Genomic DNA, 72,089 nt, shown 5'->3' with positions numbered 1-72,089 from the left:
ATGCTTTAACTGCAAAATGCGTTGCTAGCACAGCTCACTGTAAGACATTACAGTACACTAGACATAGCAGAACACTTGGGGGAAAATAAACTCATAATGTTATAATCATACTTACAGGTTGTGGTTAGGAGCTGCATGTTGTTCCAAATAAAGTGGGTGTCTAGAGCAGTTCATTAAAAGGATATTTTTCACATATTGTGTCATTTTAATTAAGTTAATATTTGCTAAATCAACAACACAACAGCCTGTATTATATGCATATGTGATTCAAATAGTGGGGGATTATATGCTGTGGGTATCCCACAGTGGGTTGTATCGAACTGATTATTCAAGTGTTTGAGATAGTGGTCAGCAGTAGCAGCACTACTTTATTTACAAGTGTTACATTTTATATTTGAAAATAGAGCACGCAAAGATTCCTGATGTTAAACTGCCACTGTTTGGCATTAAATCCTTACTGCCCAATTCTTTAAATATACATGGGTTATTAATGAATTAAGTTGATAAAAAATTTAAATTGTTTTTGGTATTGAGGTTGGTAAATTAACAGAAGCTATATAAACATTGTAAACCTTATTAATAGAAATCATTTTTGGTAATATTTAAATGAGTGGCTTTTCATGGTGTATGTATATGTTTGTTTTGTATATGTGATCAGAACCTGAAGAGCAAAATGTACCCAGAAGAGTAAGAAGAGAACAAGAAACAAAAGTTGACAGTTGAATGTAAGTGTTTTCTTCAGGACCAAAACAGGAAGTGTTAAAGGCTTCCTGTGACCTATTTATGCTTTACTGTAATGACCTAGGCCTATTTCATGAACACAAAACCCTTGAGATTCATTAACTGTACTTTCTCTATTAAATATTATTTAAAATTTTAGTTCTTGTATTCTAAGTTATTAGTTTATGATTTTGATATTTAGCTTTTCCCATTAAGAGCCTTTCTGTTAAAGTCTTCAATCACATTGTCGTCTTTCTCTGGCTTGGTTTTTATATTATTTGAGTGTGGGAAAGTTTCTTGTGGCTCATGTGCTGGTGGAAGTTATAAGAATATAAACATATATATATATTTATACAAACAGTGGTGTGAAAAAGTATAAAGCCATACTGTAATGTTTAAGATCATCAAACAAATGTAAATATTAGTCAAAGATAACACAAGTGAACACAACATGCAGTTTTTAAACGAAAGTTTTTTTTTATTATGAATGGAAAATAAAATCCAAACACGCATGGCCCTGTGTGAAAAAGTGTTTGCCACCTAAACCTAATATCTGGTTGGCCACCTTTAGCAGCAACAACTGCAATCAAGCATTTTCGATAACTTGCAATGAGTCTGTTTTAGTGCAGTGGGGGGAATTTTGGCCCACTCACTTTTGCAGAATTGTTGTAATTCGGCCACACTGCAGGGTTTCCAAGCATTTGCTGTTTTTAAGGTCATACCAGAGCATCTAAATAGGACTGAGGTCAGGATTTTGATTAGGCCACTCCAAAGTCTTCATTTTGTTTTTTCAGCCATTCAGAGGTGGACTTGTTGGTGTGTTCTGGATCATTGTCCTGCTGCGGAATCCAAGTTCGCTTCATCTTGAGGTCACAAACAGATTGCTGGACATTCTCCTTCAGGATTTTTTGGTAGACAGCAGATTTCATGTTTCCAATTATCACATTTACTGCTGGTATGATGTTCTTTTTCTAAAAGATGCTTTGTTACTTTTATGCCAGACGTATAGTAATGGTACACACATCTTTCAAAAAGTTCAACTTTTGTCCCGTTAGTCCACAAGGTATTTTCCCAAAAGTCTTGGGGGTCATCAAGATGTTTTCTGGCAAAACTGAGACAAACCTTTATGTTCTTTTTGCTTAGCAGTGGTTTTTATCTTGGAACTCTGCCATGCAGGTAATTTTTTCCCAGTCTCTTTCTTATGGTGGAGTCATGAACACTGACTTTAACTTAGACAAGTGAGGCCTGCAGTTCTTTGGATGTTGTTGTCTTATGACCTTTTGGATTAATCGTCGCTGCGCTCTTGGGTTAATTTTGGTCGGCCGGCTGGTCACTCCTGGGAAGCTTCACCACTGTTGCATATCTTCACCATTTGTGAATAATAGCTCTCGCTGTGGTTCGCTAAAGTCCCAAAGCTTTAGAAATGGCTTTATAACCAGACTGATAAATCACTACTTTCTTTCTCATATGTTCCTGAATTTCTTTGGATCTTAAAGGAACAGTATGTAAGAAATTTATTTCAATTAATGATAAAATGGCCCTGATATGTCACTAGACATTAAGAAATCATTTTCATTTCAAATACTTATATCACTCACGACAGTGATCTGGCCAGGATATTGTCATTTAAAAAGTGAAGTTGCAGCCCTCAACTGATGTTTATGTTGTCATTTTGTGTATTGGCCACCAGCTGTGTGATTGCAATACCAGTTTTAGCCACAAGTTTTGTGATTGCAATACCAGTTTTGGCCACAATCCTACATACTGTTCCTTTAACATGATGTGTAGCTTTTGAGGATCTTTTGTTCTATTTCACTTTTTCAGGCAGGTCCTTTTTAAGTAATTTCTTGATTGCGAGCAGGTGTGGCAGTAATCAGGCCTGGGTGTGGCTAGAGAATCTGAATTCAGGTGTTTTAACCGGGAGGCAAACACTTTTTTCACACAGGGCCATGTAGTTTTGGATTTTGTTTTCTCTTAATAATAAAAATCTTCATTTAAAAACGGCATGTTGTGTTCAGTTGTGTTATCTTTGACTAATATTTAAATTTGTTTGGTGATCTGAAACATTAAAGTGTGACAAATATTCAATAATATTAAAAATCTGAAAGGGGGAGAATACTTTTTTCACACCACTGTACCTAGTTTTTTATGCGTTATACCGTGTATGTATAGTGTCAAATATAGATGTGTTTGGTCCGCTATCCACAGATTGACAAAGTTCAATGGATACGCTGGAAACCGCTTACATGTCATGAAGAAAGTTTCTTCAGCTGCTTTTACAGCTGAAAATCACCAGTGAACCTTCTCTAGATAAGACAAAAAGTTATTTAAGTTGAAAAATCTTGTGGCATAGTATTTAAAGAAGATACTGTATAACTAATATAAAGGTTAAAGATTTGCATATTTGGATTGCACATACACTCTTAGAACGGATGTATTAAAAACAACACCATCAGTGTTAGTTTAGAGATGACACACTAAATGTGTTGCCCCAGAATACACACATATTTGTGTTTTTATTGAAACAACACATTTTGTGTTACTTTTAACACAAAAGCAACACAAATTGACACGTAAATTGTGAATAGCATAACACAAAAAATGTGTAAAAAAAAAATAACATCCTTTCATAGAGTGTAGAGTTTAACACTGTAATGCACAAATTATTGAATCACATAGTTAAAACAATGTTTAGGATATTATCATATTCCTCCTTTCTCTCATGATGCATATTTTAAGAAAGCGGGCCACTGTGATTGTAGATGTAACAAAAGGTCTTGGTTAACCATCACTTTGGTTAAACACATTTGTAAATGTATGCTGTCTTAAATAAACACAGTGACTTAAATAAAGAGTAAAGTCATATATACAATTTTGGTAAAGGGTCAAAAGTAACATGGTGGTATGGATGCTGAATGTGTCACTGTACTACACAGATAAATGTATTTAGTCTCTGAGCTCAGGACAATGGGACGCTTCTCACTCAGTCAGACGTCCAATCACAGTAGAGGAAGGCAGGACAAATATCACAACAACCAACCGCTGCATCGTTCAACAACTGATAAACAAAGCAGAAGTATCACAGCAACCAAAGTCCTCAGCTGAAAAAAAACTTTAATATTCATAATATCATACGTTGATCATAAGACTTTAGCCTGGACTTCAGCTAGACAGATTCACAAATGTTGTAAAAATGTATAGTCTGTAGTTGAACTCACTGTAAGTCACGGATAAGAGAATCTGCTAAATGCATTAATGTGAAATTTAAATGTAAAGTCCTGTTTGACATCATTGACAAATCCTTGATTATGTGCTAGAGATATGGAAGTTTTGTTCAGACTCTTAAGACAAATTAGCAAAGGTTTAGACAGTTGTTTGTCTAATGTGTTTACAGTATGTTGATTCAAAGTAATTTATATTGCTTAGTTAATATCAGGATACAATTCTTTATTCATGTGTGTGATCTTGCCAAATCAAACCATTTTTACACTGTTCAGCATCTAAGTCTGCAGTTTGCTTTCAGATGGCTGAAACAACAGCTTTGTTCACTCTTGAAAACAGAAGCTGTTTTGTTCATGGCTGCAAATATAAAGAGAAGCTCAAAGTCTTGTGGGTCGTGGAGCATGACTAACAGCCAAGACCTAATTCAATATGACCTTAACTTTAAATCTCCTTTAATAGTAGTTTTTAGTAGTGTCTTGCATGCATTTGCAACCCATGTACAGTTAAAACAAAACTTGAGCAGCAAAGCCCACCCACAAAAGTTCACAGAAAAAACCCTCATTCTAGTAGAAAACAGACACAAAACATTCAATTGTGGTGATTTATTTTTTATTAGTGATATTTATTTATTTATTTGTTGTCTTTAGCACATTATACTCAACCCACAAAAATACCAAATTGCAAGATACAGTTTAAGCAAGCATTATTTTTCTGTTTAGCAGTTAACAAGCAGTTTACAATGCTGACCAAATCTTTGCTAAGTAAATGAAAGCAGAGATAGGATGTCTGGCCTGTCAAAATATGTATTTGTGTAACTCTGTGCCCGCTGCTTGACAGACAAGACCATATAATTAAACCACAAATAAAAAATGTATATCCAGTATGGCTTAAGAATTTTTCTTAAAATTTTAATTAAGATAAAATAAACCTTTCATTCCACCTTTTGTCTGTGAAGTAAATATGCTTTTCACATTGTTTGGTTGACTAAAGTAATGTTTAGAGTCATGGCTCCATCTACTGGTTGGATTGTAGAAGTCTAGTCAACCAAACACTGTAAAAAGCATTGTTAACATTGACTTGACTTCACAGACTAAAGGTGCAGTCCCCCCCCCCCCCCCCAAAGAAAATTCATGACATAAAACAATCTCAAACTTGGATTTTGAATAAAACTAAACATATTGGGGTGGTTTCACAGACAGAGCTTATCCAAATCCCAGACTAAAATGCATGTTTGAGCTGCCTTAATTTAAAAACACCTTGTACTTACATGCCTTAACATATATCAGTACCATTGTTTTGTCTCAAGATGCACACCAGTATTGTTTTTTGGTAAGGTTTGTTTTTAAAAACTTCTTGAATGTCTCACTATAACTAGGCCTAGATCCTGGATTATTCTAAACCGTGTCTGGGAAATCACCCCATTAAATGATACAATGTTGATTGTTGGTTAGTAGCCTTATTGTTCTGAGGTTTAATTACGCAGAACTTATGATAAATGGGTGTATTTGATAAAATTATCATAAAACTGGGGCCCCCTGGTACCATCTTGCACCCCCCAAGAGGGGCCCACCCTCCAGTTTGAGAACCACCAGATTATACGCTATACTGACTGTTTGGACAAAGTAAGGATTTCTAACTCTTAAGTGAACTATAAGCAATTAAACAATAACAATCAATTTTATGTAAATAAACTACACAAAACATGCTATGCAATGTAATAAACTAATAACCTGTACATCCAACATTATTATAAAAACACAGATACACTGTAAAAAATTAGCTGTAATGATGCAGCTGGTTGCCAGTAACTTACTGTAGAAGATAAAGACTGAAAATGTTTCATTTTCATTTAACTTTGAACAAACTGTTGCCAGTAAATAACATAAATGTAAAATCTACAGTAAGTTACTGGCAGCTAGTTGCCAATAATACCCGGTAATACTGTAATTTATACAGATTTTTTTTACAGTGTATATATACTGTATATCTTTGTATTTATTATTCTAACTGTATGTTTTGGTTATGGGAAGTCTATAATAATTAGTCCATAATGGTGTGTTGCATTAGCCACATACTGGATACGGTTACAGGTTTTCAGTGTGGGATGACACCTATAAAAACCACAGTGAACTCAAAGAAACACCTTTTCATGATGTGATGAGGAAAGTAACATCATGATGGTTTCAAAATGTGTTATTTTATGCATTTGAGGCATGTATCTCTAGTGCTGTTAACCAGTATAGCATAAAAAAGTTTATACAGTTTAACAAAACTATCTCTAGGGCAGTTCCTAGCCATTTTGATGCCCTAGCCTAGGCAAAACCCCTATGGGCACCCCCTTAAACAAGATCATACAATATACATGCTATATTACATACATACAAATTCTTATCATGTAAAAATCATGTGATCATGTAAACAATCAAAATTTAAATGCATCTCATTTTATAACCATTGTGAGACAAATGAACAGTTATGTTCATGAGGAAAATATATTTAATCATAATTTTAGCACAAATAACTTTTTTACTACAAATAAAATACCATTGTAAATATGGTAAGAATAGTTTTATTTCTAGTAAGTAACCACACATTTATTGTGTTTAATATAGTTTTTTATTGCTTTTCTTAAAGTCAAATTATTGACTAAGTGCAATGCTTGATAATTATTAAATGTGTTACATAAGAAGGTTGCAGTCTTACAAAACTGCAATACTTTGGGGCAAATCACATCTTCTGTCTGCTGGTGAAATATTTAGCTGTCAATTCTGTGTTAAACATGTGACATTCAGAGTTTATCTTTAATTTTGTTGCAGTGCTAATTTTTTACTCATTCAAGTCAGTGAAGCAGAAGTCAAAATGTATAGGCGCTCTTTGGCGCCCCTGGAGCTGGTGGCGCCCTATGTGACTGCCTGGTTTGTCTATCCCTAGAAACAGTCTGAATATGTCTATGCGATCACAATTTTTTCTTTAATTTATCTTACTTCTGAGTACTGGACACAAACAAATTCATCGTCCTTCAGAATATTTTTCACAGGTGTGGTCAAGATGAATTTTGATGTACGCTGTAAACGTAACACAATATTGTTAATTATAATGCATCATCCAAATTACTCTTTAGTTTATTAAATATAACCTACCTACCTGATCCTGCACTTTCTGGGCATTGCATTTTCTTAAACCTGAAAATTATTTTAAGGAGACTAAGTTAGGATCAAATAATACATTGCCAAGATCCACTCTGGATGATAAAGATAAATGCTGGATGATTTTCAACAGCATTAAGGCAAAAGGAACAAACCCAACCTGTTGGGTTAAATTAACATAGCAAATGTTTATATCTGACTCAACAATGGGTTGAAAAAACCCCAGCATTCATTCATAACCCAGCGTTCATAACCCAGCATTAAGAGTGTAAAGGATTATCTCATTCAAAAAGAAATACTGTAATTTTTCATATAACCTCATTTTATAAATGTACAATGAATATAGATTTCCTATTGGCTATAGTTAATGTAGCAATTAAGTTGTTACCATAACATTTGTACTATAGTCTACATAAAATTGAAAACCTTTATGATTTTCCGTCGTCTATGTTTATTGTTCTCTTTTTATCATTCAGTGAAAGTGAAATGTGACTATAAGGGCTATCCAACTCCAAAAATGGCAAAAAATAAATTAAAGCAAAAGATCAACATTTGATAACTTCATTTTAAAATAGAGAAAAAACTAAATAATCATTTACTGATGTTCATATGGGTCTCTTAACTAAATATGACATGCTAGGTTTTAGTGTGAATGCGATTTCCGAGTTATAGTACAGGTCAATTTACGTTCACCAAAACAGCTGGAATAGAGTCATATGGACTATTTTTATGGTAGTTTAATTGATGCTATTACATATTTATTTATGCATAAGCTATTTAAATATCTAATAGAAAGATATGAGGTACTCACAGTTAAATCCTCTGATACTGGAGATAAGCATTACAATGAAAACCAGAATCACTACACCAATACAGATAAATAAATAACGCAGCCACAATGGATCTGAATCATTGCTTTTTGCTTCTGCCACTAAGCAAAGAAAGAAAAAAACGTGTGTAAGACTATAGGGAAAACATTATAATCTCTCTCAAAATATACATATATTTTTAAATTACAAACACTAAATTACTTCTTTGTAAATGTTCATCAGTTTATTCATTATTATTATATAATTGCAAGTGAAACGTTTGACAAATCATGTAAACGACACATTTATTAAACTGAAACTGCTCTTACTTTCATCACAAGACATTTCAGTTCCATTGCTGTTATCTGTGGGAGTTCAAAACTGTTTTAGTTAACCGTTATTTTTTTTAATAAAAGTTGTGTTTTCAGAACAGCTTATTCAGATGACTTAGATACAATTAAAAATGTGACTATTTAATTGTTAACTGTAAAGATGAAAGAGTTACTGTACCTGAGACTGAGATGTTTATATGGTGGCTGAATGCTGACGTATGTGGTAGCTTAAAATCACATCTGTAGAGGCCCTCATGATGCTTTGATATATTTGTGAAAACTAAATATGAAGTTATGTATTTTAAACCAGAATGGTTCTTTGAAGATGAAATTTGATCTGTTTCATTTACTGGCATCCATTTGACCATGTGCTCGTATTTACTCCATGTAATATTGATGGGCTGTTCATCACAAGTCTTCAGACTGCAGGAGATCTTCAAAGGTTTGTTTAAACAGACTTTATGGACAACACCCCGCACAACTTTAAAAACAGGACATTGTTCGGATTGATCTGAAATGAAAAATAATATCATATAGATATAATGATAGTAAATATTAAATAGTGTACATTTAAATGGCAGTGAAAGAACGTACATATTCCCATTTTTAAAATTTTATTGAATTCTGTGGTCTAATAGCAAAAATGCTTGTCTTTGTTATTGTTAAGTGTTAAATTATTAGTCTTGTTTTCTTGTGTGCTTTAGCAAATGTGCTTTATTCTTTACTTACTCATAAACGCACGCATACAAACACACACACACACACACACACACACACACACACACACACACACACACACACACACACACACACACACACACACACACACACACACACACACACACACACACACACAAACAAATTAAGAGAACAATTCTAGATTATTTTAAATTTTTCTATGTATATGTCAAGTAGCCTACAGTATGTGTTTGAGTAAAATTATCATTTTTGTTTCATTCTGTCAGCTACTGCCAACATTTCTGCCAAATTCCTAATTAAAATTATGTTTTTATTTGCATTAATTTACTGAAAAATAGCAAAAAATATGACAAAATTCTATTACTGCAAATTAATTTTTAACAACACACTTTTTTGATGAAATAATATCCGTGATATTTAATGTGTCTTGGCATGCTCTCAGTCTTTTACATTGCTGTTGTTGGGTGACTTTATGTTACAATGGATGTTTGCTTTTGTTGGAATTCAACAGACACTTGACTGAAATGGTCACAATAATGGTCATACAGAAATGAGGATTAAAAGCAAAACTGGAGTGGCTGATGTATATATTGCACATATTTTAACTTGATTAACATTCATCCAATCACGTTTGCACTGTAAGCTCATGTATTTGCACCTTTCTTTCAGATTAATACTTTACTTGATAAGAGTTAAAATATATCCTTAAACAGAAGTGATCAAGTTATTGGTTCGATTTTATAGAAACTGACTCACCTTGATTTTTTTAAATCTTAAAAAAACATTGAGTAACTTACCTTGTGCATCAATGTTCACATAGAGGATGAAAACTATAAACAGGGTCAGAAAAAAAGCTGTATTTTTAATGTACAAGTAATCCATCTTAAACACAAGCTTTGTGTTAAAATCTATAGACATTCATCCGGCCTGAAGCGTCACGCATTTGAACATACGTCTTGCAGTCTTCAATCATGTACATTTTTACACCTGTGGTTTCCTTTACTTTTGAAGATGCTCATCCTGCCCTGGACAAAAGAACACCTTCTGCTCTGTGACTTTGTTTCTTTTCTCATGCAGTTATAAACATTACAAATACACAAAGAACATATTTGTGAAGTTTAGTATGCCTGTTTTATAAAAATGCCTTAATAATCTGAATCTAAGCTACAGTAGTTACCCATGTTACATTGTCCAAACAGCTCAACTGAAAGCAAATAACTAGGCCAAAACAAACATAAAACATCCATAAATTATTAAAACAGCGAAAATCGTACAACAATTGTGCGCCCACCTCCCTAATTCAGTAATAGATTTTAATAAGAAATAATAAAGCCAAGCTTTAGCTGCAGGAACATAGGGTCACTACAAAATCAGTTCACTACAGTAAGTAGTTTATTAACAAATTTGGATGGTTGTGTCATTGCAAGCACTGTACTTAATTCTTCACTTACTCAAACACAGCCAGCCAGACATAAGTGTTATACTGCTAAGGCAGAAATAAACCACAAAGTCATGCACAATAAATTTCATACTCCAAGAAACCTGCTGTAATGATTTGTGTTGTGAAGGACGATGGATACAAGGGTATTTTAAAAACACATAAACTTTAATGAACCATGAACTAAATATACATACAGGTGAGAAACACTAAAATGAAAACCTGACAACAATGGGGAAAACACAATGAGCTTAAAGAGCACCTTTTAGGTTGCTAAAAACGTTATTTTGTGTATTTGGAATAATGTGTTTATTTTCCAAACACCGTACATTAGTGTTGCTCCATAAATCCCTGTCTTCCAGAAACACTCGGTTCCCTTTCAATACGGTTCACTTCGCATTGCGTCAGTTAGCTGACGCTATGGGGGAAACTCCTGTTTACTCCGTGACTGAAGCCTATTGGTTAACGTCTGTACAAAGTACAGACCAATGACGTTTGAACCCGCGCGCGGGAGGAACGCGTCCTTATATAAGCGCGGTTCAATCGTCAGGAGCTCATTATTTTCTCCTTCAGCGCGAACCTCTCGCTGCTCCGAAGAAAAAGAAGAAGCCTTACCTCGCCGTTGACAAAAGCCCTGCAGCGGAGTCCAGGCCTAGCGTCTTCCCCTGCCGTTTTCCGGCTGAGAACCGAAGATAGCAGAGTCCAGGTCTAGCGTCTTCCCCTGCCGCTTTCCGGCCGAGAACCGAAGATAGCCTTCGCTTGCCGTGGTACGAGCCCTGTGCAGCGGACACACGCCTGACGAGGTCTCCCCTGCGGCCGCCCGGTAAGATCAATATTTTTAATATAAAGCTATAAGCTAAAAGAGCAGGCGCTGTTGTAATAGCGTCCAGCACAGCGGCTCGGTGAGCCTCTCTGCTATGAATTACCGGTCTGGCACCTCCCACGCCGGGACCGCGCTTATGCTTTGGTTGTCTTATCCATGTTTCGTGCTCCCCCTGCTGTTCCTCTCTCGCCGGGATGAACACACGGCGAGCCATGAGACTAGATGGATGCATAGACAAGCACACACGGACTAACCCCCCCTGTGTTCTGTCACACCGCAACCTCATGCTTACAGAGTCCCTTCGCTCCTCTCACATTCAGTGGCGAGATCTCTGGCACATATATTAATCCCCCGAGTGCATCGGGTGATACCGTCACGACGCATGGCTGTTCTGTCTGTGTTGCTGCTCCCCTCTGCCGTTCCTCTCTTGTTGAGATGAACAAGCGGGGAACCGTAGACCTGGATAGATGCATACGACAAGCAAACACGGGCGGTCTGCCCCTGTCTCTGTCATAGCACAGCCACTCGTGCTCCACGCTCGCGGAGTCCCTCGCTCCTTTCCCCACAGTGGTGAGGTCTCTTAACGGCTTAGCTAGCACGCGGTATTACGGCTCGCTGCCTCTAAATGCAGCTGTCCAGTGTTCAACGATTACAGAGCTTCATGCCCCTCCCCTCCTGGAGCGGCGCGATCTCATTCGTCTGCTCGATAGGGCCGATTCGCCGCTATTGGAGCACCAAGAACACTCATTATAAGAGAGCTTCATGCCCCTCCCCTCCTGGAGCGGCACGATCTCATTCGTCTGCTCGATAAGGCGGACACGCCTCTACTGGAGCGCTAAAACACTTATTATAGAGCTTTACTGGCCTGAGCCGATCTCACTTCAGATAGCTCATTCTTCGTCTGCCTGGTAATTTCTCTCTGGTTTAGACGGAATCAGAGGCAGAACGAATTTGTTTATAATATACTGAGGCCCGAATACCTCCCTTTATTCAGTCCCGTCCTATATCAGTGCGCTGAATATTGGTACATTCTTATATATATACCCGGTTTTTCTGCCCTTTTAATAAACGGCAAAACCGCGGGCCTCACGGCAGACTTCCTCTCTGCGATGGGTTCAGTCTGACATTAAACCACCTAGACATACTGCCCTGCTCTGTGAGCCGTTCGGTCACCGTCACTACTGAGGCTTGTGCACCTGAACGGCTGAGCTCTGGTCTCCGCAGCACAGCTGCATCAACAGAGAACGAAACTGTCTGGGAAAAAGGGGTTATGTCGCGCCTCGGCTGGACTGCCCTGAAATGTTTTCTGTGTGCTGTGTATCCAAACATACTGTGTAATACTGTCGGCTATGTATGGCGTTTAATCAGACCCAAAAGTCGCGTGCACAAAAACCACGCGTGAGCGCGAGACACGTGCGCGCAGAACACTATTCGCGCGCGGACAAGCGTCCTCGCGAGCGCGCAGAACACTATCCGCGCGCGGAAAAGCGTCCCCGCGAGCGCGCAGAATACAGTTCACGCATGGAAAAGCGTCCTCGCGAGAGGGCACCTCCGCTCAGCGCGCACAAATGTAGTCACGCGAGCAAAGGCTTGGATGAGCGCTCGCTCGACTCTCTCTATGCTCTCACAGCTGCACCACACGCGCTCGCTCGATCAAGATGACTTTTGGGACTTTGGGGGCGGGACATTGACTGATGTCTCCGCTTCTGTGATTGGTTGTTTGATTTGATTAGTGACACGCATGATCTCTTGTTCCACTATCCATGCGCGAACTGTATTCTGCGCGCTCGCGGGGACGCTTTTCCGCGCGCGGATAGTGTTCTGCGCGCTCGCGAGGACGCTTGTCCGCGTGCGAATAGTGTTCGTATCTCACGCTCGTGCGTGGTTTTTGTGCGCGCGACTTTTGGGTCTGATTAAACGCCATAGCTATGCGACCTCACTATAGTGGCGAACGGTATTTAATTCCTCTAAAAAGAGTAATTTCCGTGCTTACTATACTGTGTATTGACACCCACGGTTGTACGGTGTCTCTAAACACTTTATCGCCTTACTGACAAGCAATCAGTAATACGCACACACGGCCCGCTGTCCATAATTCTATCGACGCTAGCCGAAAAACCCCCGGTTTGGCCATATACTGTGTATTGACACCCCACGACTGTACGGTGTCTCTAACACCTTTCTGCCAAATTCGCTCGCAGCCCACCTCAGTTTCCGCGCTACGATGCTGATGGCGCAAACGAGCACGGTCTTATGGCTGTTATTCTCTCTTCCTAGAGGAAGGACAGCCTCAGACTTTTGCATGGCTCCAAGCGTTTGAATCGCGCCCTCTCCGGACGGCCACTCAAAGGCTTACAGCCAAGCGGTTTATGACGTTTTTCGGCCATATAGCTGATTTATATTAGCGGATCCGAAGACGCTCACACCTCCGTTCCAATACTCGGAGATATTAAGGGTAATATCAACCTCAAGTGAGCTTGCTACCCGCCACAATAAGTTTCAAAGCTTAAATGGCGCGCATCTCGTTTAAGACGGGCGCCATTCACTTTATTCATAAGCCTGTCATTTCTCAGATGCGGACGGTGCCCGAGGCACAGCGCTCTGGAACTGTCCAAGGTCCTGGATGACACATACGTCTGACGTACATCAGACGATCAGCTGTTCATCTGCGTCACAGATCACTCACTAGAGCACCTGTCAATACAGGCTATTTATGGATCGTTGACGTTATCACCTCCCGTGACAATTATGCTCACTTGTCTTAGAGCATGGGCATGGTCTTAGAGGTTTCTCATTTGACAATTGTGACACGGCCGGCTGGTCCCCGCCGTCCACGTTGTCAGTTTACAGCTTCGACATCCCTGCTTCGCGCACTACTGAGGTTTGTTGCATTAAAGGTGCGCCCATTAGCTCACCTGTATGCACGATATGGTTTTTAATTATATGCGTCCACCGTGCGCTTAGAGAAACTCACATGTACACGCTATAAAATTTTGGTATACAATAAGATGCGCTTGGGAAAGCTCACCTGTATACACAGCTGTGTTATGCTTTGTGACACATACACTGTTGTTCATCTGTGTACGTTCACGGTGCGTTGGGTGCCCACCGTTACGTTCATCAATCATATCTGTACACATTCACGGCGCGTTCTGTGCACTGATTTATCTATACGCATTCACGGTGCACTGAAGAGTTCACCCGTGTGCGCACAATTTATTATCAGAACACATGACGGCGCGCTCGAGAATCTTGCCGGCCTGTGCATTATAACACTCTGATTCATCTATATGCATTCACGATGTATTCAAGTGTTCACCTGTGCCCGTGCAATTTATAGTCAATACACATTTACGGCGCGCTTGGAAAGCTCACCGATCTGTGCACTATAATACTGCCTATATGCATCCCGATGCGCTCGAGGGTGCACCTGGGTTCACACTATTGTGTTATTTGTATAATCCCACGCTACGAACCGTTCTGCCGCATATTATAGTCAGATCGGCCGTTCGTGAGCTTCGCAGATCACTCACTACGTATGTCTGTTGCTAACAGTGGTTATTTCGATGGATCGTTGAAACCATCGCACTGGCTCACGCCCCTCTATGAGCTATGTCCTATATAGAGCCCGCTCTGTGCGAGTTTGGCTTCTTCATGAACTTGGTCTACAGGGGTATCTATATCTATATTTCATATCTGCTACGCGGCCGGCTGGTCTTCGCCGTCTACGTTGTCAGATTGTACAGCTTAGAAGTCCCTGCCCTACGAGCGCAGGTTCTCTCGGCTCAATCATGCACGCTCATGCGTTTTATGTGTACACCACGGTGCGCTCAGCGAGCTCACCAACGTGACTCTGAATTTACTTATCTCGCACAGCCGCGGCGCGCTCGGTACCTCGCCGTCTTGTGCTATGTTATGTGCCCCCGGTGCGTTTAAAACCCCACCGTGTGCGCGTCAACAATTTATATGGTGCTTACACATTTGCTTTTAAAGCTGTGAATATGCCGGGTATAGGGCCACACGCAGTGTCTCTCCGGTAAGGCACTTCAGTACGTTGTGTATGCACGGCGTGATGGGATTACGTTCCCCCATAGCGTCAGCTAACTGACGCAATGCGAAGTGAACCGTATTGAAAGGGAACGCTTAGGTTACTCACGTAACCCCGGTTCCCTGAAAAAACGGGAACATAGCATTGCGTCTCTTGCCGTGCTACAAACGTCTACGCAGCGAGTGTTATTCGGCTGCGCGCTTCAGTCGAATAATAATGAGCTCCTGACGATTGAACCGCGCTTATATAAGGACGCGTTCCTCCCGCGCGCGGGTTCAAACGTCATTGGTCTGTACTTTGTACAGACGTTAACCAATAGGCTTCAGTCACGGAGTAAACAGGAGTTTCCCCCATAGCGTCAGCTAACTGACGCAATGCTTCGTTCCCGTTATTTCAGGGAACCGGGGTTACGTGAGTAACCTAAGCGATTTGTTACAAAGCTCATCGATCTGAAAAGCATTGTGTCCTCTGATTGGCCCGCAAATCTGTACATTGTAATTGGCCTGATTACCTCTGACATCAGCTGGAAATATGATTTGCATTATCGTTTAGTTTGGGATTTGCACCTTTTGCATATTGTTAACAGCTATTAATACACACTAACACACCAAAGGAAATGTAAATTGTGAATTGGGTAATTTGTGCTTTTTAAATAATGGATCTGATCAGGGTAATGGTTGACAGGTTAGGATGATTACCAGATGAAGAGCAGATGCGGGACAGTGAGGGATACTGGGAACTGGAGTCCATAACAAGGGGGAAAACAGGCAGGCCTACAGACTGGGATCGTGACACCTGCATGCACAATTTTACTCTTAATTTGCCTATTTATCTGATAACAGCAAAGTAAGATCAACATACAAGAGTGGGTCAATAACAAAGTAAACAAAATGTTACACAGTAACCCAAATCACGAGGCACAAAGCAAATACATACCTACAGGCAATGATCAAACACAGAGTACACGGAAACCACAGCTCAAAATTCCCCACAGTGTACAATGACCAAGACTTTGCATATGAAATCATGTGCTAAATATAGCACCTACTTCTTGAATTAGTACGTTCTAGAAAAGCCTATGGTTTCAGGGGCTGTCCACACGGAGACGCGGATCACTGTATACGCATAAATTTGTTATCGTATTGGCGTTTCATCCACACGGATCCGGCGTTTTGGGAGACTGAATCCGCTATTTTTTGAAACCGGGTCCTAAAGTGGATAAATCTGAAACCGACACCCTTGCGGTTTCGTCTGTACAGCCAATCCGTATATTTTATGAAGCGAAAACGTCATCACATCACGTGTCGGAAGCGTCACACGAAACAGCAACAACAATAACGGCGGACTACGTGATTGTGTTCATGCTACAGAAGCTACTAAAGCCTACCAGCTTTATTACAGCAAAATCTATTGCTTCTATGCAATTGTGGTGACCAACAAGCGATAATGGACAACACCATACGTTGGTTCTGCGCATGCTCAAAGTCTTCTTCTCCGTGTATAGTGTATATCTGTGGCAGAATTACAGCGCCCCATACTGGTCCGGCATATATACTACACTGCTTTCAGTCGGTTTCAGTGGTTTAGTGTTTACGGATTATTTTTTTAGAGCAAGGAAAAAAAATGATCGGATAGGGAATGCACCGGCTTCGTGTGGACATAGCCTTAGTACTGTATGCATACACTTCCGACATACTATATTCACTATGTTCATTCACCTGTGACGTACTTACAACAACTGCAAAAATAATTTAGTTAGGTGTTGTTCAACAAGTATAATTTGTGACTTAGCCTGCAACCTATTCTCCAACCCACACGATTGCTTTGGTCGTTTGTCCATTTCACTAATACGACCTAATAGATGCATTATTAGCGCCTCTACTGGCAGCAGGTGAAACTTAATATATTAGGGTATAAAATCATATTTTGCTTTGATGACATTTACTGGATTAGATTTTTTATTTAAGCCACCAGGATTAATTGTATTTTATTACACATTACACTATTCAGGCATTTAGGGCAAATAACGTACCCATTTATTTATTATATGATATAAACACAGCATACAAAACAGTCACAACTTTTTAAAAAATGTACTTAAAATATTCCAAGTGTACCGAGGTCAAACGATTGATTTATTTGAAGAAAAGATGCAAAAGTGATGACAATCCATTGTAAATATCAGATCCAGTGTACACTGATTCAAAAATGCCGCCAGAAAGAGAAATGATACGTCATCTTGTGAAAAGTCATTGGCTCTTGTGTGTCTCGTGACCGATTGCATCATGACAGTAGAAGGTGAAGCGCTATTGGCTCTTGTGACGGAATACGTCATGCTGGTTTATGTTTAAATTAGATCTGACTGTGCGTTTTGATCACAGAGTTCATATAAAGTAATCGTATGGCTTCACTTCGCAAGGTTTGCAATGTTTGTTGTTTGTTACTTGCGTGTTGTGTATTATATGGTTGAGAAGTGGTTGGGTTTAGGGTAAGGGTGAGGGTGGGGTTAGATCCTCCAAAATATCTTTAAAACCATAAATGTTTATGAAACCATTTCTACATTTACAAATTCATAAAATTAAATGTGTCTAATCTGATGTATAAGGCAAAAACCTTAAAACATAACAACAGGTTGTATAAGCTACTAGTGCTAGAGGACACTAATCCCTTAATACGTCAATTTACATTGTAATAAGGTGCTTGCACAAACAACCTACGAGGTCTTTATTCTTTTAGGACAGTCTCTCTTGATGTCTTTAATACTGACTGTAAGGTCAGTCAAATATCAAACTTTGATGATCCTAATTTCATTATTAGATTATGAGACTTTTACCTGGATTTTACAGACAGGGTCACAGTTAACTATGAAGAAAACATTTGTTTACACTTACAGTTGTTTTTGACCTTTTAACCTTTTGAATTTTCTCTGGGGAAACAGTGGACCATCCAATATTTCTCACAACCTGTTTTATTTATTCTGAAATTTTGGACATATTTCCCATTTTGTAGACTGATTCTCACTTCCTAAAGAGAAGTATGGGATTTCAGACACAGGGCAGGTCTTTGCTGAGAGTAGTACGATGAATGAGAATCAGGTATGCCAGGAAACAGGAACTTTAACCCCTAAAATACACTGCAAGCGTTTGCGGTGTGTTACAGCTCCGAGGTGGCTTTGTTTCGTCTTCTACGTGGTGCCAACTCAAACAAAAAGCGGATCAGAAGAGAAGCAGTAGGACCGTGTCATCATGTGATATTCCTGTCAGACATTGTTTTTCTTGATTTTCTGCGTTCTAACATGGATAAGTTGGCTAAATGTTTTAATTCTGTATATTGTTTTGTATTTTGCAATGTCCTATTTTGTTGTTCTGTAGTCAAAAAAGTGAATAAATTAAAAAATTCAGTATTAAGCTATGCATATTCGTCAATAACACATCCTCAATTATGTATTTGATAAGATGATGTGAAATACAGGAGTCTGCACTGGGTGTTTATTTTGAAATTGACAGGATATTTGACTTTTATTTTGATTTACGGTGCGGCTTTAACGTGGCCCACGCCAAAAATAGACTAGGCGCCTATCTTTAGCGAAGCAGCACGGAGAGCCGCTTTTGGGCCGCTTTTGAAATGTGCCGCGGCGCATCTGGTGACTCGTGCAGTATAAATCAGGGGTAAAACGTATGGAAAGATGCCATTATTTATTTATAAGAAAAAGTTCCCAACATCTGCTTTACATTAATCTGCAATGCTGTAGTGTCGGAGCTGGCCAGACTTGATTTATTAACTGCTTGTACCAATATAAGCATTTATGACCCTCTCTGGGTTGCTAAGGATGCCTTGTAAAATGTTTCTGTGACTTTCAGTACATCTAGTTTTAGACAATAGAGACCCAACGCCCTTCAGTATAAAAAAAATGTTTTGTTTAAGAGCACGTTGCTGTGAATTTTTTAGGTGTCAACATGCAACATTTTAGTCACCAGACCACAGCTTTTAACCACTACATTACAGGAACTAGTATATAATCTCCACAGACTTCCCTGCAGCAAAACAAATGTTCATGTGCACACTTTACTGCCCAGCAGCCATAACTTTGATACTAATGGTGTTTAATGTAGACACCTGATCTATGAAATTTAATTTGCAGCATCATCACTACTACAGTGCATTCACAGCTTGACATACTATCTTTAATATTTACTATAAGCCATTATCAGCTATTTTTGTAGTAAATTATTGTCAAAGGGGTTTGTGATTCATGATATTTTGACTGATAAAATGCTATTCAAATAACTATTCCCTTTAACCTCCTAAGACCTGTCCACATCACATTTTTTGTTGTTTGCACCACAATACTTAATTCTGTGTAACTGGAACCGGTTACACTGCTTTTTGTTCAAAGAAAAATATTTGGTTATTATATTTATTTGTTTTTTCCTAACCCCAAAATAGCTGGAAGAAATTTAAAATGCTAGGGTCTTAGGAGGTTAAACAATTTATTTACAAATCTAAAAACACAAATCTGAACGAAGACATGGAAATGACCAAAATGATACAAATAAAAGTTTGTAACAGATATATATCTATTATAATTAATGTAGGTATTGCATTTTAAGCCACTAAATATCTTTTCAAGAATTTTAAAGATGTGCATGTGTTTCATCAGCCGTAGTTTCTGTATTAGTTTCACCTGTAGAAACCACCCTGAACTCACAGCAACATTTTCCGTGATGTAACAAGATAAGTAACATCATGTGATGTTATGCAAACATTATGAATATAAGGCAAGCGTCTCCTACTCCCTGTTTGGCAGTATGGCATGACAAAAACAGTACAATCAAACAAAAGTATCTCTTTATATAATATATAATATGTATAACCTTTAGCAAATATACCTTGACCTTAAGTAGAACATGATCATGATACTCGGATAGATGCATATTCTGTTAACTCTGTTTCAGTCCTCCAGGATGTGGTTGATGAGTGTTTAGGTATGAACTGGTTTAGAGATGCATAGACAACCTGTCTTGATGGATTATCATTCTTTGTGGACAGTATATCATCTGCATCATCTGATTTATATGGTGTAGATTGTTCAGGAGGTCTCAGGAGGTCACGCTTGTGTCGCAGTGTTTCATCTGAATCCTGGACACAGAGAAATCACATTAACATTAACATTTGAGCATGGTGATGGAGCTTGCTAAGCATATGCCAATTGGTAATAATTATGACGGTGACACTTTCAATAAGGTTCATTAGTTAACATTAGTTAACTACATAAGTTAACACGAACTAATAATAAACTGCACTTATACAGCATTTATTAATCTTTGTTAATGTTAATTTCACAATTACTAATACTTTAAAAAAATCTTGTTAACGTTAGTTAAAGCACTGTGAACTAACATGAACAAACAAAAGCTTTATTTCTATGAACTAACATTAACAAAGATTTGGGTCAAGGTCACTTTATTTATATAGCACCTGTTAAACAGCATTTCTGCTGACCAAAGTGCTTCACAATACAAAATAAAATACATAGGAACAGTCATACAAAATTTTTAGGGCCGGGACTCGATTAAAAAAATTAATCTAATTAATTAGAGGCTTTGTAATTAATTAATCGAAATTAATCACATATAAATATTTGATCTGAGAACATTGAGAAGTTATTTTTTCACATGGATTTTTAGTATACCATGAATAATGACTGAATACATAAGCTTAAGCAACAAAATATTGTTTATTTTTGTTCAACCAAGTCGTTGTACTCGGAGTCGGGCTAACATCCATGCTAGCTGCTATATGTTTTGCATTGAGATGATACTTGAGGCTCGATGTGCTGCGGAAATATGTGAATTCCTTGTTGCATAGCTTACACACAACCATGCTCTTATCGACGCTTCCATCCGTTCGTGTTTTATAAAAGAATTTCCCATCCACGGGGCCAACCAAAGCAATCTCATCAGCTTCTTCGTTCATGTTCACTGTGGTTTGTTGTTGTCTGAAGTCATGAACGCTAGTTGGTGCTCCAGTATAATCGGTCCGCCGAAACTCATCCAATGAGAAATGTTCCACGGTGCAAAAATAAGTGCGATTAAAATGCGTAAAAAATGTTTAACGCGTTATTTTTTGTGTAATTAATTAATCTTAATTAACGCGTTAAAGTCCCGGCCTTAAAACATTTTTTTACAGCAACATCATAGCCATAGAATCACAAAAAATAAAAGACATAAAATTAGTTAAAACCTAAAAGAGCTTAGGATCTACAAATTACGAGTAGGCCTGAGAGAAAAGATGTGTTTTCAGAATTGACTTAAATGAAAATAAAGAGGGTGAAAACCTGATTGACCAAGGTAGCAAATTCCACAGCTTAGGGGTAAATGCACTGAAAGCTCTGTCACCTTTGGATTTCAAATGTGATAATGGAACGGTTAGTAAATTATCAGAAGATGATCTGAGGGTTCTTTGGGTAGTGTATGGACAAATAAGATCTGAAATATAGGCGGGAGCCAGTCCATGCAAGGCTTTAAATACAAAAACCAAGATCTTATAATCAATTCTGAACTTGACGGGTAACCAGTTTAACGCGTTGCAATAATCAAGCCTCGTTGAGATGAAGGCATGAATAAGTGTCTCTAGGTCACCAAAGGATAGAAAGGATTTAAATTTCCGTAAACACCTAAGCTGGAAGAAGCTAGCACTAACAACAGAGTTTTTTTGCTTATCGAATTTTAGCTCTGAGTCAACAACAACATCCAGGTTTTTTACACAAGTGCGGATATTGGCTTGTAAGGGACCTAATCCTGGAGTCAGACCATGTACCAAATCTACCATTAACAAATGTATTGCTCATGGTTTGTTCATGTTAGATAATAGATTAACTAATGTTAACTAATGAAGATTATTGTAAAGTAATACCATTATTACAATGGTACAATACATGTATTTACACCAAAGGAGAATAATTTCCTCTTGGAAATTAAATGTTGGGGCATTGGGGCAATGCCAAGCTACTGGGTTTGATTTCTTGGTAACAAACAAAATTATAACATTTTTGAAAATAAGTGTGCTTAAACAGTTCTTCACATTGATCCGATAGAATAACTATTTTTATCATCCAAAGAACCTTGTTGTTTTTCACTACAAAGAAACTTTTGTGAAACAGAAAATGTGTTAAAGATTTGTTTATCCAAAAATGGTTCATCTACAGTATGGCATTGTGGAGCACCTTTATTTTGAAGAGTGTACTGGAATGCAATGTACATTACTTTGCATTATAGTGTTTATCAAATGCATGAATGTAATTTATAAACTGTACCTGAACCTGCACTGCTTCTGTTTCCTTTTTCTTCAGACCTAAAAAATTATTAAAGGAATTAAGTAAGGATCAGGTCAGACATATATGTTGATGATAAGTTCACAAAAAATTTAAAACCTCTGTCATCATTTACTGGACCTTATACAATCTCAGAAAAAAAGTTACATGAAGGTATATGTTGTCACTGGGGCGTTACCTTTTCAAAAAAGTACACTTTTGTACCTAAAAGGTGCATACTGGTATTTCTAAGGTACACATTGGTACCTTAGAGGCACATACTGGTATCAAGATATTTATATGTAGACCAAAATTGTACATATCAGGACATCTTTAAAAGTTACTGTACCATTGACAACTTTTGTACCTTTTTTCTGAGCATGTACAAAACCTGGATAAATTTAAACACAGAATGATATATTTTGCAGAATGTTCATGATGTAGGGGAGAGCGGGGGTGAAAGTACCATTTTTCAGAAAAACATAATTTAAAAGAGATATATTTTTGCTGTGGTCAATAACTCACAAGTGTGGTCTATCAATATCAGGTAAATTTGGAACAAATGTAAAACGACTTATGTATAATTTCACTAGAGCAGTGTTACTTTTGACCCTGTCAGCTGGGACGAAAGTAACACAACAAAACAAGATAGATTTTTGTGTTACACTTGTTTTTAGTAAATATACATGACTATGAACTTGTTTATGAGTAATTGCAAACATATTTTGTTGTTTATCTTTGAAATTTAAAATGAAAATTTTATTTCATTAAATTATTCATGAGAATAAAATATTTTTAACAGCTTGACTATGAAAATTAAATCAAATTAGAATAATATAAATTTTCAACATAATGCAACAGTATTAGCAGCGGGAAAAATGCATTTGCGCCCCCTTTTGCGCCCATGGCCGTTCTGGTCTGAAAACGAGGTGTGTTCAGACGCATTGTTGGCGCGTTGCTATTTTGAGGCAACTAAAATAGACTACGCCATTGACCAACAAAAACCTGCTCTAGAGTCTAAAGTCAATGGCGCAATATGTTTTTTGTTATTTAAAGAGCGCATTAGTAATATGCGCCTATAAACGGGACGAATACGCGGGTTTGCTTCTTACAAACATGAATGCGCAGCAGCACAAAAACGCTTTTAAGTATGAAAGATTAAAGGATTGAATGTAAAAGATTATTATTGAGTCTCTTGGACATAAATGAGGACTTATGAGACGTTAGAAGGCGCAAAGAGCTGCTTCACCTGCAGCCTGGTAAGTAAATAAATGCTTTGCTTTAAACAAATGCGTCTGTTTTTAAATGTTTTTTTTTTTAAATGCTACCTCACAGATTTATTGTATATGATGACTCTGTACCTGTGGATATCGTAAGATGAGAAAAATTTTTAAGTAATGCTTAAAAAGACTCAGGACACTGTCCAAGTGCTGAAACGGCTTTCCGCACGTTTGTAAATTCTTTATCTCCTGTTTGTTACAAATAAAGTATTTTTAGAGTACAAACCTTTTCTAACATACTTGTAAATTATTTTGTGATGATATTGAATAGCCATACATTTAAAACAATTAAAAGCCTGCTTTTTTACTTCCATGACTAAAAGAAAAAGGGTTTTAAAGTTTTTAATAAAAAAAATAACAATTTCAATACAAGTGAAAAACAAAATTACAACAAAATTATTTAACATTAATCTTAAACTGGGGATCTTCTTCCTCCGCTTAGTTTTTCAGTTTACAAAGTCCGTCATCTAAATAGGGATTAGACATAGCGCCAGCGCAACTAGCTTTTAAAGGGGATGAGAGCTGAGACTCTCATTGGTTTATTGCACGTTACGCCCAAAACACTCCCATTACTCATTAGGAAAATATGTACAACCCTTTTCGACCCTGCGCTCGGCGCACAAACCATTTTTCCCGTCGTTAAATTAGCAAAAGTGGCATCGGACACGCCCAATTAGACGTTGCGCTGTGCGCTTTAGACAATGCGCTTAGATCGTTAAAATAGGGCCCAACATGTTATATGAAAACAATGACTGCTTTAATAATTTATTTTTCATGGTTGAAAACTGCTTTCTGGACCTAGATGCGCAAAACGGTGACGCAATAACACAATATTTGTCAGCTCTGTCAAGGGTTGTGTGCTGAAGATGCTGTCATAATTTGGAATGCAAATGTAATCAGGGCTCGGAAAAAGAATTTTTAGCAATGAAAGTGATTTATGAATTATGTATGTTGAGCTCCCTCACCCACCCACCCCAAAAAAGCACAATTAAAGTAATATTATATTCGGAAGCCACGTGATAGCTGTTGTAATTGCATATATGCTTCTCAGTCATACCTCACGTTTATGTACACTATATGGACAAAAGTATTGGCACACCAAGTATTGACAGTAACCCAACAGGGACTTTAATGACATTGCATTCTAAATTATACACATTAATGCACTGTCAGAAAATGTTCCCATATAACTGTCACTGTAACGGTACTCTTTCAAAAAGTACACCTTTGCACCAAAAAAGTAAATGTACCTCAAATGTACATATAAGTGTATACATATACCTTATGTTACAATGGACATTTTCAAGGGTACTGCCCCAGGGAAAGCTTGGGATTATTTCTTGATTATTTATTTTCTTGACCTGACAGTGAGCTGCTCCCTCTTTGCAGCTATAAGAGCTTCTACTCTTCTGACAAGGCTTTCCACAAGATTTTGGAGTGTTTCTGTTGGAATTTTTGCCCATTTATCTAAAGTAGAGCATTTGTGATGTCAGGGACTGATGTTGGATAGGAAGGCTCACAATCTCCATTCAGGCCAGACAAGTTCATTCACACTGAAATCTATCTTAATCACGTCTTTATGGGCCATGCTTTGAGCACATCAAATATTAAACAGGGGATGTTTACACTGCTCTACAGTTCAGTGGCAGTGTGGTTCAACACTAGTCTGACACTTGGCATTTATCTTGATAAAGTCAGGCTTGCATGCAGCTGCTTGGCAATGGATCCATACTAAAACACTATTTTTGTGCTGATAGCAATGCCAGTGACCTCTTCAGCTATGGAAACATCACAACATTGGTGAACTTTACACACCATGCACATTTCAGTGATTCTGCCTTTACCTGGTCTTCTGTTTTGGTTGAGTTGCTGTTTTTCATAAACGCTTAAACTTTTTAATAATATTCAAACAATACCACTTACAGCTGATAGAAGAACCTTTAGTGGAGATAAAAATGTATTTGTTTGCAAAGGTGGCACCCTATTACAGTACCACACTAAGATCTTCAAAATGACCTACTTTATCAAAAGTCTTTGTAAATACAGTATAGACTACATGTTAAGGTGCTTGATTTTATACACCTGTCGCAATGAGTCTGTTTGAAAGACCTGGATTTAATAAGAGGTGTGCCACAATACTTTGGTCCATGTAGGCCTACAGTATATTTAAATATGCATTCTTATAGCATGACGTGTAACAGTTTGAAAGCAGTAGCGGAGTGGCAATCGGGAGAGTCGGGACTTTTCCTGGTGGGCCGGTAGTGTTTTGAGGCCGCGAGGGACGGTCTGATAATAGTTTAACATTGCAAGTTATATAGCAACCCCGTCTGACAGCCTGATGTGCGGCCGCGCTACCTCCCGCTGGTCAAACTATGCAGCCTCTCTGCTCAACACAGTATATAAAAGTGCTCAACCCGTTCAGCAGGTCCAACCATGTCTATTTTTTTTTAAATATAGATAACAGGTAAATTATCTGTGTCCGCTATAAGCCCGGGTCAGCATATCAGTTCCTGTCACTGGGGGACGACGGTGCTTATTGGCTTTTTTCTTTATGGTTCTTGGTAGCGATCAGTGAGGGAGGCCCAAATGGCAGCCTGTCGGCTTTTGATGTAAAAAGCCGCTGAAAGCCTGTTTATTGCAGAATGTATGCGGTCGGATCCATCACGTGGACAGACTATTCGATAGACTAGTAAATGTGGATTAAGGATTTTTAAAATCTCTACCCTGGTGGTCAGGACATGAATGGATCAAATCAGCAGATTTGCAAATGTTTACTTATCTCCACATGGGCTATATCATAAATAAAAATTATCTTTGCAGTAGCCTATCACATTATATATTTCCTAATATGTGATTTCCATATTATAGACAATATGGCAATAAATAGCCTATCCTCACAACTTTTTTTTTTCTTAAAACTTTGACAAAAAATATTTTCAAAAATGCACACATTATTCCACATATGATTTGAATATTAGATGAGAGTATTCATATATAACGGCAATGAACATCTCGTATGGCAATAAATATCCACACATAACTTAACATAACAGCATAATGAAATTAATAAACAGACAAGGAAGCAGGATTGACATGTAAATTGTATTAATATTATTGGAAAAACAGCAATATAACTGAAATAAACTCTGAGGGAAATGTTAACCTAATGTTAAGTCTAAATAAGCAATAACAGTGGAAAAAAAACATCATTATCTCTCAAAACTTTATGACAAAAATTATATTTAAAGGAAATATTCTTACAGTTATTCAAAGATGCACAAATTATTCCATATATTATTTCCTGTTTAAGATCACGTTCGTCTCGTCGCTCTGTAATAGATTGACAGGTGCGCATCCCCGCCTTTCAAACATGTATCATTTTGTATAGTTACTCATTTAGGAAAATTAGCCATGATTTTATTATTATTGTAAAAATGTTTTTTTGGCTGATTGATAATGATTTGTATTGCCCCACTACAAATACGAGACCTTAGTGGGTTTTTTTTTCCACTGAGGGCTGGTGGTCTATGAAATTTCCCTGTAGATTTTTTGGTCCCACTCCTCCGCTGGAAACTTGCCATATGATATGTGTGTATATTAAGAAATAACATTAAGTAAAAAGATTTGAAAGCTAAAGCAAAAGATTTTTGTATTTTTTTACACAGTTATTGTATGACTTCAAAGGCCAAGGAATGTATTGCCCAAGTACTATATATATAGAGATTAATGGTTTAGTAGGCTACTTTTATTTTATGCTATTTCTGGTGTCCACTTTTGATCCCAATTTACTTTTATAGTACGGGAAAACGCAATGTGAGCATTCTGCTTAACATCTTCCTTAATGCACCATAAATGAAAATGCACGCTGAATCAAAAAGCTAAAATTTCATATTTTGAAAAACTACATCTTTTAATATTTCAACATACAAAGATAAGAGGTACTCACAGTTACATCCATTGATGCACAGGATGGAGATTAGCATTACAAAGAAAATCAGAGTCACTATTCCCATACAGATAAATAAATAAGGCAGCCACCATGGATCTGAATCATTGATTTTTGCTTCTGTCACCATGCAAGAGGGGAAAAGGGGAAAGCTGTATTATTAGCATCCTCTTTAGAAGCAAAAAAGTTACTTTATAGTAAGTTTCCATTTATTTATGTAATATGGTAGATGGACGTGGAACATTTGACAAATCATGTAAATTAAGCCTTTATTAAACTGAAACTGCTCTTACTTTCATCACAAGACATTTCAGTTCCATTGCTGTCATCTGTGGGAGTTCAAAACTGTTTTAGTAACCGTTAAACTTTTTTTTTTATAAAAGTTGTGTTTTCAGTACAGCTTATTCAGATGACTTAGATATAATAAAAAATGTGACTATTTCTTAATTGTTAACTGTAAAGATGAAAGAGTTACTGTACCTGAGACTGAGATGTTTATATGGTGGCTGAATGCTGACATATGTGGTAGCTTAAAATCACATCTGTAGAGGCCCTCATGATGCTTTGATATATTTGTGAAAACTAAATATGAAGTTATGTATTTTAAACCAGAATGGTTCTTTGAAGATGAAATTTGATCTGTTTCATTTACTGGCATCCATTTGACCATGTGCTCGTATTTACTCCATGTAATATTGATGGGATGTTCATCACAAGTCTTCAGACTGCAGGAGATCTTCAAAGGTTTGTTTAAACAGACTTTATGGACAACACCCCTCACAACTTTAAAAACAGGACATTGTTCGGATTGATCTAAAACATAAAATAATGCCATATAGATGATAATAGCAGTAAACAGTTGTAAATTTGAATACTACAATCAGGGTTAAACTAGACTGCTAGACAACTAAAACACTTTCTTCTACTCTTGTAGAATGAATTCAATAGTTGGCTAAAAATGCATGTGATTATTAATCTTAAGTGTGTGGGTAAAACTACAGTTGTCTTCTGTTAAGGTACTTGATACCCAAATTCTTCTTTTTATGTGAATCTTTAAATCTTTTTGTCTTTGACATGGGTCACTAAAAACATCTAAGCAGTATCATCTGAAGAGTACAAATCAAAAATGTGTGCACTCTGCCACACAATGTACTGCAAATTAATGATTAAAATGTTTACCTTATAAATTATTATTTTACCTTCCATACTTCATTTGTTCTTGAAAATATGTTGAAATATATGTTCTGATTTTACAGATATTGTCAGTGAAAAACAAAGCATTAACAAACTTGGTCAGTGAGGTCATACGGAAAAATAAAAGCTAAAGAAAAACCTACCTTGTGCGTCAATGCTAACATGAAGGATGAAAACTATAAACATGCTTGACAGAAAAGCTGTATTTCTCAAGTTTAACCAATCCATCTTGAGCATAAACTGTTCTTAAAATCTATATAGACAATCCTTTATCCAGTTACACTGTTAAACACATTTCTCTTACTGTCTCATAGTCTTCAATGATGTACATTTTATTTCTGTGGTTTCCATTTCCTTTACCTACGCTGAACGTCATCCTGCTTTGTCTGCTTTTGTGCAAATTTTGCACTGAGCCTCACAAGCATTAGGACAAGACAACACTTTTTGCTCTGTGTCTTTTTTCCCTTTTCATTCATTTGGATATGCTGTTTTTGCCCAATGAGAACACACAAAGACAATTCATAAAGTACATGAGGCCTTTTTAAGTCTCCATCCTTATCCAAACAGGTTTAATGAAAATTCAGCCCATTGACACTTTTTGAAAATTAAAACACTTTATATGCTTTTTAACAATATTTTACTTTACATCTTACTATTTAAAAAAAGAACATGACAAAGTTTCCACGAAAGTTGGGGTGTGATTATATTTATGTATTAATGTTTTATTTATTAATTGTGATTTATTAGTGTTTATACCACGGGGCTGTTGACTGCTTTATTCCGATTGGCTTAGAAATGTTCCAAGGGTGTTGATTTTTTTTTGTAAACCGCACACCTAACTTGTCAAATGTCTTAAAAATAGACACCAGAGCAATGTCTTTGGTAACCGTGGTATAGGCGGAATAATTGACTCCTTTGAATTGTTCGAAAATAAAGCACACCCGCTTCGCATTGTGCCGCATTACCACGTTAGGTGTGCAAAAAAATAGGTGTTATTTTCTTATAATTCAACGGCCTGTGGTCATTTATTCCATACTCTTTGTACTTTTGTTTGTACACTATCATTTTTAAAATTTTATAAATTAATACATTTAAGTTTTCACAAGATCAGAAACTTTAAAATGTATTTATAAAGCTCAATTTACAACAGCAGCAGCTGACCAATGTGCTTTACAGCATTAAAATTAAATAAATAGTAAATAGAACGTCAAAATAGCAAATAAAATTACAGCTAAAAACCAAAATTATATCCACATTTAAAAAATATAACAAAATATAAGAAATAAAACTAGAATTGTCACTTAAATTCGAGTACAGAGATGGAACATCAAGGGACATTGAAAGCAATGGAGAAGTAATGTGTTTTGAGTAAAGTTTTAAAAACCTGTAAAGTAGTAGCAGATCTAATATGAACTGGTATGCTATTCCAAAGTTTAGGGCCTAGAACAGAGAATGCACGTTTACCCTTTTTCTTTGATTTTAACTCTAGGAATAGTGAGCAATCTAAGATTACAGTACTAGATCTAAGAGCTCGAGAGGGGTTATGTAAGAAAGAAGTTCAGATAAATATGAGGGTGCTAAGGTGTTTAAAGACTTAAAGACAAAAACATTAATTTGACTTATTATACAAGGATTATAAACAAGCTTGTCAAAGAAACCAGGAGATATTTGCTCCGTGCTTTGGTTAAAAATTAAACCTTTTAAAAATGGTTTCTATCAGAACTACAGTATGTGTATATGGATTTATATATTTATGCACTTTAGATGTGTTAACTTTTTTCAGTAGTGATGAAAGGTAAGACACTCTCAGACAACTCTCAGAGAGTCTCAGACTCTCATACAAAAGTTTAACCTTTTTGTCACTGGGTCCTGAGATGTACTATTTAGGTACAGATATAAATTTGTGGTATCAGTATCTATAAGGTACCAGCATGTACTTCAGAGGTACCAATAAAATGTACTTTTTAAAAAGTTACTACCCCAGTGACAACTTTTGTAACTTCATGTACCTTTTTTGAGAGTGTATGCTAAATTACCAATAAATTGTGATAAGAAAATAACATACAGTTGTGTTAAAAAATATATCAGTGCAACAAAATTACCCTGATAAATCACTGTTATTAGTAGTAGTAGCCTAATATCTTTGCATTGCAAATTATTCACTATAGCCCTTTTTACATAGACATTCCGGAAAATACACGGACATTTTTTTCCGGGATCATCTGATTTTTTGTTCATTCACACTGCCAATGATTTGCCTGCATCTGCAAGGACCCAGAAAGACACTTGACCTGTTTAAAGTCCTGCACTGTCTTCTAGTTTGCATGTTATTTATTTTTTCTCTCTCCAGAAACCACTCGCGTGCATTTTTGTTTATGATAAGACTATAAAGGAGAATGTTACGCGCCGTTCTAATGCTGGTGAATGATCTCAGCTTCAGAGTGGATATTTGATGAGCTCCCTGATCTCTGCTTTAATCCAGCTTTCAGACATTTCTCATCGTGATTGTTAATATGCATTTAAAACCCACATTTTAAGGAGCTGAACGATATATCTTGTTGGGATGAGCACGGGCATTTTTGTTTATTATAAGCTCAAATGAGCACGTGACGCGATATTCTTTTATGCTGCTGAATGATCTTCAGCGCAGAAAGTGACGAGCTAACTTACCTGATATCTGCTTCAGTCCAGTTTGCTGACATTTCTCGTTGTGAATGTTGTATTGCGTGTAAATGCCTTATTTTAAAAAGTTGAACCAACTTCATGTTGCCATGACACCCCTGCTTTCGATTGGATTGTTTTGTAGTGTAAACGCAGATGTGGTTGAATGTGTTCAAACAGCCACACGCGACAGCCTTCTCTCCGTCCATTTATCTAAACTGAGGTACTGAACACAAAGTTTAACGTCTTTTCTGACTTCTGGCGCAAACACACATTGAACAGCGCTATTTTTAGCCTTTCATTGATAAAACCAAAGTGGCTGATCTCCGCAGTTTCATTTTGCAAGCGTGTGAAAGTTGTGTGATCCTTTTTCATCAATTGCGCTGAAAATTCAGAGAAAGCTCTAATATATACACATACAAAACACTGTGCAGCATGTTTACTTACAACAAAAGCAGTGGACCCCGACATAATATTAGTTTGCGTCCATACAAACTCATAACTACTCCCGCTCACGTTTGAATGACAGCAGAGAGACTCGCCCACAGTCTCGACAGACCACCCCCTCACAGTATTCAGGACAAAAGCAGTCGAAAGTGGACAAAAGAGACGGATTTAAATACCAGGTGTAAACGTGATGTGTCTCTCTCGTCCACTTGTGATCCAATCGATGAAAACACATCTTAATACCAAGTGTACAAAGCAGAAGTTAGCAGGAGTGAGAAAATGGAAGAACATTTTAAAAACACCTGCAGCTTTCAAAGCCAACGTGTGGAAGCACTTTGGCTTTAAAAAAGTTTTTTTTTTGCATACATTTTTGATAAAATTGTATCGCAACATGGAACGTGTTGTACCGTACCGCGGCACACCGCATCATGAACCATGCATCGTGATATTTATCATATCGTGAGGCCCTTGCCAATACCCAGAGCCCTAATTGGGATGTGTTTTATACTACCGTGTTTGGCCTATTTACCGTATACAAGGAAATGGATCAGTTTGAATACATCATAATACTTGAAGAGATTGCATTTCCCTTTACAAAAAAGGAAGTGCCCCTAAAATGATTTCAACAAGACAACAACCCCAAACACACAAGCAAGAGGGCAAAATCTTGGTTCCAGACAAAAAGGATTGAGCTTAAGTAGTGCCACATGATCTCTACCCCATTGAAAACTTGTGGGGTGACATTACAAATGCAGTTTCTAAAGCAAAACCTAAAAATAAACAGGAACTGTGGGTACTGGGCTGAAATACCTGTTTAGGTGCCAGAAGTTAGTTGACTTGTGTTGACACAGATGTGCAGCAGTTATCAACAACAATGGTTATGCAACTAAATATTAGTCATTTTAAAATAGTTTAAAATGAAGTTAAATCTTAACAAAATTTCTTCAGTGTGTAAGTGTCTAAAGAGATAAATGTTGACACTGATATTTTTTAACAGCTTAATATTAATTTTCTTTGTTTTCGTTTAAAAGAACAAGACACTTGTAAATTTTATTAATGACTTGGAATTGAATGTGTAATGTTTTCAAAACATTTGAAATAAGGAAATTAAATGTATTTATAACATTTATGCACGTTTATTTATTTCACTTTTATTAGTATACTGCTATGAGGTAAACCATTTTTGGATTGGCTAATGACCCCTGAACTGTGTAGACTAAGAGCCAGATTTACTAACAGCTTACGACAGCGCAAACTATCATTTTGGCATTAAATAACGACTGTCTGAAAAGGTGTGGTCTAGATTTTTTTGCAACTGACCTTATTGCATATGTATTTCTAGAATTTTCATTTCATTTCATTCAGACGCAAAATTTATGGGAGAAGAATATTTTAATGATTCACGCGATTTACAAAAGTTTGCATGTGAGATTTTACTGGTATTTACCATAATTTAACGCTGAAAAAGCATGTCTTAAATCATTTTGTGCTTGAAATGGCTGTACACTCACTGTAAAAAAATTCCGTAGAAATTACAATGTTGTTGCAGCTGGGTTGCCGGTAATTTACCGTAGATTTAAATTTATGTTATTTACTGGCAAGAGTTTGTTCAAAGTTAAATAAATTTTAAATATAAACAAGTCTTTATCTTTACAGAATAAAACTATACAATAACAGCCTCATGCAAAGCATTCTGGGAACCAGAAATCATCATCAACCTTTTTCTGTTTTTTGCTTCAGATTTTGTTTCCCAGAATGTTTTGCTTGATGCTGTTTTTTTAGTTTTACTCTGTAAAGACAAAGACTTGTAAATGTTAAATGTTCATTTAACTTAGAACAAAATGTTGCCAGTAAATAACATAAATTTAAATCTACGGTAAATTACCGGCAACCCAGCTGCAATTTCTACGGATTTTTTTTACAGTGCTGTTAGACTTAACTGTAATTTCTACAGTCACTTACCACAAAATGCCCAGTAAAATACCATCATTTTCTTTTCCAGTTCATTACTGTAATATGCATTGCATTATGGGTATTAACATTTCATTTACAGTGATTTACTGTATGTTTTGAATTAGTAGTAGACTGCTGTAAAACAACAGCAGTAGTGCTACTGTAGTTGAATAAAATAGTGTTATAAAAGCATATAAAATGGAAAAATTAAATATATCTATGAAATGAAATACATTTTATTTGTTATGCTTTTAGCAGTGAAGCAAATTTCAAAATGTGAATTGTTTTTCAGGAGTGTAAATAATTTAATGAGAATTGTAGATAGAAACAAGAAAGGGATGGATAAATGCTTGACCGTCAGATTTGAATTTGACCTCAAGACTTCAAAACACTAGTGACGCCAAAACACTACCCAGATAGCATGCAAACCATTGAAACAATGTTAAAAACAGTTGATTTGTCAATGTTAACTGCATTGAATCAATATCAGGTTTGCACCCTCCATTAATATTGGAAAAAATATTGAAATTTCAACAAATCACCATTATTGTGATCAGTGTTTGCTTTAGTTGGGTCATTGACTCTTGACATTAACTAAGTTAATTTTTTATTTTCTTGTTTTAGTGTTTGTATGTGTTTATGTAGAAACACATGTGCATTGGTAAAGAAAGATGTGTTTCAAAGTTTAGTTGAAACTGATTGCATTTTGTGAAGATTATATAAAATTAAGCTGCTTTACATGATAATGTTGATCCATTTTTGGCAATTATAATTGTTTTGGTTTGTAAATACCACTTTGACGAGACAAACAGAAAAATTGCTGACACATTCAGACATCATTACTCATCCTACAAATCTCAACAATGGTGACAATCATCAAACAAATTCATATAAAACGATCAACTGCAATGCATGCTGGGAGTTATACATTTGTTTAGTACTACGATGATACCCAGCATGCATTAGAGCATGAAGCTTTCTTTTGTTGATCGTCACCATTGATGAGATTCGTAGACCGATTCATGATGTCAGAGATAGAGTTAGTAGTTTAACTTTTTAAATGTGTTTTTGTAATCCTCAAAATAACAGACCTGACATTGTTTCCACCTAGTACTGTAAAATCTTTTTTTTGCATAACTTTAACAGTATTTCATTCATATTATTTAAGTATATCTACAAGAATTAAACTACTTGATAACATTAGATATTTGTTTTCTTTGCAATAGCAGATGTATTTTGAAACACTGCTTCAGCAGACAAAGAAAACTTACCAATAAAACACAAGAGTCACGGGCCCAACTAAAGCAAACACTGATCACGTTAATGGTGATTTGTTGAAATTTCAATATTTTTTCAATATTAATGGAGGGTGCAAACGTTATATTGATTCAATGGTATTAACATTGACAAATCAATGATTTTTAACATTGTTTCAATGGTTTGCATGCTATCTGGGTAGTGTTTTGGCGTCACTAGTGTTTTGAAGTCTTGAGGTCAAATTCAAATCTGACGGTCAAGCATTTATCCATCCCTTTCTTGTTTCTATCTACAATTCTCATTAAATTATTTACACTCCTGAAAAACAATTCACATTTTGAAATTTGCTTCACTGCTAAAAGCATAACAAATAAAATGTATTTCATTTCATAGATATATTTAATTTTTCCATTTTATATGCTTTTATAACACTATTTTATTCAACTACAGTAGCACTACTGTCGGGAGATTGACAGAAGAGGCTACTTGGGGAGTGTAGCGAAACACATATACAATAAAAAGTCTAACAGTGTAATTGTAGCTGATAAGACAAGGCTTAGCAGAGACGGTACAAAGGCAGACAAAATTTTCTATATTTGTACCTACGAATGAAATTTAGAATGTGCCTAAGTACAAAAAAATCGGGATTTATCAAACGTGCGCACCGGGTTCGTACGCACATCAGTAAGTAATCCTTGATGATAAATCCCACTTGTTCTTAAGCACCATGCTCGTGTATGTTCATGGTCATTTGCATTCCGAAACGCCTCCAATGAGCCATATATGGTGACAACACCTCCCTTTATAAGTCACGTGGTTGTGCTATAATGGCAAAGAGAGCGTAAAAGAGGAACTTTACAGACACAGAAATTGAGTTACTGGTGGATGAGGTTAAATCCTAATAACACATTCTGTTTGGTTTAGTGCGGGAGGAATGACTAACAAAAGAAAACAAATCTGCATGGGAACATGTTACAAGTGAGTTTAATTCCGTTGGGTATTAGAACAGTTCTAGAAATAAAAAAGTGGTTTGACATTAAATTATCAGCCCAAAAAAAAAATAAACGCGTCACAGCACACCGACGTGAAATCAGTGCAACTGTACGAGGACAGACAGAACTTTCCTTGGACAGCCGCATAACCATCATCATCGGCGCGATCTTTGAAAAAGCGCTCCCGGCGGAATGGATGATTTGTGAAGTCTTCCAATAATGCAAGATAAGCCATTGCACTGTGTCAAGCATTTGACGGAGCTTTCTAATATAGGGTTAGACACTAATTTCATTAATTAACTTCAACACTGATTTGCAGTTACTTTATTAACAGTAATCATTTTTAACACCTTGGGGTGGATAATAAATAGGCAAAGTGTTCTTTTAACGCTGGGGATGGACGGTCCTGTGTAGTATCGCTATTCTACCACTAGATGCTCTGCGTATGCATACTCCGAGGTGTGCGTATATTTACACACATTTCAACGTATAAGTGCAATTTGATAAATTCCACACTTTGCGTAAAATTGTTCCTACGCACACTTTACGCACACTTCTGTGCGTACGCACGCTTGATAAATGAGGCCTCAGGTGTTTCAAAACTTATGGAAACCTTCATTTTTTTGTCCTCTGGTTCTGTTTTTTTTGTCTGGTTTCAGTGTACTTTGGCAATTGCACACCCCTTTTCAGATAAGATGTCACCTGCAGGTGCATCAGTTTTTCTTATTTGCGACCCTGGACTACTTTTTAGTAAATAACCTGCAGATATTACCACTCCCATCTGCGCTTTTTTGGAATTGCGCTCTCACTCTAATTTGCCCCGTTTAGTAAATCTGGCCCTAAAGCTGCAGACCTTAAAAGGAAAATTTATATTCATCATCGTAATTTAAAGGAACAAAACTCCTGTGGAAAATTAAGGTTAACTGCTGAGGATTTAAGGTACTCTCAGAAAATAAGTTAAGTGAGTCACTGGAGTGGTAGCCCTATCTGTATCTGTACCTTCAGTAAATGAGGAACCTTTTAAAGGGAAGCATCCCTGTAACAGCATTTGTATCCTTATTCACTGTATATTTATTGAAAAAAATGAATTACGACAGTGTGCAACACAAATTCTAGCCAATGGGTTACAGAAACTTGGCAGGTCTCAATAAAGTTACTTTCCAGCTGGCTTGACTCTGTTAAGTTTTTACATTGTTCTTTGTCCTGTAGGATTAAATTAATAGGAATTAATTACTTTGTCACAACCTGTCACAACTCCATCCTGTGTACCATCTGCATTCCTGTACTTACACTTTTAAAACAAATCGAGTGTGTTGTCCTTAACTTAACACATCTCTGTGTTATTTTTGGATCAAAACACTTTGTGTTGTCCCTTTTATTTATTGAACACAAAATTAACACATCCTTTCTTAGAGTGTACAGTACTTCTACATTTTGCATTTCTATATTTGGTAGTTGAACCCATTATATGATTCACGTGTATGATTCCCATTATATGATTTAAATGTTTTGGTGTCTGTATTGTAGAGGCTTGAGAAAGTTGTTAAATTTGAGCTCTGTTATTTTTCCCCTTCTCACACTTTCTGGTGACATTGTATATTAATGATAGACAGTGCAGGTCTATAGATTATAAATGTCTATAGGTGTTATAATGGTTATTTTTTCTATTAGATATAGCAGAAGCAGGAAAAGTGCCTCTCTTTCTCTCTTGCCGAATAAAAAAAGCTAAATCCACTCATTATTTCAGATTCAAAAGTCTACTTGCTGTCCCAGTGACAGGGGACTTACATTACAACTTAGCATTTTGTAAATCTTAAGTCAGCTTGAGCTTTGCTCATTCAGTCCAATAGGCTTAACATTAGCAGTGTCTTTTTGCTACCATTTCTGTGCAAACTTTTTAGATTTTAGAAAAGATATGGTTTATTAATAATAATAGTATAAAAAATTGGGAGAAAGAAAATCCAGAACGTGGTCGTGACTTTCAAAACAAGAGCCAGTTGTTATCACCATAGAAACTGGCAGCACGTTGAAACTGCACGCAAGCACACGGCCATTCTCCGAACGACTCGGGTTTTACACACAATATTAATCAGACTTGGGACCCGAAGTAATTTAACTATGACTGACCTGGACCCGACTGACAATTTAAAAAACAAACCCAGAATCATACGGACCGCGGGTGCTCCGTGAAGTCCTCTAATGGTAAAACTCTGCTCAAGTTCAGAAACATGAAGGATACAATGTGACTTGAGCTTGTTCACATCGCACCCACTTCATTGAGAAATAGAGAGCAGGTGAACGCATACCGAATTCATCAAGTCGCACACAAAATGTCATTATTAAAGAGTGTCATCATCACCGAAGAACAAAAAAGATATACTTAGGCACTTGTTAATGTCACAGATCGGAGCGGACCACAGACTGTGTGCGTCACGCTCCTTCCCAAGTTCCACCTCGAGGAGGTCCCAAAAGCACCCCAATGACCAAACAACGAGAGATGAGTAAAATAAAACAGTAAACTTTATTAAATTATTTAAAAGCTGATAGGTAGTGGGGAAAGGGAATCTAAAATATCGCTTCTCGCCCTCAGGGGGCCCACTACGGGGCCAGGGACGTTGGAGGGGAGAAGCCTTCTCTGCGGGACCAGGGGACAGCAGGGCAAAGGCCGGGCGGAGCTCCTTCGTCCACGGCCCACCTCCTGCGTGGAAGGACTTCCCGTGGCGTGCCTCGTTACTCCTGAGGGCAGAATAAACACAAGGTGAATCGTTGCTGGGTAAGTTAGCTTTAGCTCGTGCTAAGGCAAGTATCGCTCTCGACTAGGCACAGGAGTAAGATCGAAACTGAAACCCAAACGTCACCATCACCATCTAATGCAGCAAGAGGCGAGGGGCCTTGTCTGACTCACGGCCGGGGCTGACACAATAACGTCCCGCTGAATATATTCCAAACGGCCAATGACCGCACGTCCTCTTCCCTAGACAGGCGAAGATCTAGACGAAAAACCAGTACTTGTCACACATTAGTTTCACATACAACATATGCATGGACACCCAGGTCTCCCCGATCACCCTCGACTACTCCTCTGCTGCTTGGCGGGCTGATGTAGCTACAGGACTCCTCACAGTACCTTACTTGGTGTTTCCGTCGAGCTCCGCCTGGACACAGTTACAAGGCGTAATTTGTTTGGCTGGGCACGCACCGTCGTAGCGGCCCCCGATGGCATCCACAGGGGTTCAATCCCTCCTGAGGTGAGTACAAACAACAAGGACACAGGCACAGCACAACACTTCAAAAGCTTTGTGTACTCACGTCAAATAGATCAGTGTTTTTCAAACTTTTTTAGGAGCGACCCTAATTTAAAAAAATAAAAATTATGCGACCTACACTTAACCCCCCCCCCCCTTAGTAGCATGAAGCAGGGCGGGGCCGAAAGCCGTCAGAGTAGAGTGAGCCCGGTGAAACGTGCACACGCACATCTGTATGTATATAACTTACCTAATGAGCAGACCCGACGCCAGACACAAATTCACGGACAGGCATTTCATTTTTTCAGGGGGCACAAATGAGATCAACCTAACTGCAATTCATTATATCAACAAAAAACGAGGAAGAACTGACATACGCAACACAACGCAGGAGTTGTAAAGATTGGACCTAGCCTATACTGAAGCAGTCTAAAAACACGTCGCAGGGCTCTACATCAACACTTGTCTGCTTATCAGGGACAAGTAACGTTAGATTAAAACTCCAATAACAATCACCAAAACAGGATAATGATTCTGCATCCTTTAGTCTCAATGGCAACCGAAAGTGCATAATGTAATAACGCTAAGTTAAACAAATAAGCGCAGCAAACACAAAGTGAGCTAACCGTGGGTTAAACATACTACGGTAAAAATTTGAAGTTTTTAATAACATGATACAGTGAAGCAGCATCACATCACGGTTGAAAATTTATAGATTTCATATGACAGTTCACTAAACAAGTAATTTATGTTTAGTCACTTACATTTTAGACGCAATGTTGACTGTTTTTGTTGTTTCAGCAGCGAAAATAGTTCAAAGATAACAGCAGAACCATAACGTGTCAGTCTCCCTGCAACACTCAACCGTGTCTTAACGGTTGCGCTATGCTTAGCAAACAACTAAACATTTCCGCGCTCACTCGACAAACCAACCAAATATATATTTTTTTTTAAATCAGACCAAACACATTTTTATTTTTATTTAGGAGTTTTTATTTCCCCTTGCATGATTTAAAAAATGGCTGTGACCCCGCGCGCAATTTAATCTACTGTATGATTTTAATACAGTAAGCTGCGCACGCACATGGGTCATGGGTCATGTGACACAGTGGTGGAGTATTTTTTTATTTCGTGTATTTAAAAGATATTTTTACTGTGCTTTTATTCAAGTGTGTTGTAATTATTATAGTTTTTATAATAAAATTGAATAAATTATTTTAGTAAAAAAAAAATTTAATCTTTCTGGCGACCCAGTTTTTAATTTCCGCGACCCACCAGAGGGTCGCGACCCAGGGTTTGAAAACCACTGAAATAGATCACTCACTCGTTGCACAGCACACACACACAATTAGGGTCCGTACTCCTCTCCTGGCGGGACTACGCCTGAATCGGGGGGTAGAATCGTACTTTGCTACGTCGTGCAGTGCCTCGACCAGTGGCAAAACTCTCGCTGTCCAGTGTCAGCTCAATACACGTCGTTCGGCTCGCCCACACACCTGGTGGGGCCGCTTAGAAACAGGTTACACTCTCCTTTAACAATGTAAACATTCAACATTCATCACTGATTTACGGTTACTCACGGCTGGAAAGTCTCTAATCGATCTCTCTCTTCTTATTTCCTCCTTTTCCAGGACATACTCCAATGTAAACAACGTCTTCGATGCAGCTCACCCAGTCCTTCATGCAGACACAGCAGCAACAAAGGTGTCAATGTGTTCGTTTCACTACCATGCTCACTCTTACTTGGCTTTGAACTGTTCTTCCTCTCTCCACAGATCCCAGAACGCGTCAACAGTGGCGTACTCCAGCATCGAACGACTCAAACCCAGCAGGTGCTCACAGCGTCCATCCAACGCAACCGAACTTCTCAACTTCCTGAAAACATCCACGCCGTCCTTTCGCCCGAACCAGCCCCGCACTCTTTCCGCCCGCTTCCTAGCGGTCGCCGGATCAGCGGGGCCTGCGGACTCTTCAGAGGCTGGTGTTTGTTGTGCTGCCCAAGGCGGAAGTTAACTCGCCCGAAATCCACCCTCTTCTAGTTCCTCACTGCCCCATTTATATTCATCCTCTTCCTCTAATCACCCAATCGTGGAACGCTGCCTTCATTACCCCACCTGTTGCTCGTAAGCCATGATTTTGTGTTGCCATTGGAAACCAGGAAGTGATCGTGTTTAAAAAATTTGGTCCGGGTGGAACCTCTCCTCTCTATTTTTGGTTCCGCCCTAGAAGTCACTCCGTGACATTAATATACCCGGGCGGTGCGCCCAAGTAAAGTCAATATGTGGGAAACACTGTGACAAGAGTGTGCAGGCGTCAGTGTGAATTCGACGCAGCGCCATCTGTGAGATAAACTCATTTCAGGACAATAGTAACACGGCATTACAAAAAATATATGAATCGATTTTTGGAATCTTTTGCACACCCCTAGTGGACTTGCTGGTGTGTTTTGGATCATTGTTCTGCTGCAGAGAAGTTTGCTTCAGCTTTAGGTCATGAACAGATGGCCAGACATTGTCCTTCGGGATTTTTTGGTAGACAGCATGAATTCATGATTTCATTTATTACAGTAAGTCTTCCATGTCCGGAAGCAGCAAAACAGGCTCAAACCATCACACTCCACCACCCTATTTTACTGTTGGTATGATGTAATTATTTTTTTGAAATGCTTTGTTACTTTTATGCTTAAGTTTTGGGGATCATCATGATGTTTTCTGGCAAAACTGAGACAAGCCTTTATGTTCCTTTTGCCCAGCAGCGGTTTTCTTCTTGGTACTCTACCATGCAGGCCATTTTTGCCCAGTCTCTTTCTTATGGTGGAGTCATGAACACTAATCTTAACTGAGGCAAGTGAGGCCTGCAGTTTTTTGGATGTTGTTGTGGGGTCTTTTGTGACCTCTTGGATGAGTCGTCGCTGCGCTCTTGGGGTAATTTTGGTCGGCAGGTAACTCCTGGGAAGGTTCTTCACTGTTCCATGTTTTCGCCATTTATGGATAATGGCTTTTATTGTGATTCCCTGGAGCCCCAAAAGCTTTAAACGGCTTTATAAACTTTTCCAGACTTATAGATCTAGCCATCACACCCAGATATTATGCACAGCTACTTCATGTACTACGGCTTTTGATCAGTAAGTCCTTATCGGTCTGAAATCACTGTTGCTTTGAGTCGTTTAAAACATGCATTTGAAAAAGCAACACTCGTTAAACATAATCTTTATACATATTCTTTATTATCATGAAAATACCTGAAAAGGTTTGAAGAACAGCAATATAAATATATCCTTAAGACATTTCCTGGAGCTGCGTGTGTCTGGTTTTTCGTCTGCAGCGCATATTGAGTTTCTGCACGAGAGCGCCCCCTGGCTTATGGATGTAGCGTCATTTCACCGTAATTCATTGAGAAGCATAGCAAGCATCATCAGCCAATTTATAGGTGCACCCCTAATTTTGGTCAGTGTCTCTGCCTACCAACCACACTTTTTTTGCCATGGTTTATACATATGATGGAGAACAAACTATGCCATTTCTATAATTAGGTTGCTCTGTATTTTGCACCTGGTTACTTTTGGCATATTCAAATTTTTTTTTACTTTAAATGCAAAATACACTTATGTTTTTCCCAAACTGTTGTGTTGATTTGTTTTATAAACAAATGATTTACATAAAGTTTTTCCGAACCTATGAAAATGATAAGAATTCAGATTTGGACCTTTGAATGTAAACTTTGAGAACCCCTTTTCTAAGGCATTACAGACCCAAACAAAAAATTTTTTGTCTACATGTCACATCACAGAACAAGGATAAATACCCCGTTCAATCATTCTATGTCACCTTTAAATAAAAATACCTGCTGAAAATGTTATAGGAATGTTGCAGCGTAATGTTCTATCAACGTAAACGCTTAAACATTTACAGAATGTTTTAATGAGATGTTTTCCGAACTTTAAAGAGAACATCTTGGGAACTTAAATAAAACTACCCGCTGAAAACTTTATAGGAAAGTTACAGCATGTAATGTTCTATCAACATTAACGCTTAAACTAGGGGTGTAACGGTACGCAAAAATCATGGTTCGGTGCGTACCTCGGTTTTAAAGCCACAGTTCGATTCATTTTCGGTACAGAAAGGGAGAGACTGCAGGTTGTTTATTATAAACTTTTTTAAAACAATTTGTTTACACTTTTTTAAACACTTAAAAAAAAATAAAAAAATACATATAAAATAAAAAGAATAAGAAATAAAATACTGCTGCAAAGTTCTCCATTAAATAAAATACTCTCAGTCTCAAACCAACATCACATAATAAAATATGAAAAATATAAATAAATAACTAGATATGCAATTCCCAAGGAATTACCAGTGCATGAAAATGCAAAAAGTTGATTGACAGAAATGTAAAAGAAATTTAGTCTAGTAGTTTACCTGGCTGTTGACATGTTTTAGTGTGAAGCTAGCATGATTTAAAAAGTTATCATGATGAAATATGATGTTAGCATGATTAGCATAATGCTAGCATGACGTTAGCATAATGCTAGCATGATTAGCATGAAGCTAGCATGATTAGCATGAAGCTAGCATGATGCTAGCATGATTAGCATGAAGCTAGCATGATTAGCATGAAGCTAGCATGATGCTAGCATGATTAGCATGAAGCTAGCATGATGCTAGCATGATTAGCATGAAGCTAAAATGATGCTAGCATGATTAGCATGAAGCTAGCATGATGGTAGCATGATTAGCATGAAGCTAGCATGATGTTAGCATGATTAGCATGAAGCTAGCATGATGTTAGCATGATTAGCATGAAGCTAGCACGATGCTAACATGATTAGCACGATGCTAGCATGATTAGCATGAAGCTAGCACGATGCTAGCATGATTAGCATGAAGCTAGCACGATGTTAGCATGATTAGCATGAAGCTAGCACGATGTTAGCATGATTAGCATGAAGCTAGCACGATGCTAGCATGATTAGCATGAAGCTAGCACGATGCTAGCATGATTAGCATGAAGCTAGCACGATGCTAGCATGATTAGCATGAAGCTAGCACGATGCTAGCATGATTAGCATGAAGCTAGCACGATGCTAGCATGATTAGCATGAAGCTAGCATGATGCTAGCATGATTAGCATGATGCTAACATGATGTTAGCATGATTAGCATGATGCTAGCATGATTAGCATGAAGCTAACATGATGCTAGCATGATTAGCATGAAGCTAGCATGATGTTATCATGATTAGCATAAAGCTAACATGATGTTAGTATGATTAGCATGAAGCTAGCATAATTTGCATGAAGCTAGCATGATGCTAACATGATTACCATGAAGTTAGCATGAATTTAGCATGAAATTAGCATGATCCTAGCATTATTAGCATGATGCTAGCATGATTAAGATGATGCTAACATGATTAGCATGAAGCTAGCATGATTTAGCATGAAGCTAACAAGATTTAACATGAAGCTAGCATGATTTAACATTAAGTTAGCAAGATTTATTATAAAATTAGCATAAAGCTAGCATGAAACTAGCACGAAGCTAGCATGACTTAGCATGAAGCTAGCATGAAGCTAATATGACCCAAAGACCCGACCCCCATGTCTCTATGATGTCCGGATCCAGAGATATAAGGCTTTGTTTATTATGTTGCTAGGCTGCTCATATTTGGTTGCTAGGGGCGTGGCTTAATACCTCAATAAGGATGGTGAGAGACTGATTGGATGCCTGAGTAAAATGAGCCCACCCCTATGTCTCTATGACACTGTGCTGCAAAGATATCCATCTGGGCATTTTATAATGGCAGTCTATGGGAGATGTTGCTAGGGTGCCCAAAATGGTTGCTAGGGGCGTGGCTTGATAGCTCAATAAGGATCCTAAGGGACTGATTGGATGCCTGAGTAAAATGAGCCCACCCCCATGTCTCTATGACACTGCGCTGCAAAGATATCCCATTCGGGACGTTTTTAGTTCCTTATATGGGCATGATTCCTGCCCCATTATAAGTCTATGGGGAAATTTGGGGACCTCTTACACCCCAGGGGTACAACTTACACCCCATTGTGAGGTATGTTCTTACAGAGCCTGCCAGCCTCTTCAAATGTGGCAAGTCACAAGTTTCTGTGAAATCCTAGGTCTGAGCTACGACTCGTCAAAGTTTGTCGCAATGTTAAGTCTATGGGATTTTTCGGCTGCTTTTTCGCCCCTGGGGCGTAGACCGTACCCCCGATTGCTTATAAAAGTCATAGCACACTATTCCCGAATAGTCCGCACGTTTGAGAGTTTGAATGAAGTTTCTAAGTTAAACGGTTCGAGCCGTATTAATTGCGGAAATTTGGTTGGAAGAATAATAATAATAATAATAATAACTAGATATGCAATTCCCAAGGAATTACCAGTGCATGAAAATGCAAAAAGTTGATTGACAGAAATGTAAAAGAAATTTAGTCTAGTAGTTTACCTGGCTGTTGACATGTTTTAGTGTGAAGCTAGCATGATTTAAAAAAGTTATCATGATGAAATATGATGCTAGCATGATTAGCATGATTCAGCATGACGTTAGCATGATGCTAGCATGATTAGCATGAAGCTAGCATGAAGCTAGCATGATTAGCATGATGCTAGCATGATTAGCATAAAGCTAGCATGATTAGCATGAAGCTAACACGATGCTAGCATGATAAGCATGAAGCTAGCACGATGCTAGCATGATTAGCATGAAGCTAGCATGAAGCTAGCACGATGCTAGCATGATTAGCATGAAGCTAGCATGATTAGCATGAAGCTAGCACGATGCTAGCATGATTAGCATGAAGCTAGCACGATGCTAGCATGATTAGCATGAAGCTAGCACGATGCTAGCATGATTAGCATGAAGCTAGCACGATGCTAGCATGATTAGCATGAAGCTAGCACGATGCTAATATGATTAGCATGAAGCTAGCACGATGCTAGCATGATTAGCATGAAGCTAGCACGATGCTAGCATGATTAGCATGAAGCTAGCACGATGTTAGCATGATTAGCATGAAGCTAGCACGATGCTAGCATGATTAGCATGAAGCTAGCACGATGTTAGCATGATTAGCATGAAGCTAGCACGATGCTAGCATGATTAGCATGAAGCTAGCACGATGCTAGCATGATTAGCATGAAGCTAGCACGATGCTAGCATGATTAGCATGAAGCTAGCACGATGCTAGCATGATTAGCATGAAGCTAGCACGATGCTAGCATGATTAGCATGAAGCTAGCACGATGCTAGCATGATTAGCATGAAGCTAGCACGATGCTAGCATGATTAGCATGAAGCTAGCACGATGCTAGCATGATTAGCATGAAGCTAGCACGATGCTAGCATGATTAGCATGAAGCTAGCACGATGCTAGCATGATTAGCATGAAGCTAGCATAATTTGCATGAAGCTAGCATGATGCTAGCATGATTACCATAAAGTTAGCATGAATTTAGCATGAAATTAGCATGATCCTAGCATTATTAGCATGATGCTAGCATGATTAAGATGATGCTAGCATGATTAGCATGAAGCTAGCATGATTTAGCATGAAGCTAACAAGATTTAACATGAAGCTAGCATGATTTAGCATTAAGTTAGCAAGATTTATTATGAAATTAGCATAAAGCTAGCATGAAACTAGCACGAAGCTAGCATGACTTAGCATGAAGCTAGCATGAAGCTAATATGACCCAAAGACCCAACCCCCATGTCTCTATGATGTCCGGATCCAGAGATATAAGGCTTTGTTTATTATGTTGCTAGGCTGCTCATATTTGGTTGCTAGGGGCGTGGCTTAATACCTCAATAAGGATGGTGAGAGACTGATTGGATGCCTGAGTAAAATGAGCCCACCCCCATGTCTCTGTGACACTGTGCTGCAAAGATATCCATCTGGGCATTTTATAATTGCAGTCTATGGGAGATGTTGCTAGGGTGCCCAAAATGGTTGCTAGGGGCGTGGCTTGATAGCTCAATAAGGATCCTAAGGGACTGATTGGATGCCTGAGTAAAATGAGCCCACCCCCATGTTTCTATGACACTGCGCTGCAAAGATATCCCATCCGGGACGTTTTTAGTTCCTTATATGGGCATGATTCCTGCCCCATTATAAGTCTATGGGGAAATTTGGGGACCTCTTACACCCCAGGGGTACAACTTACACCCCATTGTGAGGTATGTTCTTACAGAGCCTGCCAGCCTCTTCAAATGTGGCAAGTCACAAGTTTCTGTGAAATTCTAGGTCTGAGCTACGACTCGTCAAAGTTTGTCTCCATGTTAAGTCAATGAGATTTTTCGGCTGCTTTTTCGCCCCTGGGGCAAAGACCGTACCCCCGATCGCTTATAAAAGTCATAGCACACTATTCCCGAATAGTCCGCACGTTTGAGAGTTTGAATGAAGTTTCTAAGTTAAGCGGTTCGAGCCGTATTAATTGCGGAAATTTGGTTGGAAGAATAATAATAATAATAATAATAAAAAGCCCAGTAAGAACAGTACAGCGCATTTTCAATGCACTGTAACTAGATATGCAATTCCCAAGGAATTACCAGTGCATGAAAATGCAAAAAGTTGATTGACAGAAATGTAAAAGAAATTTAGTCTAGTAGTTTACCTGGCTGTTGACATGTTTTAGTGTGAAGCTAGCATGATTTAAAAAAGTTATCATGATGAAATATGATGCTAGCATGATTAGCATGATTCAGCATGACGTTAGCATGATGCTAGCATGATTAGCATGAAGCTAGCATGAAGCTAGCATGATTAGCATGATGCTAGCATGATTAGCATAAAGCTAGCATGATTAGCATGAAGCTAACACGATGCTAGCATGATAAGCATGAAGCTAGCACGATGCTAGCATGATTAGCATGAAGCTAGCATGAAGCTAGCACGATGCTAGCATGATTAGCATGAAGCTAGCATGATTAGCATGAAGCTAGCACGATGCTAGCATGATTAGCATGAAGCTAGCACGATGCTAGCATGATTAGCATGAAGCTAGCACGATGCTAGCATGATTAGCATGAAGCTAGCACGATGCTAGCATGATTAGCATGAAGCTAGCACGATGCTAATATGATTAGCATGAAGCTAGCACGATGCTAGCATGATTAGCATGAAGCTAGCACGATGCTAGCATGATTAGCATGAAGCTAGCACGATGCTAGCATGATTAGCATGAAGCTAGCACGATGCTAGCATGATTAGCATGAAGCTAGCACGATGCTAGCATGATTAGCATGAAGCTAGCACGATGCTAGCATGATTAGCATGAAGCTAGCACGATGCTAGCATGATTAGCATGAAGCTAGCACGATGCTAGCATGATTAGCATGAAGCTAGCACGATGCTAGCATGATTAGCATGAAGCTAGCACGATGCTAGCATGATTAGCATGAAGCTAGCACGATGCTAGCATGATTAGCATGAAGCTAGCACGATGCTAGCATGATTAGCATGAAGCTAGCATAATTTGCATGAAGCTAGCATGATGCTAGCATGATTACCATGAAGTTAGCATGAATTTAGCATGAAATTAGCATGATCCTAGCATTATTAGCATGATGCTAGCATGATTAAGATGATGCTAGCATGATTAGCATGAAGCTAGCATGATTTAGCATGAAGCTAACAAGATTTAACATGAAGCTAGCATGATTTAGCATTAAGTTAGCAAGATTTATTATGAAATTAGCATAAAGCTAGCATGAAACTAGCACGAAGCTAGCATGACTTAGCATGAAGCTAGCATGAAGCTAATATGACCCAAAGACCCAACCCCCATGTCTCTATGATGTCCGGATCCAGAGATATAAGGCTTTGTTTATTATGTTGCTAGGCTGCTCATATTTGGTTGCTAGGGGCGTGGCTTAATACCTCAATAAGGATGGTGAGAGACTGATTGGATGCCTGAGTAAAATGAGCCCACCCCCATGTCTCTGTGACACTGTGCTGCAAAGATATCCATCTGGGCATTTTATAATTGCAGTCTATGGGAGATGTTGCTAGGGTGCCCAAAATGGTTGCTAGGGGCGTGGCTTGATAGCTCAATAAGGATCCTAAGGGACTGATTGGATGCCTGAGTAAAATTAGCCCACCCCCATGTTTCTATGACACTGCGCTGCAAAGATATCCCATCCGGGACGTTTTTAGTTCCTTATATGGGCATGATTCCTGCCCCATTATAAGTCTATGGGGAAATTTGGGGACCTCTTACACCCCAGGGGTACAACTTACACCCCATTGTGAGGTATGTTCTTACAGAGCCTGCCAGCCTCTTCAAATGTGGCAAGTCACAAGTTTCTGTGAAATTCTAGGTCTGAGCTACGACTCGTCAAAGTTTGTCTCCATGTTAAGTCAATGGGATTTTTCGGCTGCTTTTTCGCCCCTGGGGCAAAGACCGTACCCCCGATTGCTTATAAAAGTCATAGCACACTATTCCCGAATAGTCCGCACGTTTGAGAGTTTGAATGAAGTTTCTAAGTTAAGCGGTTCGAGCCGTATTAATTGCGGAAATTTGGTTGGAAGAATAATAATAATAACTAGATAGAAAAGTTTGAAGACAAACTTTATGTTGGCTTGACAAAGCCTGGCCTAAACGTTTAAAACAGTTTGAGAGAAACTTAAAACAAGTTAAGTTTAGTAGTCTAGCTTTCCGTAAACATGATTTAACAAAAAGTTAGCATGTTAACATGATTTAGCACTAACTTAGCATGAGTTAGCATGAATTAGCATGAAGCTAATGTGATGCTAACAAGAAATAGCATGATGCTAACATGAATTAGAATGATGCTAGCATGATGCTAACATGAATAAGCATGAAGCTAGCATGATGCTAACATGAATTAGCATGAAGCTAGCATGATGCTAACATGAATTAGCATGAAGCTAACATGATGCTAACAAAAATTAACATGAGGCTAACATGATGCTAACATGAATTAGCATGATGTTAACATGAATTAGCATGAAGTTAGCATGATGCTAACATGAAGCTAACATGAATTAGCATGAAGCTAACATGATGTTAACATGAATTAGCATGAAGTTAACATGAAGCTAACATGAATTAGCATAAAGGTAGCATGATGCTAACATGAATTAGCATGAAGCTAACATGATACTAACATGAGTTAGCATGAAGTTAACACGATACTAACATGAATTAGCATGAAGATGGCACGATGCTAACATGTATTAGCCTGAAGCTAGCACGATGCTAACATGAATAAGCATGAAGCTAGCATGATGCTAACATGAATTAGCATGAAGTTAGCATGAAGCTAGCATGATGCTTACATGAATTAGCATGAAGCTAGCATGATGCTAACATGAATTAGCATGAAGCTAGCATGATGCTAACATGAATTAGCATGAAGCTAGCATGATGCTAACATGAATTAGCATGAAGTTAGCATGATGCTAACATGATTTAGCATAAAGTTAACAAGATTTATTATAAAATTAGCATAAAGGTAGCATAAAACTAGCATAAAGCTAGTATGACTTAGCATGAAGCTAGCATAAGGCTAACATGACCAAAAGACCCAACCCCCATGTCTCTATGATGTTCGGATCCAGAGATATAAGGCTTTGTTTATTATGTTGCTAGGGTGCTCATATTTGGTTGCTAGGGGCGTGGCTTAATACCTTGATAAGAATCCTCAGAGACTGATTGGATGCCTGAGTAAAATGAACCCACCCCCATATCTCTGTGACACTGTGCTGCAAAGATATCCATCTGGGCATTTTATAATGGCAGTCTATGGGATATGTTGCTAGGGTGCCCAAAGATGGTTGCTAGGGGCGTGGCTTAGTAGCTATGGGATGATCCTAAGAGACTGATTGGATGCCTAAGTAAAATGAGCCCACCCCCATGTCTCTACGAACCTCTAAAGTGAAGATAATCCATCTGAGACGCTTTTATTCCCTTATATGGGCATGTTCCCTGCCCCATTATAAGTCAATGGGGAAATTTGGATGCCTCTTACACCCCAGGGGTGAAACTTACACCCCAATGTGATGTATGTTCTTACAGAGCCTGCCAGCCTCTTCAAATGTGGTAACCCACAGGTTTCTACAAATTTCTCGCTTGCAGCTATGACCCGTCAAAGTTTGTCGCAATGTTAAGTCAATGGAAAATTTGGGGTGTTTGAGCCCCCGTTTAGGAATTCGGTAGGTCCCATCAGTTAGAAAAGTCATAGCACCCATCTACGGACCAGTCTTAAAAGTTTTGTAAAGTTTTGTGGGTGTAGCTTGAAAGCTCTGGGAGGAGTTACATTGGTAAAAAGTATGAACAGAAGAATAATAATAACTAGATAGGTACATTTCCTGAAGAAAATGTGAGTGGTGCTTGCCGTGGCAAAATTCTCGGGACAATATATGATTATACTCCAACCCAAAAGTAAAACGTTCCAACCCCCGTGTCTCTACGATGTTCTGATGCGGAGATATAAGGCTTTGTTTACACTGTTGCTAGGGTACTGTATTTGGTTGCTAGGGAAAAAATTGGCATCCACTGGTGATTACACTCTAGGTCACAAGTCAAACGGTCCAACCCCCGTGTCTCTATGATGTTCTGATGTGGAGATAAAAGGCTTTGTTTACTCTGTTGCTAGGGTAATGTATTTGGTTGCTAGGGAGAAAATTGGCATCCACTAGTGATTACACTCCCGAGTCACGAGTCAAACGGTCCAAACCCCATGTCTCTACGATGTTCTGATGCGGAGATATAAGGGTTTGTTTACTCTGTTGCTAGGGTACTGTATTTGGTTGCTAGGGAAAAAAATGGCATCCACTAGTGATTACCCTCCGAGTCATGAGTCAAATGGTCCAACCCCCATGTCTCTACGATGTTCTGATGTGGAGATATAAGGCTTTGTTTACTCTGTTGCTAGGGTACTGTATTTGGTTGCTAGGGGAGTGGCTTGGGAGTGGCCAATTATGTGCCCAGTGATTACACTCCGAGTCACAAGTAAAACGGTCCAACCCCCGTGTCTCTACGATGTTCTGATGCGGAGATATAAGGCTTTGTTTACTCTGTTGCTAGGGTACTGTATTTGGTTGCTAGGGGAGTGGCTTGGGAGTGGCCAATGATGTGCCCAGTGATTACACTCCGAGTCACAAGTAAAACGGTCCAAACCCCGTGTCTCTACGATGTTCTGATGCGGAGATATAAGGCTTTGTTTACTCTGTTGCTAGGGTACTGTATTTGGTTGCTAGGGGCGTGGCTTGGGAGTGGCCAATGATGTGCCCAGTGATTACACTCCGAGTCACAAGTAAAACGGTCCAAACCCCGTGTCTCTACGATGTTCTGATGCGGAGATATAAGGCTTTGTTTATTCGGTTGCTAGGGTGCTCAAATTTGGTTGCTAGGGGCGTGGCTTGGGAGTGGCCAATGATGTGCCCAATTGTTACACCCCTAGTCACAAGTAAAACGGTCCAACCCCCGTGTCTCTACGATGTTCTGATGCCGAGATATAACTGTTTGTATTTTATGTTGCTAGGGTGCTCAAAAGTGGTTGCTAGGGGCGTGGCTTAGTAAGTCTGTAAGGATCCTGAGAGACTGATTGGATGCCTGAGTAAAATGAGCCCACCCCCATGTCTCTATGACACTGCGGTGCAAAGATATCCATCCGGGCATTTTATAATGGCAGTCTATGGTATAGGTTGCTAGGGTGCCCAAAATGGTTGCTATGGTAACCTTACACCCCATTGTGGGGGACGTCCTGACAGAGTCTAGCACCCTCTTCAAATTTAGTAACCCACATGTTTCTATGAAATCCTGGCTCGGACCTATGACCCGTCAAAATTTTTGCAATGGTAAGTCTATGGGATTTTGCCCCATTGACTTTTCATTGGGGCACTTTTGGGCACCTCTTACACCCCAGGGGTACAACTTACACCCCATTGTGATCCATGTTCTTACAGAGCCTACCACCCTCTTCAAATGTTGTAACCCACATGTTTCTACAAAATCCTCGAGCGGAGCTATGACTCGTCAAAGTTGGGCGCAATGTTAAGTCAATGTGATTTTTTGGGTGGTTTTTCGCCCCCCTTTCGGAAATCCTGCACCCGATCGCTTATAAAAGTCATAGCACACCTCTCCTCAATAAGCCGGTCGATTTGAGCCCTAATTTATGGGTATACGACAAAGCGTGCGGGACGAGTTACGCGCCGAAAAAGTGTCCAGAAAAAGAAGAATAATAATAATAAATAGATAGGTACATTTCCTGAAGAAAATGTGAAGTGGTGCTTGCCGTGGCAAAATTCCCGGGACAATATATGATTATACTCCAACCCAAAAGTAAAATGATCCAACCCCCGTGTCTCTACGATGTTCTGATGCGGAGATATAAGGCTTTGTTTACTCTGTTGCTAGGGTACTGTATTTGGTTGCTAGGGAAAAAATGGCATCCCATAATGATTACACTCTGAGTCACGAGTCAAACGTTCCAACCCCCGTGTCTCTACGATGTTCTGATGCGGAGATATAAGGCTTTGTTTACTCTGTTGCTAGGGTACTGTATTTGGTTGCTAGGGAAAAAATTGGCATCCCATAATGATTACACTCCGAGTCACGAGTCAAACGGTCCAACCCCCGTGTCTCTACGATGTTCTGATGCAGAGATATAAGGCTTTGTTTACTCTGTTGCTAGGGTACTGTATTTGGTTGCTAGGGAAAAAATTGGCATCCCATAATGATTACACTCTGAGTCACTAGTCAAACGGTCCAACCCCCATGTCTCTACGATGTTCTGGTGCGGAGATATAAGGCTTTGTTTATTCGGTTGCTAGGGTGCTCAAATTTGGTTGCTAGGGGCGTGGCTTGGGAGTGGCCAATGATGTGCCCAATTGTTACACCCCTAGTCACAAGTAAAACGGTCCAACCCCCGTGTCTCTACGATGTTCTGATGCCGAGATATAACTGTTTGTATTTTATGTTGCTAGGGTGCTCAAAAGTGGTTGCTAGGGGCGTGGCTTAGTAAGTCTTTAAGGATCCTGAGAGACTGATTGGATGCCTGAGTAAAATGAGCCCACCCCCATGTCTCTATGACACTGTGGTGCAAAGATATCCATCCGGGCATTTTATAATGGCAGTCTATGGTATAGGTTGCTAGGGTGCCCAAAATGGTTGCTATGGTAACCTTACACCCCATTGTGGGGGACGTCCTGACAGAGTCTAGCACCCTCTTCAAATTTAGTAACCCATATGTTTCTATGAAATCCTGGCTCGGACCTATGACCCGGCAAAATTTTTGCAATGGTAAGTCTATGGGATTTTGCCCCATTGACTTTTCATTGGGGCATTTTTGGGCACCTCTTACACCCCAGGGGTACAACTTACACCCCATTGTGATCCATGTTCTTACAGAGCCTACCACCCTCTTCAAATGTTATAACCCACATGTTTCTACAAAATCCTCGAGCGGAGCTATGACTCGTCAAAGTTGGGCGCAATGTTAAGTCAATGGGATTTTTCGGGTGGTTTTTCGCCCCCCTTTCGGAAATCCTGCACCCGATCGCTTATAAAAGTCATAGCACACCTCTCCTCAATAAGCCGGTCGATTTGAGCCCTAATTTATGGGTCTACGACAAAGCGTGCGGGACGAGTTACGCGCCGAAAAAGTGTCCAGAAAAAGAAGAATAATAATAATAATAACTAGATAGGTACATTTCCTGAAGAAAATGTGAGTGGTGCTTGCCGTGGCAAAATTCTGGAGATCATATATGATTATACTCCAAGCCAAAAGTAAAACGATCCAACTCCCGTGTCTCTACGATGTTCTGATGCGGAGATATAAGGCTTTGTTTACTCTGTTGCTAGGATACTGTATTTGGTTGCTAGGGAAAAAAATGGCATCCACTAGTGATTACCCTCCGAGTCACGAGTCAAACGGTCCAAACCCCGTGTCTCTACGATGTTCTGATGCGGAGATATAAGGCTTTGTTTACTCTGTTGCTAGGGTACTGTATTTGGTTGCTAGGGAAAAAAATGGCATCCACTTGTGATTACCCTCCGAGTCACGAGTCAAACGGTCCAAACCTCGTGTCTCTACGATGTTCTGATGCGGAGATATAAGGCTTTGTTTACTCTGTTGCTAGGGTACTGTATTTGGTTGCTAGGGAAAAAAATGGCATCCACTAGTGATTACCCTCCGAGTCACGAGTCAAACGGTCCAACCCCCGTGTCTCTACGATGTTCTGATGCGGAGATATAAGGCGTTGTTTACTCTGTTGCTAGGGTACTGTATTTGGTTGCTAGGGGCGTGGCTTGGGAGTGGCCAATGATGTGCCCAGTGATTACACTCCGAGTCACAAGTAAAACGGTCCAAACCCCGTGTCTCTACGATGTTCTGATGCGGAGATATAAGGCTTTGTTTACTCTGTTGCTAGGGTACTGTATTTGGTTGCTAGGGGCGTGGCTTGGGAGTGGCCAATTATGTGCCCAGTGATTACACTCCGAGTCACAAGTAAAACGGTCCAACCCCCGTGTCTCTACAATGTTCTGATGCGGAGATATAAGGCTTTGTTTACTCTGTTGCTAGGGTACTGTATTTGGTTGCTAGGGGCGTGGCTTGGGAGTGGCCAATGATGTGCCCAGTGATTACACTCCGAGTCACAAGTAAAACGGTCCAAACCCCGTGTCTCTACGATGTTCTGATGCGGAGATATAAGGCTTTGTTTATTCGGTTGCTAGGGTGCTCAAATTTGGTTGCTAGGGGCGTGGCTTGGGAGTGGCCAATGATGTGCCCAATTGTTACACCCCTAGTCACAAGTAAAACGGTCCAACCCCCGTGTCTCTACGATGTTCTGATGCCGAGATATAACTGTTTGTATTTTATGTTGCTAGGGTGCTCAAAAGTGGTTGCTAGGGGCGTGGCTTAGTAAGTCTGTAAGGATCCTGAGAGACTGATTGGATGCCTGAGTAAAATGAGCCCACCCCCATGTCTCTATGACACTGTGGTGCAAAGATATCCATCCGGGCATTTTATAATGGCAGTCTATGGTATAGGTTGCTAGGGTGCCCAAAATGGTTGCTATGGTAACCTTACACCCCATTGTGGGGGACGTCCTGACAGAGTCTAGCACCCTCTTCAAATTTAGTAACCCACATGTTTCTATGAAATCCTGGCTCGGACCTATGACCCGTCAAAATTTTTGCAATGGTAAGTCTATGGGATTTTGCCCCATTGACTTTTCATTGGGGCACTTTTGGGCACCTCTTACACCCCAGGGGTACAACTTACACCCCATTGTGATCCATGTTCTTACAGAGCCTACCACCCTCTTCAAATGTTGTAACCCACATGTTTCTACAAAATCCTCGAGCGGAGCTATGACTCGTCAAAGTTGGGCGCAATGTTAAGTCAATGGGATTTTTTGGGTGGTTTTTCGCCCCCCTTTCGGAAATCCTGCACCCGATCGCTTATAAAAGTCATAGCACACCTCTCCTCAATAAGCCGGTCGATTTGAGCCCTAATTTATGGGTCTACGACAAAGCGTGCGGGACGAGTTACGCGCCGAAAAAGTGTCCAGAAAAAGAAGAATAATAATAACTAGATAGAAAAGTTTGAAGACAAACTTTATGTTGGCTTGACAAAGCCTGGCCTAAACGTTTAAAACAGTTTGAGAGAAACTTTAAACAAGTTTAGTTTAGTAGTCTAACTTTCTGTAAACACGATTTAACAAAAAGTTAACATGTTAACATGATTTAGCACTAAGTTAGCATGAAGTTAACATGAATTAGCATGAGTTAGCATGATGCTAACATGAATTAACATGAAGCTAGCATGATGCTAACAAGAATTAGCATGAAGCTAACATGATGCTAACATGAATTAGCATGAAGCTAGCATGATGCTAACAAGAATTAGCATGAAGCTAACATGATGCTAACATGAATTAGCATGAAGCTAACATGAATTAGCATGAAGCTAGCATGATGCTAACATGAATTAGCATGAAACTAGCATGATGCTAACATGAATTAGCATGAAGCTAGCATGATGCTAACATGAATTAGCATGAAGCTAGCATAATGCTAACATGAATTAACATGAAGGTAGCATGATGCTAACATGAAGCTAACATGAATTAGCATGAAGCTAACATGATGCTAGCACGATGCTAACATGAATTAGCATGAAGTTAGCACGATATTAACATGAATTAGCATGAAGCTAGCACGATGCTAACATGAATTAGCATGAAGCTAGTACGATGCTAACATGAATTAGCATAAAGCTAGCACAAAGCTAACATGAATTAGCATGAAGCTAGCACGATGCTAACATGAATTAACATGAAGCTAGCACGATGCTAACATGAATTAGCATGAAGCTAGCACAACGCTAACATGAATTAGCATGAAGATAGCACGATGCTAACATGAATTAGCATGAAGCTAGCATGATGGTAACATGAATTAGCATGAAGCTAGCATGATGGTAACACGAATTAGCATGAAGCTAGTAGGAAGCTAACATGAATTAGCATGAAGCTAGCACGAAGCTAACATAAATTAGCATGAAGCTAGCAAGATGCTAACATGAATTAGCATAAAGCTAGCATGATGCTAACATGAATTAGCATGAAGCTAGTAGAAAGCTAACATGAATTAGCATGAAGCTAGCATGAATTAGCATGAAGCTAGCACGAAGCTAGCATGAATTAGCATGAAGCTAGCACGAAGCTAACATGAATTAGCATGAAGCTAGCAAGATGCTAACATGAATTAACATAAAGCTAGCATGATGCTAACATGAAATAGCATGACGCTAGTAGGAAGCTAACATGAATTAGCATTAAGCTAGCACGAAGCTAACATGAATTAGCATGAAGCTAGCATGAATTAGCATGAAGCTAGCACGAAGCTAACATGAATTAACATGAACTACCATGATGCTAACAAGAATTAGCATGAAGCTAACATGATGCTAACATGAATTAGCATGAAGCTAGCATGATGCTAACAAGAATTAGCATGAAGCTAACATGATGCTAACATGAATTAGCATGAAGCTAGCATAATGCTAACATGAATTAGCATGAAGCTAGCATGATGCTAACATGAATTAGCATGAAGCTAGCATGATGCTAACATGAATTAGCATGAAGCTAGCATGATGCTAACATGAATTAGCATGAAGCTAGCATAATGCTAACATGAATTAACATGAAGGTAGCATGATGCTAACATGAAGCTAACATGAATTAGCATGAAGCTAGCATGATGTTAGCACGATGTTAACATGAATTAGCATGAAGTTAGCACGATGCTAACATGAATTAGCATGAAGTTAGCACGATGCTAACATGAATTAGCATGAAGCTAGCACGATGCTAACATGAATTAGCATGAAGCTAGTACGATGCTAACATGAATTAGCATAAAGCTAGCACAAAGCTAGCATGAATTAGCATGAAGCTAGCACGATGCTAACATGAATTAGCATGAAGCTAGCACGATGCTAACATGAATTAGCATGAAGCTAGCACAACGCTAACATGAATTAGCATGAAGATAGCACGATGCTAACATGAATTAGCATGAAGCTAGCATGATGGTAACACGAATTAGCATGAAGCTAGTAGGAAGCTAACATGAATTAGCATGAAGCTAGCACGAAGCTAACATAAATTAGCATGAAGCTAGCAAGATGCTAACATGAATTAGCATAAAGCTAGCATGATGCTAACATGAATTAGCATGAAGCTAGTAGAAAGCTAACATGAATTAGCATGAAGCTAGCATGAATTAGCATGAAGCTAGCACGAAGCTAGCATGAATTAGCATGAAGCTAGCACGAAGCTAACATGAATTAGCATGAAGCTAGCACGATGCTAACATGAATTAGCATGAAGCTAGCACGATGCTAACACGAATTAGCATGAAGCTAGCACGATGCTAACATGACTTAACATGAAGCTAGCACAATGCTAACATGAATTAGCATGAAGCTAGGACGATGTTAACATGATTTAGCATGAAGTTAGCAAGATTTATTATGAAATTAGCATAAAGCTAGCATGAAACTAGCATGAAGCTACTATGACTTAGCATGAAGCTAGCATAAGGCTAACATGACCAAAAGACCCAACCCCCATGTCTCTATGATGTTCGGATCCAGAGATATAAGGCTTTGTTTATTATGTTGCTAGGGTGCTCATATTTGGTTGCTAGGGGCGTGGCTTAATACCTCAATAAGAATCCTCAGAGACTGATTGGATGCCTGAGTAAAATGAGTCCACCCCTATGTCTCTATGACACTGTGCTGCAAAGATATCCATCTGGGCATTTTATAATGGCAGTCTATGGGATATGTTGCTAGGGTGCCCAAAAATGGTTGCTAGGGGCGTGGCTTAATAGATATGGGACGATCCTGAGAGACTTATTGGATGCCTGAGTAAAATGAGCCCACCCCCATGTCTCTACGACACTGTAAATCAAAGATATTCCGTCTGGGACGCTTTTATTCCCTTATATGGGCATGTTCCCTGCCCCATTATAAGTCAATGGGGAAATTTGGGTGCCTCTTACACCCCAGGGGTGAAACTTATACCCCAATGTGATGTATTTTCTAACACAGCCTGCCAGCCTCTTCAAATGTGGTAACCCACAAGTTTCTACAAATTTCTCGCTTGCAGCTATGACCCGTCAAAGTTTGTCCAATGTTAAGTCAATGGGACTTTCGGAATTTTAATGTCCCGTTTTAGGAATTCTGTAAGTCGGATTCCTTCAAAAAGTCATAGCACACTTCTTCAGACCAGTCAGAATGTCCGTGGAAAATTTGGTGGATGTAGCTTGAAAGCTGTAGGCCGCATTAATTGCAGAAATTTAGTCTCAGAAGAAAAATAATAATAATAAGTTTAAAAGCAATAACAGTATGTTGGCTTTGTCAAGCCAACATAATAATAATAAAAAGCCCAGTAAGAACAGTACAGTGCATTTTCAATGCACTGTAATAATAATAAAAAGCCCAGTAAGAACAGTACAGCGCATTTTCAATGCACTGTAACTATGGATTACAATGCAGCGTTACCAATCCCAGCTTGTAGGCCTGCTCATATAAAAAATATAACTTTTTTAAGTGTAAAGTGCAGAATCAACAGTTTAAGTTTTTAGACCTGCTCAGATTTTTAAGAACTTTTTCAAAGTATAAAGTGCAGCATTAACAGTTCCAGGCTAAAGGCCTGCTCTGATTCATTCAACTTTCATGTTTTTGTCAAAAAAATGTACTTGTCCACATTGTCTAATGAAAGGGCAGATATGCTGGCAGTTACAATGTCTCCAGCTGTAGAAAATATCCTCTCGCTAGGGAATGAGGTAGCAGGTACAGCAAGGTAGTGCTTTGCTAACTTTGCAATATGAGGATATAAGGGCTCATTGGTCCTCCACCATTCAAGTGGGTTGGAATCCAGTCAAATGCAGTCTGCAGACTTGTATAAGGTAACCTCTTCCTTCACCAGCTGCAAAGTAGGCTTGTTTCGCACCTGAGTCTTGAAGAGTTCACCAAACAGTTAAGCCATGGCTGACTTCTTGACAGGAGGAGATGATGCCCCTGGGTGTCCTGTCTCTGCTGTGGCCTCCTCACTCTGCAAAATAAAATGTATGACAAAACTTTAATAAACTACTACTACTGGCACTGTCATCTTTATTTTTATAACGCTTTTAACAATGCAGATTGTTTCAAAGCAGCAAGTATTTGTCAAATTATACAATGAAGATATTTTAAACACAAGCAAATTAACACAATACCTGTTCTTTCATGGTTTCAATCTCTGTGATGAGGTTGTTGTAGATTCTGTCCCGGCAGGCATCATCCACATGAGGAAGGGCTTTGAACCTTGGATCAAGAACTGTGCATTTGTGGAGGTGAAGTCATGACAAGCAGAGTATCTGTTCTTCAGGTTTTCTGTGATGGCAGCCTTTATTTCTCTCACAGTTGGACTGTCTTCCTCATTGGGTACCATAGAGTTAAGGACTGTGGTTTGGAGGGGGAGGTTAATGGATTCAGTGCTCATCAGTGTTGTGATGGTTTTTAGTGGCTTAACCCTTGTGCCTTGTTCCAATTCACTACCCTTTCGTGTTGTTAGCGGCCAAAAAAGGCCACTAAATTAAACGGCTGTAAAAATGTATCAGATTAATATTTTTTTCAATTTTTTTTGCATAAATCTGTTAATCAACCTCAGAACTGATCAAAACTACCAAATGTTTCCAAAAATTTCATGATTTTAACTCTTTAATTGCCAAGCTCATAAGTGATGCCACTGATTTGAGAAAAAAAACACAAAATCACTGATTTTCAATATAAAAAGTGATTGTGGACTGAATTTTTTTTCACCCTTTTCACAGTCTTGGGCATGCCAAAAATTGGTAAAAACATTGGCTTTGATGCATTTTTAGTTTTTGTGCAGCATCAGATTAAATTTTTTTCTCCCTCATTTATTGTTTGTGGCCATTTTTTCCCCATTGACTTCCATTATAACAACATTTTTTGATTGCAGAGCCATGACACCTTATTACCATGCATTTTTGATTCTTTGTGGTTTTAGTTTTTGCAAAGAGGTAAAATTTGTCATTTTTACTGTTGATCACCATGTGGCACAATTAACCCTTTAGTAGCCTGTGCAAAAAAAGAGCTTGAATTCTGGATTGTACATTGAGTTATATGGACTATAACAGCATATTAGAGAGAGAGAGAGAGAGAGAGAGAGAGAGAGAGAGAGAGAGAGAGAGAGAGAGAGTGTGTGTGTGTGTGTGTGTGTGTGTGTGTGTGTGTGTGTGTGTGTGCGTGCGTGCGTGCGTGCGTGCGTGCGTGCGTGCGTGCTTGCATGTGTGTGCGTCTGTGTGGAAAAATCTGTAAAAAATCTTCTCTTCATCAGTTTTATTAACAACATTTATTATGAACCAAAATGCAAAAACAACTTCAAATAAACTGAACAATGAAGCAAGAGTAGAGGATGGATGGAGAACTACACAATCAAACTAATTTTTTGGTGTGTATATGTGTACGTGTGTGTGTTCAGTCTTTTTAGCAGGACTTGCAGCATATTACTTGGTGCTCTCTGCAAGTGTGTCTACCACAACGGATACAAATGCTGACTGTTCTTTTTTTGGTTCTGTACACCACTTGCATGTTTCCCTCTTCACTCCTGAGCTGCTGGTGCCTGCTGGTGTCTGTGGATTTGTGTCTAGAGGGACAGCTACAGGAGACTAAATCCCTCTCACCCAGTGTTTGGAATAACGCCGTTTAAAAGAACGGCGTTACGTAACGACGTTCATTTTTCAGTAACGGGCTAATCTAATTAATTACTTTTCCCGCCGTTACAACGCCGTTAACGTTACCGGACGTTAAATGCGGTGCGTTACTATGCACTGACTTAACCTGTGTGATCCAAACGCAACCCTGGCTCACACAGCTAGTGAGGAGGTAGGTTAATAACGAGATAAGCGATTATGATTGGCTAAGGCAGAGTAATGTGTTTCATGGTAGCCAATCAGAGCCAGTGTTGTTATACACATGCCAGCGCACGCGCCTGCGGCGACACACACACACAGGGTGAATTCCAATCGAAAGTGATGATCACTATGCCCTATTCCCTTCGAAGATCAAATCTCTTGATGTATAAACTCTAGATAAAGTTGCGCAATGTTGTCTGATAGTGTGGCTAATTAAAATACACTTGGTGATAAAATACAGCATCTTTTTCTGTTTATTTGGATTTTACACCCCCTTCGCGAAGTGCCCTTCAAGGGCGCACAAACGGCATTTGGAATTTACCCACACACACCGAACAGCTAAACAGAGATTCGCGGCAGCAGAAGAGATGGCGAGTCGGGAGGAGCAATCCGATGAAAAGTTGGCATTTTCAAGGTGGAGATATAAGCACTACTTCAAATTCATTATGGTCAAAGCAAGAACGTGCATGTAATGTGTACATTATGTCCGGGAGCGAAGACTTTGTCGACATCCGTTGTAAGCAACTCTAATTTAATGAATCATGTTAAACTGTTTACTTTTTTAATGAAGAAAACGAAATACAGCAGCCTATGTCTTCCAGACTATTTATCTCAGTTTGATTTATTTAATTTGCTACAGTTATTGCAAACACACTTTATATTATTTAACTGTTTACTTTAAAAGAAAATACCTGAAGTACAGAATGTCTACCAGACCAGTTGTCTGACATTGGGAGTTTGATTTATTTAAGAATACGACTACAGAGCAAACACACTTTTTGTTGTTTAAAAGTTAACTTTTTGTGAACAAAACACTTGGAAGTACAGGTTGTTTACTTGACCAGTTGTCTCAGGTTGAGAGAGTTTTATTTAATTTAGTTTGCTGAAGTTAAATGCACTTTATATGGTGTAACTGTTTACTTTTCTTACAAAGATAATACTTGAAGTGTAGGATAAAACTCTTGCTGTCTGTTGACGTGCAATAAATATGGAAAGTTATGTATGAACAGGGACGGATTGGCAATCTGTGCGTTCTGGAAAAGTCCAGAACGGCCGTTCAACGGAGGGCCGTCGCCCGGCCGATGGCAAAAAAGTCTAATAACACAATATGAACAGCCAACAGCAGAGGCACTAATACGATCACTTATATGCTGCTACGTGTAAAAAAAGGAAGAAGAGTCGGCCTACTAGCCGTGATTGGTCCACGGATTTCCGGAATTCGCGAGCGTCTATGTTTGCGAGCCTGAGCATCCACAGCCTGGTCATGATGAGGGACAGACCGAGTTAACTTCACATCAGCAAGAGCTAAGTGCCAGTAGTAGCAGGACACGTGACATTATAATATAATATACACGATATAAAAATAAATAAAACCTGCGTAAAAATTAACGTAATGCGCTAGTGTTAGAGAAAGACGTGATGTGTGTGTGTGTGTGTGCGCACGCGCGTGTGTGTGTGTGTGTGAGAGAGAGAGAGGCGCGGGCGCGATTGAACAGTGGAAACATAAAAACAATACATACTCCGTCATTTTGTTCATATGGGACATAATTCAAACGGCAAAGTGTTTGCTTATATTTGTATACAGTCGCAATAAAACAAAACATTTTGCTTTTGTCAAACTGTAAACTCTTGTCAAACTGTAACCTACAACTGTCATCTAACCAAAATCACACACATCAAAGCAAAAAATATTTATCCAACCCCGTTTAAAAACATTCTGTGGGTGGACATTCATCGTATTGCACTGGTTTTCATTTCTTTCATTGATTTTATTATATATGAGAGGTTGTTGTGAGCTCACATTTTCTGCTACAATGAAGACTAATGCTGCGTTCCAGGCAACCTGTAACTCGTAACTCACGACTTCAAAACCACGACTCACGACTCTGAACTGGGAGTACATCGATCTAGTACGAGTTCACGGGTGGGAAGTCACGGGTTTGACTGCCGTTCCAGTGCACTTTAACCGGTAGAAGGTTGTAAAAACACGGGTTACTGGCTGCCTGGAACGCATAGGGTCGTGAGTCGTGGTTTTGAAGTCGTAATTCACGGGTTTAAAAACCTGCCTGGATAAGCATAAGGTATTGAATTAAACGGGTAATTATCAGGCATGCATTGCAACCACTCTAAACGTGCTAATAAGAAAGGGGGCTAAATAATTGACCAAATATTAGTTTAACCAAAAAATCCTAGCTTGCACTTTCTGTCTGTCTTCCATCAGAGTGCAGTTTTTCCTTGTCTTTCATATTTGTGTTTAGTATTGTGGAATTGGCAAAGACCTGGTGGTTGTTTGTGAAAGCTGTACAGACAAAATTAATAGGCCTACAGTAGCTATTTTCATTATTTCACAGCCTTATTATACATCAAAGTTTAATATGACATGGACAAAATATTAAATATCCTTGTCTTATAGTCTGACAGTATTGTGGCATAGTATCAGGACATCCTTTTGTCTGTTGCGCATGGCTAGGGGCGAATGGCCGGATGATGGGCCTATTTGGGAAAAAGTCCAGGGCTGTTTTTTAGCCCCAGTCCGTCCCTGTGTATGAACACCTGTCTGTTCTACTCATTTCAACTGACATGTGAAAACTGCTAAAAAAATACAAACTCTTTGACATATAGCAACTTTTTTTTAACCGTAACGCAAATAGTTACTTTCCCTGGTAACAAGTTACTTTTATTATAGAGTAATTCAGTTACTAACTCAGTTACTTTTTGGAACAAGTAGTGAGTAACTATAACTAATTACTTTTTTTAAGTAACGTTCCCAACACTGCTCTCACCAGTGCAGCACTAACTGGTGCGCGAGGGAGGTGCTCTCTCCTCAATACTAACACTAACCCTACACACACACACACACACTCGTACACACACACACTCGTACACACACACTCGTACACACACAATGGTTTTATAGTCCATATAACTCAATGTACAGACCAGAATTTATGCTCTGTTTTTTTGCACAGGCTACTAAAGGGTTAATGGTGCCACATGGTGATCAACAGTAAAAATGACAAATTTTACCTCTTTGCAAAAGGAAAAGGCACAAAGAATCAAGAATGCATGGTAATAAGGTGTCATGGCTCAGCAATCAAAAAATGTTGTTATAATGGAAGTCAATGCGCGTTCTCGTCGGATGCAAACAGATCGATCTCCGCTCGGCTGAAGACGGTCCATATTTTCTCGACCGTCTGAGGATGCAGCCTCCATTCTCCCGGCGGCGGACCGCTGCGCGAGAGAATGTCTGCACCCGTATTGGCTACACCCGGTACGTGAGTCGCTTTTTAACGAACGCACGTTCGCGTGAGCCCATAATAAAAGCCGTTTCGCCAGCCTGGATATGGAGCGAGATCTCAGCCCTCCTTGGTGGTTTATGAACGAGACCACCGTCATACTGTCCGACCGCACTAGAACGTGTTGATGTTGGAGTTTCGGTCGAAAGTGTTGTAGCGCTAAGATAACCGCCCACATCTCGAGGTGGTTGATATGAAGCTGAGACAACTGGTTGTTCCACGCACCGAAGGCGGGTTCGCCGTCGCAGTGAGCGCCCCAACCCGTCGCAGATGCATCCGTACTCACCACTTTCCTCCTGCTCACGGAGCCGAGTTCCGTGCCCGAGAGGAAAATGTGAGGGGATGTCCATATCGAAAGCGCTTTCACGCAGCTGTACGTGATTTTGATTAATAAGCGGCTCGACAACCAAGCACGGGGCGGAACTTTCACTTTCAACCAAAACTGAAGCGGTCTCATGAACAGCATTCCCAACGGTATTAGTGGGGATGCTGCTGCCATCAGACCCAGCATTTTTTGGAATCGTTTGAGAGGGAGATGTGAACCCGCTTTGAACGATGCCGCCTCGCGTCTGACCGTGAGCGCGCGTTCCTGTGTAAGCCATGCCCGCATCTTTAACGAGTTTTTGTGAAAAGGTAAAAATTTGTTTTTCGTTGTTACAGCGAGGGTGTGTCCAGCGCCCGAGGTGACTGAAACACGCAGAACTTTCGAGGGTGGGCCGGCCAAAGCGGGACCAGAGCCTCTTTTCCTCCTCAGACTCTCTTCAGGGAGGCGGCGCCGGCGTCGGGTCCAGCGTGATCCGGGGACGGGGACCACGGCGTCGAGGCGGGCCAGCCGGTCATGCAGGACGCTGGCGCTTGACCTCCGGTTCAGCTCTCTGCTGGGGCTGAGCTGGTGCTGGCTTAGGGCCTTGAGCTGGCGGCGGTTTTGGGCGGCCGGTCTCAGACGCTGAGGCAGATCGTTTTGGTAGGAAATGCCGCATAGCCTGCGACGATTTCTGTGCCTCAGTGAAGCGCTGGGTGAACCCGTCCACAGCAGAGCCGAAGAGCCCCGACGTGACACGGGCGAGTCAAGAAGGGCAACCTGATTCGTATCCTTGATCTCCGTCAAGTTCAGCCACAGATGTCTCTCCAGAACAACCAGGCTGGCCATGGCTCTTCCTACAGCCTGAGTGGCGACTTTAGTAGCGCGAAGGGCCAGATCAGTCGCGCTGCGCAGGTCTTTATAGGTCGACGGGTCCGGGCCTGCCTCGTCCATGTCACGGAGGAGTTTTGCCTGGTATACCTGCAGCACCGCCATCGTATGGAGAGCGGATGCAGCGTGGCCGTCGGCGGCGTAAGATTTTGAAGCCAGGGTCGATGTCAGACGGCAGGGCTTTGACGGATGGTTCATCTTCGCTCTCCATGCGCCGGCTGAAGACGGGCAGAGATGGGCGGCGACAGTTTCCTCGAGCGGCGGCATCTTGGAGTAGCCGTGTTCATCGGCGCCGTCCACTACAGAGAGGACGTGGGAGATGGCGCTCTGAGCTCGGGTGGAGTGGGGAGCACGCCAGGATTTGGTGAGCTCTTGGTGAACCTCAGGAAAAAACGGCGCCTGCCGTTGGCGGGATGATTGACGGTGCCCGGGCTGCAGAAACCACTCATCCAGCCGGCTGAGTTGAGGCTCTGGCGGCGGCAACCACTGGATGTTGAGCTCCGCTGTAGCTTGTGTCAGGATGCGGATGAGCTCAGAGTCGTGAGGACGCGACTCGGTTGGTTCTTCTGCGGCGGCGGCATGGGCGTCGTCATCCGAAGCCGCCCAATCCTCTAACTCCTCAGAGGATGACATCATCTCCAAGTTGTCACCGGACCCAAAGGAAACCATGCCGCTAGCACTCGGCAGGGGGCGTAGGTCCTCATGGGCGAAGGTGACAGGATGACGGCGGGGAGACAGAGCACGCGGGGGATGAGCCGGCGTGGACTCGGTCTCGGGGCGTCTTCCAGCTTCACGGCTCCGCTGCTGTTTAGGCGGGAGAGCACGGGAAGCCTTCCTTTTAAAGATATCGAGGCGGGAGCGCAGCACCGCGATGGGAAGGAGCTCGCAGTGGGCGCAGCCCGCCTCGGTGAGTACGGCCTCGGCGTGGGCAGGACCCAGACAGATGACGCACTCTTTGTGGAAATCCTCCACAGGCAAAGGGGCTTGGCATGAGCCGCAATGCCGAAGTGACATTATCTCAACGTGCTTCTGCTCTTTTAGATAAAATTCTCTCTTTATGCTCACCGGAAAGCGGCAGGGGAACACGCTGGTGTGTAGTAGTCCGCTGCAGTGCTCAGATCGACGGCGAGTAAGGGCTTCTTCTTCGGAGCAGCGAGAAGGTTCGCGATGAAGGAGAAAAGTAAAGAGCTCTTGACGTATTTCCCCGGCTTATATAGGGACGTGTGCCACGCCCCGCGCGGGCTCAAACGTCATTGGTCTGTATTTTCTACAGACGTTAACCAATAGGCTTCAATCACGAAGTAAACAGGAGTTTCCCCCATAGCGTCAGCAAACTGACGCAATGCGAAGTGAACCGTATTGAAAGGGAACCGATCACTACTGAGCGTCTGCCACCACATTAAGTTTCCCAGGAACATATTTAATCTAAAAAAAATATGAAGTGAGTTTTTAAACCCAGCGCTACTCGCATGCATCCAGTTTTGGCTTGGTCTTTATGTATGTAAGCAGATTATTATCCTTCCACACAGGAAATTCATGGCCCTTAAGCCAGTGGCTGAACTTGTCACATACTGTCCACTTAAGAGCTGAGAACTCGAATCTGTGTGAAGATTATTTAGATTATAGTACTACAATTATAGTGTCTCCTGGGGAAATAGGGACATTAGCTGGTAACTTGCCCAAAACAAGATACTCTTATCTTGAAAGTTGAGTAATTGCTTGACAGAGTATTAACTTTATCAGGCTTCTGAGGACCAGACCATTGGGAGATATAGCTCAGAAAGTAAATTTGCATGACATACTACCAGAATCCAGTAAACCCTCCAATGTGTAATGGCCACAAACTGTCACATGACTGTCACAACAACTCACTTGTTCTATTAACTCTCTGAGACCCCACATATAAAATAGTTTCTGGCAAAAGCCTGCAACTGTACACAAACACATTCTGCACATCTGTCTCTTCTGAGTTTTTTTATTGCCCATGCTACCCCTCCCATCACACGGGCTATTTAGTTTAATTGAGCAGTATCTGAGGGAGTTGCAGGGCATGCTGCTTTAGGACAGTCACTCTTGAAGTTGTCTGTTGCTATAAATGAACATCATCACAGCCTCAGCAGCTGGATCCTCAACACTTTTGTTGCGTCTGCCTCAAAAAACTTGTCAGCAACATCATCAAGAGGTTCATTACCTCTTGGGACAGTATTATAGAAAACAGCCATAGGCATGTTGGAATGAGTCACTCACTGAAGTAGGAAGATTTCCGGCACTTAGTTCAGGGCTCCGCAGGGACACTTTAACCACATCTCTCTTGTTTTTCCAGCCAGACTGCCCAGGATAAGATCAGACACCATGGCCCTCATTTATCATTCTTGCGTAGAAACGGGCGTATATGTTGGCGTAAGATTATGCTTACACTCCTCTCACCGCCTGATTTATGAAGCTGTGCGTACCTTTGAAATTCAGGTGTACGCAATACCTGCCCTTCATAAATGCCGCGGCTGAAAACGATCGTCATTAGAATAACACGCCCATATAAATTCAAGTCCCCGCTTCCCCCACGCCCTCATTTTACGCCATTGACACATGAAAGACGGCAAAGAAGAGAAACCGGGGAAGTGGAAAGAAACAAAATTTTATTTTGGGAATTTAAAGAGTGAGATTAAAGACACATTAAAATTGCATGACAATTTGTAATATTTGTATTATTATTTCTATTATTAATGACGCTTATTGATATTTAGAAGAATAATTAATTAATTATTATTATTATTATTTACTGCTGTCTACAACTAAATTCTATGTCTGCTTAATGGTTCGGTAAAGTTTTTTTTTTTAAATAATATTTTAAAATGATGTAGTGACTTTTGTAGTGTGTTCTGTATTTCCATACAGTTGTTTGTTAGCTAAGATCCAGTTTGATACGGAGATCCGGATATTATTCAAATTAACAATTTGTTTCCATGACATCCACATGTTTTACTAGGCTAATTCATAATTTGAAGTAATAATAATAATTGTAATATTAATTACGAATTATTATAATAATTAATTCCAAGGAACAAACTGTTGAATATTGGGAACGAATTCTAAATTTATGGCCATACTTTAGACTAAATAAGAAAATAAGACTAAATGTCCATAATGTAGCATAAAAGATAATTCGTGGCCATGATTTTGTCCGCATGTCATCATGATCGGATTTATGGCTCCATTCAACACAAGCATTTTACCTTACCTATTCATGTGTATTTATTTATCATCAAATGGTATCTAACTAGCTTACCTTTTGATGCATTACCATGTTTTTATAGAACACCCTTGTGCTTTCTTGCAATGTGCCGCTTCAGATTCCAGGATGAATATTTGCTAACTTTTACAGTCTCTCCGCAGTCCCTTTCTCCTGTCTAATCTTAACTTTGATTTTTACCTTACATTTATGTATACGGCTTGAATTCCATAACTTATTGCTAGACGTTTTTACAGATTCTCGAACTAGCAAATTATCAAAGTGCATTCTGGGTTAAACGACCAGTGCTGAGCTCCGCTCACGTGCTCTGCCCTGAAACGTCAGGTAAAGCGCACAGGCTCGCAACTGAAGGAATACATATGCATACAAATCAAATGCTTTGGTAAAGTCACAGAAATTAAACATTGAAGTTCATGTTGCACAAAAAAACACTTAAGTTTAAAATTATTGTGTTGTTGTTTTTTTACAGTGGGTCATAATATATCATATACTATTTTAGTTTGGTGTACGGACTTTTGATAAATGAGGGCCCATGCATTACATTCTGTAGTGCAGATGGCCGCGTGAAACAATCTCTCTTAATCGGTTGATTCAAATCCCCTTGGAAATTATATTTGGAAAGTCGAATTTGAAACTGAAAGTGAACATGGAAGGGGAAAAGCATAAAAAAAGTAAAAATAAAACAGGTTCGAAACGCGAAAGAGGAGAAATAATCGAAGATACAGGAAGGGCATTTAGGGCCTATTTTAAGAGTGACATGGACGAATTTCGTCTCTCTCTTCGGGAAGATATGCGGAAGGAGTTTAACGAGTTCAGAGAAGAAATTAATCTGAAACTTAAAAATTAACAGGTGATCTACATGCTGCCACTGCCCGTGTGACTGAAACGGAACAACGTATAGCCGATGTGGAGGAATGGAACGGAGCAGCGGACGAAACACTCCTTGATTTGATGGAGAAACAGAGTGAGATGCAAGCGAAGCTTATCGATCTGGAAGCCCCCTCAAGACGGAATAACCTCCGTATATATGGAATCCCGGAGGGATCTGAGGGAAGTAATTCGATGGAGTTTGTGACAAATCTTATAAAGTCGGGGTTGGATCTGCCGCTTATGGACAAGGAGCTGGGTATACAACGTTGTCATAGGGCGCTCGCTCCAAAGCCTCCCCGCGACGCACCACCCAGATCATTGGTTTTTTTAGAGCACAGAGTGAAAGAACACGTGATGCACAGCATGGAAAAAGAAAGAAGTTCGTTTTGAAGGAAAGAGGATTTATTTTGACCATGACTACCCTTCGGACATACTAAAAAGAAGGGATTCTCAGGGAGCTCAAAACCAAAGGGGTTCG

General features: G+C 39.5%; 3 protein-coding genes across 6 annotated transcripts in view; 1 reads left to right on the top strand and 2 right to left on the bottom strand.

Annotated features, from left to right (window-relative positions):
- LOC135782590 (nectin-3) overlaps positions 1-2,969 on the top strand; it is a 13,467-nt gene extending 10,498 nt beyond the window's left edge. Inside the window, exons 8-10 of one of the 3 annotated variants that reach the window (XR_010545440.2) lie at positions 659-725; positions 1,515-1,631; positions 2,929-2,969. Coding sequence is in view for 2 of the 3 variants with exons in the window: in XM_065292968.2 (XP_065149040.1) it covers positions 659-723 (65 nt within the window). In the remaining variant the exon portion in view is untranslated. Of the gene's footprint in view, positions 1-658; positions 726-1,514 lie in introns of all 3 variants that reach the window. The other 2 variants (XM_065292968.2, XM_065292969.2) reach the window with 2 other exon arrangements.
- A 3,039-nt stretch (positions 2,970-6,008) lies between these two features.
- On the bottom strand, positions 6,009-10,072 carry LOC135782589 (uncharacterized). The gene is made up of 6 exons (XM_065292966.1): positions 9,726-10,072; positions 8,408-8,740; positions 8,227-8,262; positions 7,900-8,019; positions 7,087-7,124; positions 6,009-7,007 (listed from the first exon to the last, which is right to left on the bottom strand). Exons 1-6 carry the CDS (start codon positions 9,844-9,846, stop codon positions 6,918-6,920), a joined length of 738 nt encoding a protein of 245 aa, XP_065149038.1. The 5' UTR covers positions 9,847-10,072; the 3' UTR covers positions 6,009-6,917.
- A 5,597-nt stretch (positions 10,073-15,669) lies between these two features.
- On the bottom strand, positions 15,670-29,358 carry LOC135782588 (uncharacterized). 2 transcript variants are annotated; one of them, XM_065292964.2, is made up of 6 exons: positions 29,113-29,358; positions 28,256-28,588; positions 28,069-28,104; positions 27,776-27,901; positions 22,553-22,590; positions 15,670-20,376 (listed from the first exon to the last, which is right to left on the bottom strand). In XM_065292964.2, exons 1-6 carry the CDS (start codon positions 29,204-29,206, stop codon positions 20,149-20,151), a joined length of 855 nt encoding a protein of 284 aa, XP_065149036.1. In that variant the 5' UTR covers positions 29,207-29,358; the 3' UTR covers positions 15,670-20,148. The 2 variants fall into 2 exon arrangements, with proteins under 2 accessions (XP_065149036.1, XP_065149037.1); XM_065292965.2 differs by having other exon boundaries at positions 27,776-27,895.
- Between the last annotated feature and the right edge of the window lie 42,731 nt (positions 29,359-72,089).

The sequence above is a fragment of the Paramisgurnus dabryanus genome, chromosome 15 (genome assembly GCF_030506205.2).
Source record: "Paramisgurnus dabryanus chromosome 15, PD_genome_1.1, whole genome shotgun sequence".
NCBI classification, from domain to species: domain Eukaryota; kingdom Metazoa; phylum Chordata; class Actinopteri; order Cypriniformes; family Cobitidae; genus Paramisgurnus; species Paramisgurnus dabryanus.
This window is presented reverse-complemented; position numbering and strand designations above follow the sequence as displayed.

What these genes read in the sequence shown, in the direction of transcription:
- LOC135782588 (XM_065292964.2), bottom strand. Translation starts at nt 29,206, where the DNA reads ATGCTCAAGATGGATTGGTTAAACTTGAGAAATACAGCTTTTCTGTCA. An exon ending in TGTTAGCATTGACGCACAAG is followed by an intron (nt 28,589 to 29,112) that starts GTAGGTTTTTCT and finishes TTTATGTTTTAG; the next exon opens with ATCAATCCGAACAATGTCCT. An exon ending in TGAAATGTCTTGTGATGAAA is followed by an intron (nt 27,902 to 28,068) that starts GTAAGAGCAGTT and finishes CCTCTTGCATGG; the next exon opens with TGACAGAAGCAAAAATCAAT.
- LOC135782589 (XM_065292966.1), bottom strand. Translation starts at nt 9,846, where the DNA reads ATGTCTATAGATTTTAACACAAAGCTTGTGTTTAAGATGGATTACTTG. An exon ending in TGTGAACATTGATGCACAAG is followed by an intron (nt 8,741 to 9,725) that starts GTAAGTTACTCA and finishes TTTTCATTTCAG; the next exon opens with ATCAATCCGAACAATGTCCT. An exon ending in TATAAACATCTCAGTCTCAG is followed by an intron (nt 8,263 to 8,407) that starts GTACAGTAACTC and finishes GAACTCCCACAG; the next exon opens with ATAACAGCAATGGAACTGAA.